This window comes from Conger conger, chromosome 13, assembly GCF_963514075.1.
Source record: "Conger conger chromosome 13, fConCon1.1, whole genome shotgun sequence".
Taxonomy (NCBI): Eukaryota; Metazoa; Chordata; class Actinopteri; order Anguilliformes; family Congridae; genus Conger; species Conger conger.
In genome coordinates, this window is record NC_083772.1 from 22,724,783 (window position 1) to 22,779,464 (window position 54,682).

At 41.9% G+C, this 54,682-nt stretch overlaps 5 protein-coding genes across 5 annotated transcripts; 3 read left to right on the plus strand and 2 right to left on the minus strand.

Moving 5' to 3' along the window:
* Positions 1-14,757: 14,757 nt before the first annotated feature.
* On the minus strand, positions 14,758-15,708 carry LOC133107414 (olfactory receptor 52K2-like). The gene has a single exon (XM_061216405.1). It carries the CDS (start codon positions 15,706-15,708, stop codon positions 14,758-14,760), a length of 951 nt encoding a protein of 316 aa, XP_061072389.1.
* Positions 15,709-22,111: 6,403 nt separating this feature from the next.
* LOC133107415 (olfactory receptor 4B13-like) lies at positions 22,112-23,062 on the minus strand. Its single transcript, XM_061216406.1, has one exon. It carries the CDS (start codon positions 23,060-23,062, stop codon positions 22,112-22,114), a length of 951 nt encoding a protein of 316 aa, XP_061072390.1.
* Positions 23,063-25,854: 2,792 nt separating this feature from the next.
* LOC133107417 (olfactory receptor 52L1-like) lies at positions 25,855-26,781 on the plus strand. Its single transcript, XM_061216407.1, has one exon. It carries the CDS (start codon positions 25,855-25,857, stop codon positions 26,779-26,781), a length of 927 nt encoding a protein of 308 aa, XP_061072391.1.
* Positions 26,782-31,033: 4,252 nt separating this feature from the next.
* Positions 31,034-35,383, plus strand: LOC133107418 (olfactory receptor 52K2-like). Its single transcript, XM_061216408.1, has 4 exons — positions 31,034-31,946; positions 33,681-33,803; positions 34,046-34,096; positions 34,971-35,383. The coding sequence occupies exons 1-4, from the start codon at positions 31,034-31,036 to the stop codon at positions 35,381-35,383; spliced, it is 1,500 nt and encodes a 499-aa protein (XP_061072392.1).
* Positions 35,384-52,683: 17,300 nt separating this feature from the next.
* LOC133107419 (olfactory receptor 52L1-like) lies at positions 52,684-53,628 on the plus strand. The gene has a single exon (XM_061216409.1). It carries the CDS (start codon positions 52,684-52,686, stop codon positions 53,626-53,628), a length of 945 nt encoding a protein of 314 aa, XP_061072393.1.
* Positions 53,629-54,682: the final 1,054 nt, after the last annotated feature.

Consider the following 54,682-nt stretch of genomic DNA (forward strand, 5'->3'; position numbering starts at 1 on the left):
TAAAGTCTAAGGCTTCTGCACAGTACTGTATATATATACATATATATACAGTAGCAAGAAAAAGTATGTGAACCCTTTGGAATTACTTGGTTTTCTGCATTAATTGGTCATAAAATGTGATCTGATCTACATCTAAGTGCCAAGTATAGACAAACTCAATGTGCTTAACCTAATACCACACAAACAATTATAATATTTCATGTCTTTATTGGACACATCCATTAAACATTCACAGTGCTGGTGGAAAAAGTAAGTGAACCCTTATCCTAATGACTTCAACAAAAGCTCATTAGAGTCAGGAGTTAGCAAACCTGGAGTCCAATCAATGAAATGAGATTGGAGCGAGGTGTAGGGCTACTTTGACTTATAAAAAACACTCAAAGTTTTTGAGTTTGCAATTCACAAGAAGCATCTGCTGATGTGAACCATGCCTTGCAAAAAAGAGATCTCCGAAGACCTACGATCAAAAATGGTTGACTTGCATAAAACTGGAAAGGGTTACAAAGTAATCTCTAAGACTTTAGGTATTCACCAGTCCACAGTTAGACAAATTGTCTACAAATGGAGACGATTTAGTACTGTGGCTACTCTCCCTAGAAGTGGGCGCCCTGCCAAGTTGACTCCAAAGGCACAACGCAGAATGCTCAGTGAGGTAAAAAAGAAGCCTAGAGTAACAGCTAAAGGCTTGAGGGAATCATTGGAACTGGTTAACATCTCTGTTCATGAGTCTACCATATGCAAATCATTGAACAGGCATGGTGTCCATGGCAGGACACCACGGAGGAAGCCGCTGCTTTCCAAAAAAAACATCACTGCACGCCTGAAGTTTGCCAAAGAGTACCTTGACACTCCACAACGCTACTGGGAAAATGTTTTGTGGACTGATGAAACCAAGGTTGAATTGTTCGGGAAGAACACGCAGCGCTACGTATGGCGTAAAAAGGGCACTGCATACCAACATGAAAACATCATCCCAACAGTGAAGTACGGTGGAGGGAGCATCATGATTTGGGGCTGCTTTGCTGCTTCGGGGCCTGGACCGCTTGCCATCATCGAGGGGAAAATGAATTCTCAAGTTTATCAAGGTATCCTACAGAATAATGTCAGGGTGGCTGTCCGCCAGCTAAAGCTCAGTAGAAGTTCGGTGATGCAGCAGGACAATGACCCTAAACATCGAAGTAAATCTACTACAGAATGGCTTCAAAAAAAGAAAAAGAAAAATTTGAGTGGCCCAGTCAGAGTCCAGACCTGAATCCAATAGAGATGCTGTGGAATGACCTCAAGAGAGCTGTTCACACCAGACATCCTACGAATATGGCTGAGCTGAAGCAGTTCTGTAAGGAAGAATGGTCCAAAATTCCTCCTGAACGTTGTGCAGGTCTGATCAGCAGCTACCGGAAACACTTGTTGGAGGTTATTGCTGCCAAAGGAGGTTTGACCAGTTATTAAATCCAAGGGTTCACTTACTTTTTCCACCAGCACTGTGAATGTTCAATGGATGTGTCCAATAAAGACATGAAATATTATAATTGTTTGTGTGGTATTAGGTTAAGCACATTGAGTTTGTCTATACTTGGGACTTAGATGTAGATCAGATCACATTTTATGACCAATTAATGCAGAAAATCAAGTAATTCCAAAGGGTTCACATACTTTTTCTTGCCACTGTGTGTATATATATATATATATATATATATATATAATTACTTAGCTGGCTTGCTAATTGGAACCAATAACATTATAGATAGTTAATTAGTTTTCTATGTAGCCACTACATAACAGGTACTTCATCTAAAACTGTATTACATTTATGTATTATGTCAAATGTATTATGTATATATGTACATATATAGTAAATATGTATGACATATGAAATAACAGTAAGCTACTGAACATGACCTGTTTTATGCAAATAAAAGAATAGCAAAAGATGTAACGTTATCCCTGTGCTACAATAAAGCTTTTAGCAGTTTGATTCAAGATTAAATTGTTTTACTTCATTCATGATTAATATGTTGTGACAAACAAATTGGACATTGGACAGAATGGCAAGGTTGTGCTGCACCTGAGACAGACAGAATTGTAATGTTTCTGTATTTGTTCTGTATGTTTTCATGTTTATTCTTGTTTATCATTCATTTCTCATAGTACCTGGTTTATGTTTTCCCATTACAGTTCTCTATTGTCCTCCCCTGTTATGTCTACGTCTGAATGTTTATCAGTCTAGTCACTCCCCTGTCTGCGTGCCCCACTATTCGGGTGGTTACGGTAGTTTTCGGGGTTCAACATTTTTTCTAAACTCTTACTTCCTGCTTTTTCTTGATAGTTAAATGTTGTAAAGCACGATTCTTACTAACTACTACTAATCTAGGTTTTGTACAGTACTAATCCGATTAATACACTTACTGTCTGTCTAACTAACTAACTAACAATCACTTTTATTGGGTAGTTTAGAAACATTCACGTAACTAACTCATTAACGCTATCTCTTAGTATTTCTGCACTGTTCTATAACTCCGCCTCCCTATGCTATCCCTGATTACTCGTTTAGTTTCAGCGAAGTATTCGCACCTGTCTCTAACTATCACTACGTCTTCTAACTATGCAAATGTCTACTCCCTAATCCGGAGCCGTATGTTATACATGTTTTGTTTCGTGCATCCAGTCCGCGTTTTCGTCTCCGTTCCGTTATTATGTTATTACCCTATTGTGTTTCCCCACCTGTTGTCCATTTGTTTAGCCCACCTTTTCCTCTGCCCCGCCTAGATTGTCACCTTCCCTCTTGTATTTAAACCTCAGTCTCAGTTTGCTTCGTTGTCAGAACGTTGATCTTGATAAGTGCCGATTGATTGTAAGCCTTGTTATAGAGATTCTTGAAAGACACCCCTTTGCCTTGACTTCGACTTTGCTTTTGCCCTGCTGTACCTTCGCCCTGTGATTTTCTGGATTTTGACCTCTCGCTTGTTTTTTTGACCATTCTTTTGCTTTTCGTTTTTGGCTGTGTACTGGATCTCTTGGCTTGTGACTACTGGACATTAAAACTACTCTTTTGGATTATCCTGTGGTCTGCGTCTGGGTTCCCGGCACCGTACATAACAGTACGTTCTGACCACGAAGAACCCAGCAGACCAGTCCCAGCTGCAGTCCGTGCTGGGGAACCACGGAGCTGCATTGGGACACCAGCAGCAGCAGTTGGACTCGTTTGCCCAACAGCTGCGGGCAGTATCTGACTGTTTGGCTAACCTGACCGTGGCCCTCCAGACTGCAAACCCCAATTTCGGCACTCCACCCCTCAGCGCTGCGGCTGCTCCCACTGCACCACCTGCTCCAGTGCGTGAACCTCATCTTCCACCTCCCGAGAAGTACGCCGGAGAACCGGGAGAATGCCGGGCTTTCATCACACAGTGTCAGCTCATCTTCCAGCTGCAGCCGTCTACCTTCCCCTCTGAGCAATCCCGAGTGGCCTACATCATCACGCAACTCACGGGACGCGCCAAGAAGTGGGGAACGTCCGCCTGGGAGGCTGGATTACCCTGCGTCCAGACCTCAGGGCCATTCATGGAGGAGATGAAGCGGATTTTCGACCGGTCAAGGCATGGTTGCGAAGCAGCGCGTGAGATTCTGCACATGCGTCAGGGAGAACGCAGTGTGTCGGACTTTGCCATTGATTTTCAGACCATGGCGACATCTTGTGGCTGGGCTAGCCAAGCCCTGTATGACACCTTCCTGAACGGCCTGGCGGAACGAGTCAAGGATGAGTTGCTGACCCGGGAACTACCTGGCGATTTGGAGGGGCTCATCGTGTTGGCCATCCGGGTGGACTCTCGCCTACGCGATCGCCGCCATCCAGTCCGTCCTGTCCGATCTCGAGGGGAGATCCCCAGAGTCTGGTCTGTTCCCTCACCCCGGGTGGAACGCCCTACCAACACCGCCGAGACTGAACCCATGAGGGTGGATCGTGCCAGGCTGCCCCGTGAGGAGAAGGAACGGAGGATGAGGGGTCGGTTATGCCTCTACTGCGGCCAGGAGGGACACTTCGTCTCAACCTGCCCAGGAAAAGCCAAACACCCACTAGTCACTGGAGGAGCACTAGTGGGCGTGACTCCTGTTGAAGTCTCCTCCAAGAACCGCACCTGTTTTCCTGTCACCATCTCCTGGGAGGGGCAGACGAGGAAGATCTCCGCCCTCATTGACTCCGGAGCCGAAGCTAGTTTTCTGGACCGCGGGTTGGCCACCAGGTGGGGCATTCCACTGACCCAGATGCCACAGTCCCTGGTGGCCAACTCACTCAGCGGCCAGAGATTGGCCAGTGTAGGGGTCCTCGCACGGGACTCCAAATTATGTAGGGTCCTCGCACGGGCCGCCAAATAACGCAGGGATTTTACTCTCTACGAAACCGGGGCGCCAGTTAAACGTTGTGTAGCAGTATAACTGCAAAAAGTAATCAGTCTCATAAAATTACTATTATCAGGAATATCTAACCACAAATTTAGTATTTTAATTAATAATTAAAATAACCAATATTAATGATTAAACATGCCGATAACCTGAAGGTTGGAAGTTCTTCGAAAGACTGCTTTAACTCGGCTCTCGTGTCTATGCGATTCCAAAACGGACACCGGGGTTTAATAAAATATATTTATTAAACAAACGTAAAACACAGAACAGATAAACTAACGGGAAGTTAGTAAGGAAATTTAGTTGGGTATGTGTGTGTGCGTGTGTGTGGCGGGCGCAAGCGCGCGTGTCTCTTGAACAAAGGAAAAGTGGGAGTAGCTAGCTTGAGTAAGCTAGAGTTCTGGGTGTGGTAATGAGTTAGAGTTAGCTGTGAGAAGGGACTACTTGCGTAGTTTTACTCTATATATGCGCAAAAGACGGCAAATCAATTCACGTACATATATGTGTAGCTAACCAAACACATTACAATGGTAGGATGGTAAATATTGAAACACAGATTCACAAAAACAGTTAAGACTAAACTAAACACTGCCTATGCCTGAATGTTTGTTCTCTTACTGAGTTCATACGCATTGGATCCAAAAGACGTGCTGTCCTTATAGGAGCCGCGATGGTGCTGTGAATGTGTGTCCTGGAGAGGTGCGCAGGCTGGGGCGTCTTAGCCGCGCGTTGTCGTCTGGTCCACTCGGTTGCTGGAAGGATGTTCGCTTGTCCTTTTTCCGGGTGGAAAAGTTTGTTGCTGCTGTTCGATGGTGAGCTTTGCAGGAGTAAACTGATGTAGCGTTCCGCGTACACCAGTTTCCACTCGCTATAGGCGACGAAGTTACCGCGAGGTAACTGGGTGTGTCCGTAGGCCTGGTAGTGCGCTGTGCAGCATTCAGCCTCTGTCCGAGTCTCGGAGCAAATGAGCTGAAGCGAATGGCCAAAAAGGGTGCGTCGAAGAGAAGAAGCAGAAGAAGAATCAGAAGAGAGATCCCAAGAACGTGTCTTGCTCTTATACGGGACCGTTTATTGCTCCCGCCATTACGGGATTGGCTGAACCAAGTTAGACGTCATTCGTGGTGGACGTCGCAGAATTTTCCTGTGGGAATGTGGAAGTTGTAGTCCCTACATCCCCCCTGTGGTCTCAGGATGCGGCTGAAGCCAGTGTCCCTCGAGAGCACAAAAGTCAGTTCACAGTCCTCAGGTCAAGTACATTGGGTGGGTAACACAGTTCACAATTGACTGACAAACATCCAGGCATTTATCAACAATTAACTAAACTGGTCTAAAACACATGATACAAACAATGTGAAACACTAAGGTCGAACAGTGAATACATTGTCACAAAACATGAGAAACCTTGGTGAAAGGGTTAGTCGTTTTGTTAGTTCAGGTGTTTTTAGTTATTGGATGGTGTCCAGAAGGTGGAGCACCAACAGGAATGACCCAGCCATGAAAATGTTCAGATGATGTAGGGGTCTAGGATGGAGAGGCTGTAGCCTTTTTGGAAGTCTTGTTCAGACTGACCAATTGTTCTAGTCCCTACAGTCAGGTTGTCATCTGAAATATGTGGGGGCATTTTCAAATTAGGGCAGCTTTCTGTATCCAAGCTTAACCTTATGGCTGTGTCATCAGGAAGGAAATGGAGAGGTGGTCTCATTTCTAAATGATGTGGTAAGCTCACAAGTGGTCTTGTCTTGCTTGGGGAAGAGGTGGAGTAAGGCACACTGGGGTGTGGCAATATACTTGTAAAGATTACCCTGTAGTTTCTACATGCAATACTTTACGATGGTTCAGTAGGTGTAGAAAGAAGCAATGAACGTTTACGAGTTATAACAGGTGTCGGATTTAACTCTACAGTACCTACTTACGATCTGCGTTTGCTGCTGCTACATGCAAATCTAAGTGGCTGCTATAAACTACCAGTTTATTTTGCCACCCCCCTTTGGTAGGAAAGGTGTGCAAAAGAAAGTGGTCAAAGCTTCAGCTGGGAGTCTGCCTGTGAGGAGACCACGGCTATAGATCAGTCTTATTCAACGTCTTTTGATGGAGGTTGAACAAGACCAGATAGCTCTTTGGAGTGGTTACTCAAGGCATACACACTACTGAACAAAGATTAGAGGCTTTAGTTGTCCTCAGAGGAACTGAAGAAGCTCTCTTCAGACAAGGTATCTTCCCTATCAGAGTCATGCTGGTGACTCTGAGGCTTGGGCCTACCGGGTCGGTCTTCTCTCCAATTCCGGCTGGAATCAGAATGTGAGAAGCGACCACGGTGGCTCTTAACCGGGAACTTACTCACATGCCGTTGTTTTGAGCCATTAGACCTTAATGGGGCAACTTGGGAAGTGCCGGCGGGCTTGGTTGGAATAACGTGCTTAGCTGTTTCCAATACCTCGTTCCTGGGCACAATCCTGAAAGTGTCCCAGACCATTTGGGCTTCATTTCTTAATTCAAGGGCTGAGTGTTGGCCCCTTGAAAACAGTGAAACATGAGTTCGGACGCAGGGGTGCAGGTTGTGCACAAAAAGGGATTTGAAGGCTTGATCTTCATCTAAGCCTGGTCCGTTTCTGCCCTGGAAAAATGCATGTTTAAGTCGTTGGTAAAAGTCTTTTGGTCGTTCTGTAAGGCTATGTTTAACCTCCACAGATTTGATCATGGCTGTGGCCTGATCAAACCGTGGCAGGTACTCAGCTACCAACGCTTCACAAACCTTGGGATAGCTGGAACGAACCTGTGGTGGAAGTTGTTCCATAAATGTATGGATCTCTCTGGTAGAGGTTTTCCATACAAGTCGTACCTTTTCTCGATCGGTTGCCCTGGGCAGATCCGAGAGACAGTAGTCAACTTCTCTCAAGTAACTCTGAATGTTAAATTCAGAGTCCTTGGGGTCAAATGTGTGGACATACTTCGCCATGGCCTCTAGCTCCTCAAAGCGAAGACCATGTGAAGTTGCACTAGTCTGCCTGTTTGGAGAAGGAGAGCCTGAAATCACATTTGAATGTGAACGCGTTTCATGCGGAGCTCGACGTCCTCGGTTTGGTTTAGGGGGCGGAGCTACAAAACAGTCATTCTCACAATGGTTGGCAGAAGATGAATTGTCGCTGTCAGTGTACTGTACAGAGCTGTCACCTATCCTCTCAGTTATAAAGGGAAAGCTAGCGGGATTAGCGTTGCTTTTTGTGGCCCAATTAATAACGCAGAATCTCCTCTACCGTGTCCACGGGAGGGTTCCCTGACCTCCTCACGAGAGGGGTGGGCATGGAAGGTGCAGTCCTGTACTTGCCTGACTGTTTCTCCCTTGCGGAGATGGACCACCGTTGGGATGGAGTCCCCCCTTTCCCTCTCCAGGGAAGAGGTGGGCAAACCATTGCATGGGTGGTCAACAGCACTGCAATCTGAGGAGACTGACGAGTCTCCATCAGAGCAAGCTGTGGAACCGGGATCTGACAAACCCGAATCAATTTGTGACCCCCCTTCCCCTGCCTTGTGATGTAAGGAGGCAGCAGGAGAAGCTGGGGTTGGGCAAGCCTGAGAAAGCAGGCTTACAGAAGAGAGTGGATGTGGTAGCTTGTGGCATCCACTCTTCAACTGAAATAATTCCACTCTGTAGGAACAAAGATCTGATTCGGCTGAGTGCAGATCACGCAAGTATTGTACTGCTTTCTTGCCAACAGTTTGAAGCTCAAGTAAAACACTGGTGTGTTGTTCTTTGAGTTATGCCATCTCTGATTCTAAGTTTTTGTTGCTCTGAAGAGCAAGACTAATGTGTCTGGCAAAATTCAAGACCAGACAACTTAGAATTGGGTCTTTTGACTGGGTGGGGGAGTGACCTTTCTCGTTGATTAAGGAGAACATTTCTTTCCTACAATCAGTGAGGTTCATCTGATTCAGGAAACCTACATAGCCAGGTGCTAAACCTTGGGCTAAAAAGGAAAGGTACTCATCAATAGATATAGGTTCCATATCTCACGCCAAATAAAGCTAAAAGCTGAATCAGTAACTTAAGAGGGTACTCTTGAAGTTAACTATTTCACAAGGGCCTTGAGCTCCTAAAAGTTGGCAATGAATTGTTCACCAAAATCACAATCCAACATACAAGTTGTGATGAAGGATAAAGAATTTAAAACGCTCTTTGAATATTCTCTAACTATAGCACAAGGTAGCTATAGCATCACACAGGGACTCGAGTTGCACTAGCGGTACTGCAATGCAACAACAGCAAAATGAACAAACATATGGCGGATATTCAGACCGTAAAATAGGAACTGTGATGCTGATCACATTAATCCTAAATACCAGAATGTGATGGTACAATTGAAATTACAATTAAATTTGGATTTAAATGTAAAATTCAATTAATTATTAAAATTACTTTGACAAAGTAATTATAATTAATAATACAGTGCGGTTAATAATACTATTATTGATAATACGTATTATATCGGAAGGTAAATGCCAATCAACAAACTACCGTGTAAGATTACGAATGTAATGCCACAATGTTACACGAGGGGGCAGTATATTGAGAAAGCGGCTCATGCAGGCTTTCAAAAATGGTACAAGGGTGACATCTAGTGGTCTTTTAAGGAAATTGCACTTGTGGCAATTTAGTTGAGAAAGAATGCCGAGAATTCGTTCTGGAGTCACGTGACATGAGCCAAAGCTCGTCTTTCTCACGCAGAGCTCCAAATTAGGATGGGGAATTCGTTATGAAGTCACAAGACATGAAATTTGAGCCAAAGCTAGTCTTCCTCACATGGGGCACCAAATTATGTAGGGTCCTCGCACGGGCCGCCAAATAACGCAGGGATTTTACTCTCTACGAAACCGGGGCGCCAGTTAAACGTTGTGTAGCAGTATAACTGCAAAAAGTAATCAGTCTCATAAAATTACTATTATCAGCAATATCTAACCACAAATTTAGTATTTTAATTAATAATTAAAATAACCAATATTAATGATTAAACATACCGATAACCTGAAGGTTGGAAGTTCTTCGAAAGACTGCTTTAACTCGGCTCTCATGTCTATGTGATTCCAAAACAGACACCGGGGTTTAATAAAATATATTTATTAAACAAACGTAAAACACAGAACAGATAAACTAACGGGAAGTTAGTAAGGAAATTTAGTTGGGTATGTGTGTGTGCGTGTGTGTGGCGGGCGCAAGCGCGCGTGTCTCTTGAACAAAGGAAAAGTGGGAGTAGCTAGCTTGAGTAAGCTAGAGTTCTGGGTGTGGTAATGAGTTAGAGTTAGCTGTGAGAAGGGACTACTTGCGTAGTTTTACTCTATATATGCGCAAAAGACGGCAAATCAATTCACGTACATATATGTGTAGCTAACCAAACACATTACAATGGTAGGATGGTAAATATTGAAACACAGATTCACAAAAACAGTTAAGACTAAACTAAACACTGCCTATGCCTGAATGTTTGTTCTCTTACTGAGTTCATACGCATTGGATCCAAAAGACGTGCTGTCCTTATAGGAGCCGCGATGGTGCTGTGAATGCGTGTCCTGGAGAGGTGCGCAGGCTGGGGCGTCTTAGCCGCGCGTTGTCGTCTGGTCCACTCGGTTGCTGGAAGGATGTTCGCTTGTCCTTTTTCCGGGTGGAAAAGTTCGTTGCTGTTGTTCGATGGTGAGCTTTGCAAGTTAGACGTCATTCGTGGTGGACGTCGCAGAATTTTCCTGTGGGAATGTGGAAGTTGTAGTCCCTACACCAGCATCACCCACAAGAGCATTCCCCTTAAGATGCTGATCTCCGGCAACCATCAAGAGGAGTTGGTGCTCCACATCATAGATTCCCCACATTCCCCCATCGTCCTGGGCCATCCCTGGCTCAGGAAACACAACCCTGAGGTGGACTGGGAGAGGCATGAGATTTTGGGCTGGAGCCCATTCTGTTCTGCTCATTGCCTTCGCCAGGCCCACACCCCTGTCTCGAGAAGGGTTCCCGAGAAGGTTCCGGATCTGGAAGGGATCCCAACCGAGTACCTGGACCTTGGAGAGGTCTTCTGTAAGTCCCGAGCCACATCGCTACCTCCGCACCGACCCTATGATTGTGCCATCAACCTTCTGCCAGGAACCACCCCGTCCAGAGGACGGCTGTTCTCCTTGTCCCGCCCTGAGACTGAGACCATGGAGAAATACCTCAGGGAGTCTCTAGCTGCAGGCATCATTCGCCCGTCATCATCTCCTGCTGGAGCAGGATTCTTCTTTGTGGACAAGAAGGATGGATCCTTACGCCCATGCATTGACTATCGAGCCTTGAACGACATCACTGTCAAGAATCGCTACCCTCTCCCCCTCATGGCCTCAGCATTCGAACAGCTACAGGAGGCTACCATCTTCACCAAGCTGGACCTACGCAATGCTTACCATCTGGTGCGTATCCGTGAGGGGGATGAGTGGAAGACAGCCTTTAACACCCCTACAGGCCATTGGGAGTATTTGGTGATGCCGTTCGGTCTTACTAATGCGCCTGCCGTCTTCCAGAACCTGATCAACAATGTGCTGGGAGACATGATTAACAAGTTTGTTTTTGTTTACCTAGATGACATCCTGATTCACTCCAAGTCCAGGGAGGAACACATCCAACACGTTCGTCAGGTTCTCCAGCGCCTGCTAGAGAACCGTCTGTTTGTAAAACCGGAGAAATGCGTCTTCCACGTTTCCACCACCTCGTTCCTGGGATACATCATTTCGACCGGCAACATCCGCATGGACCCCAAGAAGGTCACAGCAGTGGTTGAGTGGCCTCAACCCACTGGTCGCAAGGACCTGCAACGCTTCCTGGGGTTTGCTAACTTTTACCGCCGTTTTATCCGGAACTACAGCACCACTGCTGCTCCTCTTACTGCCCTCACGTCCAGCAGGTGTATTTTCCAGTGGAACGAGAAGGCCAATCAGGCGTTTAGCAGTCTGAAGGACCGATTCACCACAGCCCCTATCCTGATCCATCCCGACCCAACCAGGCAATTTATCATTGAGGTGGATGCCTCGAACATCGGGGTAGGGGCGGTCCTGTCACAACGTTCCAGCAAGGACAACAAGGTTCACCCCTGTGCGTTCTTCTCTCACCGCCTATCTACCACTGAGGAGAACTACGACATCGGCAACCGTGAACTCCTGGCGGTGAAACTAGCCTTGGAGGAGTGGAGGCACTGGCTGGAGGGAGCTCAGGTCCCCTTCTTGGTGTGGACCGACCACAAGAGGAGGAGGTGGGAGTCCCGTCGGCTGAAGCCTTCATCCGGCGCTGCATCAGGACCTAGAAAGCAACCTGCAGCGCGCCAGTACCCGGATGAAGGCAACAGCCGACCGGCATCGGTCCAAGGCACCCACCTACCGTATTGGACAAAAGGTTTTCCTGACCACCAGAGACATCCCTCTACGCGTCGAGACACGTAAGCTGGCACCCAGATACATTGGGCCCTTTCCCATCACCAAGATCCTCAGTCCCACAGCAGTGCGACTCAGACTTCCATCCACCATGCGCCGGATTCACCCTACATTCCACGTTTCCAGAATCAAGCCGGCTGTTACCCACCCTCTCTGTCCCACCCCTGAACCCCCCCCTCCCCCCCGACTTATCGATGGAGGCGAAGCCTACACCGTTCGGCGACTTATGGACGTTCGCCGTCGGGGTAGGGGCCTTCAGTACCTGGTTGACTGGGAGGGCTATGGCCCCGAGGACAGAAGCTGGATACCATCCAGATTTGGTCTGGACAAGGACTTATTGAAAGACTTTCACCATACTCATCCGGTGCCACCTGGGGTACTGTAATGTTTCTGTATTTGTTCTGTATGTTTTCATGTTTATTCTTGTTTATCATTCATTTTTCATAGTACCTGGTTTATGTTTTCCCATTACAGTTCTCTATTGTCCTCCCCTGTTATGTCTACCTCTGAATGTTTATCAGTCTAGTCACTCCCCTGTCTGCGTGCCCCACTATTCGGGTGGTTACGGTAGTTTTCGGGGTTCAACATTTTTTCTAAACTCGCGATTCTTACTTCCTGCTTTTTCTTGATAGTTAAATGTTGTAAAGCACGATTCTTACTAACTACTACTAATCTAGGTTTTGTACAGTACTATTCGATTAATACACTTACTGTCTGTCTAACTAACTAACAATCACTTTTATTCGGTAGTTCAGAAATATTCACATAACTAACTCATTAACGCTATCTCTTAGTATTTCTGCACTGTTCTATAACTCCGCCTCCCTATGCTATCCCTGATTACTCATTTAGTTTCAGCGAAGTATTCGCACCTGTCTCTAACTATCACTACGTCTTCTAACTATGCAAATGTCTACTCCCTAATCCGGAGCTGTATGTTATACATGTTTTGTTTCGTACATCCATTATGTTATTACCCTATTGTGTTTCCCCACCTGTTGTCCATTTGTTTAGCCCACCTTTTCCTCTGCCCCGCCTAGATTATCACCTTCCCTCTTGTATTTAAACCTCAGTCTCAGTATGCTTCGTTGTCAGAACGTTGATCTTGTGGCAATTGATTGTAAGCCTTGTTATAGAGATTCTTGAAAGACACCCCTTTGCCTTGCCTTGCCTTGCCTTGCCTTGCCTTGCCTTCGACTTCGACTTCGACTTCGACTTCGACTTCGACTTCGACTTCGACCTGCTGTACCTTCGCCCTGTGATTTTCTGGATTTTGACCTCTCGCTTGTTTTTTCGACCATTCTTTTGCTTTTCGTTTTTGGCTGTGTACTGGATCTCTTGGCTTGTGACTACTGGACATTAAAACTACTCTTTTGGATTATCCTGTGGTCTGCGTCTGGGTTCCCTGCACCGTACATAACAAGAATAAACATATTAGAATAGATTTTTTTCTGTAATCTGTTCAAAATAAGTCATTTTGAGAGAAGAACACTTTAAGGTGGAGAGACCTTGTTCACAACATTATCCAAAATATACCATTTGGATAGATTTTGGATAAGTAAAAGGACACTTGTGCCTCATCTTGGAAAATCACTTGCAGAATGTCACTGCTTTTAGATAGCTACACAATTGTATTTCTAGTGGTGAACAACATATAGGGGATTAACTGTATACAATTATTTTTAGATTTGATTTGGTGCAATGAATCAATGAATATTAGAACATGTAAATGCATGATCTTTGTTTTGATTTTTGTGTGTACCAAACATACTTTCTCATGTATTTCTTAGGTTTTTATACCTTATTCTTGATGGTACTCATGTGCCCTTCAAATCCAGCCATCACAGTGAAACAGCTTTATTTAATAGTATTGAAACAGGACTGGATGGAAAGAGCTAGAGAGTACTGTGTCCCTTTCCCTCTATGTTACAGTCTAAGGTCAAATCCAAAATTGGAAAGAATTCATTCCACTTAAATTAACTCTTGTTCAAATGACCATCCTTCATGCCTCTTTCAAAACACACCACTTATTTCTATATTCCATCTTAATTTGCCATCCTTATACACCCATTGTATTATTTGTTGGTGTATGCCTATCTACAAACCCCCGCCCCCCCCCCCCCCCCACCACCACCACCACCACCACCACCACCTGTGTCACTTGTTGCAAACTACTTCTGCTGCCTACAATATCCGTTCTGTTTACCATATTTTGTTAAAAGTTCCCAAAAACAAATACCACCATACACAGTCTATCATCATTCTGGTCTGCTGTATCCAGAGACTGAAACAATCAGAATTTTATCCCCAAGTCAAGGATTCAAGGACTATTATAGACATTCTCACCCACTCATTTTCCCTAATCACCCACTAATTTTCCAAAATCCTTGTCTGTCGGCTGCTTGCTGTTATCCCATCCTTGCTCTCTTGCTGCATAAATGCACTGTCATTTCCCACAATGCAATTGTCCTCCAGTGAAAGAAAAAAATATTGTGTTTAATTGTACTTTTTTTCTTTATTTTGTTCTGTACTTTCCTGAACATCTGACACTTGGATTTATGGTTTGTGGCAACTGACAGCAAAACATTTATTGATTCAGAGTAAGACATACATCTATGTACACCAAATAATGGAAATATTTGGCAAAATGCAGGTAGTATTCTGAATATGGAGATTTTTTCAAAAAAGATGATAAGATGAAGATATTTCCATGACCATGTCAAATTGCTTTCCAATTTAGGAAAAAAAGGATTGAAAGGAAAAATAACACAGGACATGGAAAATTACAAAAGTCAAGACTATTTCACAAGACAGAGAAAAAATACAAGAGAACAAATACAATCAAACATCAAACATCAAATAATAAAAATACGGGTAAAAAACTGACATCTAGCATTAAGTAGAACCTAGTCTAATTCAGCATCCACTTGGAGTTAACTTGTTTTTCCTGGGACAGAACAGTTTGAAAATCTGAACCCTGATGGACTGAATGCTAATTCCATAAATGACAGGATTAAACAATGGTGGAAATATCAGAAAGTAAAGGGACATGAATATGCGAGCTTTATGTGGAACATGACTCATGTTAAAACGACTCTGAATGATTTCAAAAAAACATCCTATTGCATAGTTAATCACAGCCAGTAAGTGAGGGGTACATGTTTGAATAGCTTTGGCCTGAGATTCCTTAGAAGCAAGCAGGCAAATTCTGAGTATTTGCGCATATGAAAATACTATCATGAGGAGCTGTGGAACAAGTAATAATCCAATCGCTGCGAGTCCAACTATGCTCTGAAAAGATGTATCAAGACAAGAAAGTCTGACTAATGCAAAATTGGCACAATACAATTTTTCTATAATTGCATCACAAAATGTACGCAATACAGTTAATATGAAATAGAGCCCAAAAACAAGAAAGGCATAAAACCAAGACAATGCAATCAGAAAGCACACTTTTCTATGAGACAGTATTTGATGATAGTGTAATGGATGACAAATTGCAATATAGCGGTCATAACTCATCACTGCTAAAATACATAATTCAATTGTACCATATGTGTGTAAACTAAAGATCTGTACTAGACAAAGGGTCAGAGATATTTCAAAATGATCAGATAACAAATGGCCAAGCATAGATGGTAATAAAGATGTACTACCATACACTCCGTTCACTGCTAAGTTACATATAAACAAATACATGGGCTCATGCAGTCCCCTCTCAATGCATATTATTACAATCAAAACCAAATTAACCAATAATATCAGAAGGTACAACATGAGTAAAAATACAAAGTATAAATATCTTTGATCTTCCAGTTCAGTGAATGCTGTCAATATGAAGGATGTCACTGCTGATACATTATCCATGGTCACCTGGTCGTACAATGCATAGTGTATAAAATAATGTTATGGATTCAGTAACCTGTTTTATTTTTTATTATCAGGCAAAGATTACAATGAGACACATATGACAATGCAACCACACAGGCTTCAGGAAACTGAATTAGTACAATAGTTATTTTTCATTACATTACCACATCACAATGAAAGAACATGTTTTACACTTACCACTGGTGCACAAGATAGGATAACGTGTCAGCAACAACAAAAAAATTTCCTCCTAAAATGATCTCTTAGGTGTTCAGATCTGCTGCAAGCAGTGTGAATATCCTGCATGTGTGTGACACCTCCTGGATGACCGGAAGAACAGCTCTCCTCTTGTGTCTTTTATAGTGGCCTGGCCTTATGAAAATAGCCTTCATTTGTGGACGTCACCAGGTAGCAGTTATCTGCAGAATTCCCCGGACTCAATTCACTGTTCAGTTCAATTAGTTTGAAATCACAGTCACAATGGCCTGTATTTTCACTTATACAAATCAAATGTACTCTTTGTACATAACTAGTAATGGTAGATAGATCTGTAAGTCATAAAGCGTAAGGAAAATTAACATCAGAGAGCTTTTTTTAGAAACATAAAATGTTTCTAAATTAAGCTAAAATGAGTCTTATCCGTGTTTCCCCCATGATTTTTTCCAGCAGCGGCGCTGCAGAACTTTACTACAGCCAATATGAACTTTACTACAGCCAATATAAACTTTACTACAGCCAATGTGAACTTTACTACAGCTAATATGAACTTTACTACAGCCAATGTGAACTTTACTACAACCAATTTGCACTTTACTACAGCCAATGTGTGCCTCAGCTGATTCTAGGAACTTTACTACAGCCAATGTGAACTTTACTACAGCCTCAGCTGATTCACAAATGTTCCTGGCACCCACAACACATTGCTGATCTCCTGGGATTTTTATGCACAACAGTCAAGAATGGTGCAAAAAACTAAAAGTGGCAGTTCTGTGGGTGAAAAGACCTAGTTAATGAGAGAGGTCAGAAGAGAATGGCCAGACTGACAAGATGGTAACAGTAACTCAGATAACCATGTTACAACAGTGGTATGCAGAATAGCATATATGAACATAACACATGGAACCTTGATGGGCAGCAGAAGCTAGAAGATCAAGTCTAAAAATAAGATGTACAGAATAAATTCACGTTTTAAAGGCATAAATACATAGACATTCCCCTGTCCTCCAATGAAATAACTGTTTGTTTTTTTAACCCCACCAACCCTGAAACTGAGGCCATGAGTAGTTAAACATAGATATGGCTGGCCAGAATTAATACATTTTCATTTGACATTAAGGTGCATTCAGACCACTTCAGATCACATGTAATCAGAAAAATCATGGGCAAACACACTAGCTAGCAATATTTAGATATGTTAACATTATAGAAATCCACCACAATCAACTTCACTGCAAACAACTCAAGCAGATATAACGTAACCTAGCGCCCAAACTTGCACAACCAGTACCTAGCTTGCGTGCTAGTGTACTCGTCATATGTAAAATTAAAGCATGTACGGAAGGGATTTTTCATTTGGGATAACATCAGACATGCCATGCATATGCTGTTATGTTCTGAGTATTTGTCTGTTAGTTTATTTGTTTATTTCTTGTAATAAAATTTTTTTCATCATCATATTTGGTTTTCTGTTTATTAACCATTACTGTTCATTGCATTTCCTCATCCCCTGTTATGTCTGTGTCAGGATGTTTCTGAGCCCAAGTCATTCCCCTGTCTGCTTGTTGCACTATTCGGGTGGTTTCGGAAATTTCAATAATTTCAATGATCCCTTCTCAGCCCCGCATTTTCTTACTTCCTGCTTTCTCGCTAGTTCATGTTGTATAGCACTGAACTTACTAATAAGGATATATATATAGATATTGTACAGTACTAATTATATTAACACACTTTCTGTCTAACTAATAAAATAACAGTCACTAGTTTGGGATAATTTAGATTTAAGCACTTAACTGACTTACTAACGTATCTCCAGTTTCAATTATGCTCTGTAACTCCACCTCTCTGCCTCTCTATCACTGATTACTTGCTTTGATTCAGTGAAGTGTTCGCACCTGTCTCTCGCTATCACTACGTCTCCTAACTCTATGCAAATGTCCACTCCCTAATCCAGAGCCGTATGTGTTATGTGTGGATCTATGGGCATCCAGTCCGCGTTTTCGAATCCCCGTTTGTGTCATTACCCTATTATGTTTTTCACCTGTTGTTTATTTGTTTAGCCCTCCTCACTCTTGTGCACCGCCTAGTATTTATCTTCCCCTCTTGTACTTAAACCTCAGTTCCTGCTTTGTTCTTTGTCAGAACATTAATCAATTTTCAGTAGCCAATTACCAGTAAGCCTGATTATTTGAGATTCTTGACACCCTTTTGCCTTATATTTCGAGTTTGCTTTACCCCTCCTGTTTTGTTTTAACTTCTGATTATTTGGTTTTTGACATTTTTATTCTGCCTTCAATGACTTAGATTTTTGCCTAGCCCTTTTGTACCTCAGCCTTTTGATTTCACGGATTTATGACCCCTGCTTTGTTTTTGATTTTTCTTTTGTATCTCGATTCTGGCATTGTCTGATCTCTGAATACCTGGCTTTGATATTGAACTGAATAAAAGACAATGTTTTTGCATACTCCCTGGTCTGCGTCTGGGTCCTCTGAAGAGTAGGATGGACCCAGTAGACCACTCCCAGCTACAATTCATGCTGGGAAACCATGGGGCCGGCTTTTGGGTCGTCAACTCTGTGAGAACCTGAAGGATGTCGTCCCTTCCTGAACCAGTGCCAACTCATCCTTCAACTACAACCTTCCCCACCGAGCAGGCCCGGGTGGCGTACATCATTATGCAACTGACGGGGCGTGCCAAGAAGTGGGGAACGGCTGCCTGGGAGGCGGGACTCCCCTGCCTGCAGACTTCCCAAGGGTTTGCGGAGGAGATGAAGCAGGCGCCAGGAGGGACGCAGCGTATCAGACTTTGCGATTGATTTCCAGACACTAGCTACATCTTGTGGATGGGAAAGCTAGGCTCTGTATGATACGTTCCTCAATGGCCTTGCAGAAAGCATCAAGAATGAGCTGCTGACTCTGGAACTGCCCATCCAAGTGGATACGCGCCCCCGGGACCACCAGCGTTTCCAAAGCCTGGGTCCCTCCAGGTGGTCCCGATTCGACAACTCCAGAGCTGGCGGCTCTCCTCCTGCCCGAAAAACACCTTTTCCTCCAGCATCCGAGACCGAACCGATGCAAGTGGATCATACCCGTCTGTCCAAGGAGGAGAGGGATAGGAGGATGAGTAACTGAGCCTGTCTCTACTGCGGGAAACCGGGGCACTTCGTCTCTGTGTGCCCCTTAAAAGCCAATGCCCACTAGTGAGTAGAGGAGCACTAGTGGGCGTAATCCCTGTTGAATCCTCCTCAAAGCATTGGACCTGCCTTCCTGCAACCATCACCTGGGAGGGACAGAAGAGAAGAATCACCACCCTCGTCGACTCCGGAGCCAAAGAGAGCTTCCTGGACGCTGGTGTGGCCACTAGGTGGGGAATTCCACGGGTGAAGACACCACGCCCCCAAGTTGCTAACTTCTTCAATGGAGAGGAACTGGCCAACATTACCCACACCAGCATTCCCCTGAAGCTTCTTATATCTGGTAAGAGGAGCTAGTCTTCCATATCATAGAATCCCCGCATTCCCCCATCATTCTGGGCCACCCCTGGCTGGTCAAACACAACCCAGAGATGGACTGGAAAAGACACAAGATTTTGGGTTGGGTCCCATTCTGTGCCGCTCAGTGTCTTGGCCAGGCTCACTCACATACCCCAAGAACAACTCTCGAGAAAGAACCGGATCTTAAGGAGATCCCTTCCAAGTACCTGGACCTAAGAGAGGTTGTCAGCAAGTCCCGAGCCACCTCCCTGCCGCCCCATCATCCCTACGAATGCGCCATTGAGCTCCGGCCTGGGACCACCCCTCCCTGGGACCGCCTGTTCTCCCTGTGCCATCCCGAGACCGAGGCCATGGAGAAGTACCTTGGGGAGGCTGCAGGCATCATCCATCCCCCGTCGTCCCCTGCTGGTGCAGGATTCTTCTTTGTGGGTAAGAAAGATGGATCCTTACGCCCATAGACTACCGTTCCCTTAATGACTTGAAGTGTTACCCTCTCCCCCTCATGGCTTCCGCTTTTGAACAATTACAGGAGGCCACTATCTTTACGAAATTGGATCAAATGCACCAGCCGTATTTCAAAACCTGATCAATGATGTCTTGGGGGACATGTTGAACAAATTTGTATTTGTTTACCAGGATGACATTCTTATACATTCTAAAACCAAGGAAGAGCATATCATTCATGTCCGTAAGGTCCTGCAATGCTTGCTGGAGAATCACCTCTTTGTGAAAGCGGAGAAATGCAAGTTCTGCTGCCCCACTACCTCCTTCCTGGGATATATCATCTCTGCGGGCAGTATTAAAATGGATCCCAAGAAGATCACAGCAGTGGTTGAGTGGCCTTCACCTAGCAACCGTAAGGAGCTGCAGCGATTCCTGGGTTTCGCAAATTTTTACCGGAGATTTATCTGCAATTATTGTACCATCACCACCTCTCTCACTGACCCTCACCTCCATTAAAAGGACTTTCTAATGGGATGAGATACACATATCACATATCCCATATAATATATCCATCACCCATGTGATTATTTCATACACCGAAGAAGGATCCCCAGCTCCTGTTGCTGTTCATAGACTCTGGCTTTTGAATACAGTTTATTAGGTCATATTAGGGTATTTGTACTTTTTTATAATGCTCAATGGAAACGTATTTGTCATCAACATGGCAAAACCCAGAAGTGCTGTTCTTTAATTTGAATTGCTCCTGGATCGTGCCATCATCTCTCATAGCTTAAAATGAAAATGAAAAGTAATTTGTGTCTAATAAAGTTAGGGAAAATTCTGGTTGCAAAGTATTGTGGTTTGTATCCACCTTCCTAGTGACCTTGGTTATTTACTAGATTTTATGGTGTATTGTGCGATATTTTTAGTGCCCTCAAAATATGAGTAAAATTAGATTTTTGAATTCAGAGGCTAGCACAAGATAGCTGATGCCCAGTCTAGTTGACTATTTAGTGAAAAGTGAGCCATTTTGGACACAGCCATAGAAACGCACAGGAAGTGAACTATTATAACACACAGGACGTGACACACATGCACACCAATACCCTGATTATTAGCTATATTCCAGTATTTACATTAGAGAGTACACACGGATAAGTAATGAGATAACTGAATGTCTAGGGGTTGCTATGTGAAGGGGCTGAATAGTAAATGACCGGGTCGTGGAAAATATAGTATATTTCACAGAGAGTAGATGGGGGAAGAACAACAATAAATCTCAAAGTTGTAGTGGCAATGTGTTTACTAGTGACAAAAAGTGAAAAAGGTGCATACGTGACAAAATTACAATATATGTCTATATATGTATAGTATTTACAAATCTATACACATGACTGAAGACTGGGCCCCCGAGTGTTGACAAAAGAGAGAACGCTACAAAACCAAAACTGAGCTAGCTGAAACGAAAAATAGGAGGAGACTACCTATCTAACAATATCAAAAAAAATATTAAAAACAAGAATAATACACAACCAAGTACAGCACAGAGGATGGCTTTTCGTTGGAGTAGGTTTTAGAATTTTGGGTCGCCCTCTGATTGGTGAAAGGAGGTTGGGGATGCAACAAGATAATGATGGTTGGCATGCCCTTGGATGAATGGCAGCAGACTGTGGAGAGAGACACATAGCTACACACACACACACACAGGAACACTCCAGTAGACATGGTGGACATGGTGTACACAGCAGACATGCTTGTCATCAGGGATCTTTAACCTCCACCTGACAGGCAATTTCACCAGGGTAAGGTTGGAGTATTTGTAGTAAACACAACCACTGTTAATATGAGCGTTTTACATTATTGGCATTTTGGCAGACGCTCTTATCCAGAGCGACGTACAGTTGATTAGACTATGAAGCAATGCAGGGCTAAGGGCCAAGCCAACAGCTGTGCAGATCTTATTGTGGCTACACCGGGATTAGAACCACCAACCTTGCGTGTCCCAGTCATTTACCTTAACCACTACGCTACAGGCCACCCTGTAAGCACTTTTAAAAGAAGTAATTGCAATCCAATGCAGGAGATAACTGATTGAAAGGAAAAATAACACAGGACAAGACGTTATAGGATATTACAAAAGTCGAAAATATTTCACAAGTCAGTTAGAGAAAAAATACAAGAGAACAAATAAAATAATAAGAAAATCAAAGAATAAAAAAGGGGTAAAAAAGTAGAAATTAGTCTAATTCAGAATCCACTTGGAGTTAACTTGTTTTTCCTAGGACAGAACAGTTTGAAAATCTGAACCCTGATGGCTTGAATACTAATTCCATAAATGACAGGATTTAACAATGGGGGAAATATCAGAAAGTAAAGGGACATGAATATGCGAGCTTTAAAAGGCACATGACTCATGTTAAAACGACTCTGGATAATTTCAAATAAACATCCCACTACATAGTTAATCACAGCCAGTAAGTGAGGGGTACATGTTTGAATAGCTTTGGCCTGAGATTCTTTGGAAGCAAGCAGGCAAATTCTGAGTATTTGTGCATAGGAAAATACTATCATGAGGAGCTGTGGAACAAGTAATAATCCAAGCGCTGCAAGTCCAACTATGCTCTGAAAAGACGTATCAAGACAAGAAAGTCTGACTAATGCAAAATTGATACAATACACTTTGTCAATGGCTTTGTCACAAAATGTACGCAGAACAGTTAATGTGAAATAGAGCCCAAAAACAAGAAAGGCATAAAACCAAGACAATGCTATCAGAAAACACACTTTTCCATGAGACATTATTTGGTGATAGTGTAATGGATGACAAATAGAAACATACCGGTCATAACCCATCACTGCTAGAATATTCAATTCAACTGTGCCATATGTGTGTAAACTAAAGATCTGTACAAGACAAAAGGTCAGAGATATTTCAAAATTATCAGATAACAAATGGCCAAGCATAGATGGTAATAAAGATGTACTACCATATACTCCGTTCACTGATAAATTACATATAAATAAATACATGGGCTCATGCAGACCTCTACAAATGAATATTACTACAATTAAAATCAAATTAACCAATAATATCAGAATGTACAACATGAGTAAAAATACAAAGTATAAATATCTTTGATCTTCCAGTTCAGTGAATGCTGTCAAGATGAAGGATGTTACTGCTGATGCATTATCCATGGTTGCCTGGTTGTACAATGCAGTGTATAAAATAATATTATGGATTCAGTAACCAATTTCACTGTTTATTAGCAGGCAAAGATTACAATGAGGCACATATGACAATACAACCACACAGGCTTCAGGAAACTGAATTAGTACAATAATTATTTTTCATTACATTACTCCACATTACAAAGGAAGCACAAGTTTTACACTTACCACTGGTGCACAAGATAGGATAATGTTTCATGAAAAAAAAAGAAAACCTCGAGTGAAATTTCCTGCTAAAATGATCTCTTAGGTGTTCAGATCTGCTGCTAAGAGTGTGAATATCCTGCATGTGTGTGACACCTCCTGGATGACCAGAAGAACAGCTCTCCACTTGTGCCTTTTATAATGACCTGGCCTTATGAAAATAGCCTTCATCTGTGGATGTCACCAGTCAGCAGTTATCTGCAGAATTCCCTGAACTCAGTTCATTGTTCAGTTCAATTAGTTTGAAATCACAGTGTCCTGTATTTTCACTTATACAAATCAAATTTACTCTTTGTCCATAACTAGTAATGGTAGATATAACTGCAAGTTCAAGTTCAAGTTTATTGTAAGAAAACATCACGCGGGGTGTCTCGGTGGCACTGCCTGTAGAGCACTGACCGCATGCTCATTGCGAGCCGCGATGTCGGCGGTTCGAATCTGACCGTCTGACATTTGTCGCATGTCTTCCCCTCTCTCTCGCTCCCATTCTTCCTGTCTCTCTATACTATACTGTCCAATAAAGCTGAAAAAAGGCCGAAAAAAAAATCTTTAAAAAAAAAAAAAGATCACGGCATTGAAGATGTTAAGGCCTGAATAAGTTTTATATACATTTTCATGTTTGCAAAGAGAAGTTACAATGTAGCTGTAGCGCACACAGACATATAATGATAAATAAATAAAAAATCAAATCATATGTAGGCTACACAGTATTTTTTTCTCTGCCATCTCTTTAAATTGCCTGAAATTAATTTCCGTGGTCCTTATAATATATATTAGGGGCTTCAATTTATGCTAATTATACATTTTGTGCATGCGCTTTTTGTTTACGATTGATTGGAATTTATCAACATACCTACCTGTGTCTACTCTTTCATAAATCCGGCGCAAATCTTTAGTTTGTTTCTGATCACACATACATTTTCACATGGATTTCCTTTTTTTAAATTTATATAAATGAGGTCCATTGTTTGGAGAAACAGGTTGTGTAAGCAGGGGCAGCCAGTAGAGTAGTGGATAAGGTACATGACTGGGACCCGCAAGGTCGGTGGTTCGATCCCTGGTGTAGCCACAATAAGATCCGCACAGCCTTTGGGCCCTTGAGCAAGGCCCTTAACCCTGCATTGCTCCAGGTGAGGATTGCCTTCTGCTTAGTCTAATCAACTGTACGTCGCTGGATAAGAGCATCTGCCAACTGCCATTAATGTAATGTCATGTAATGTAATTGTTTGCTCATAAGAGGGTATGATTTGGGGAATCGATGGAAATAGAGTGCGACAGTCTTTCATTTACATATTATTGCATTTAATACATTTTACATGTGATGCATGTTGATAATTTGTTCTCCTCTAGCTGTTCAAAATGTCCACGTTGCGTCACATTTGCATTGAGGAGTGGGCCTCTATTAGCAGTGGAGTCAAATGGAGTAATTAGGTCCAAAAATCTGGTAAAAATCAGTTTTACATTGCAGAAAAAGAAAAGTAAAGTCAGGCCAAAACTAAGGCCCCAAAACGCCGAGAACACAAAAAGAAAGCCAATCCATCAGCCACAGGGTGAAAGCCATTTTGGCTAGAACTGGCACAGTTGAGGCCTTCAGAAAATCTCACAATGGTCACTGTCCACGAATGTAGTGTTTGCAATTGTTACTATTTCACTTGAAGACGGCAGTGCATCTGAACGCAGACCAAGTGTGTTTTATCCACAAAAGGCAAAAATGAACTGTGTCTCATGTCATGCTATGCAGATATAGTAGAAATTACATAATAAACAGAACATTCAACTTTTAATATAATGCTTGCATGTTTCAGTGTGTTGACATTCATCACACAACATAAGTTGACTCCAGTGGGTTACATATCAGATATGTGATGACTGAATCCAGCAGCGTTGCATCACTTCTGATGTCACAAGCTTTGTGCTGTTTTTGCACAGCCATGTCCTCATAAAAAGCAGAACATGAGCTTCTCTCATTCATCAAGATGAGGTCCGCATCTGCAGAACATCCAGTCACTCAACATTGCTCGTCTTAACAGCAAAACCCCTTTCAAAGGAAACTGTAAGTAGTTGTTTGTTGCTACCAGCTATACACTGTATATACTCAGTGATCACTTTATTAAGTAGAACTGTACACCACCTTGTTAAGACAAATATTTTATCAGCCAATCATGTGGCAGCAACTAAATGCATAAAAGCATGCAGACATGGTCAAGAAGTTCAGCTGACCAACTGTAAGAATGGGGAAGGAATGTGATCTGCATGACCTTGATTGTGGAATGATGCCAGACAGGGTCGTTTGAGTATCTCAGAAACTGCTGACCTTCCTGCCAGACTGGTCGAAGCTGACAGGAAGGTGACAGTAACGCAAATAACCACACATTACAACAGTGGTATGCAGAAGAGCACCTCTAAGTGGATTGCCCTGCATTAGAAATGATAATTTTATTAGATGAAAAACAGGAACTAATGCTGCATTAAAACTATATTTCTCTTCAGAATCTTTTATAAACCCTCTATAAACACTCTTTTCTCTACAGCATTGACTGTAAAACCAGGTGACCATGGAAAATGTATCAGCAGTGACATCCTTCATATTGACAGCATATGCTGAACTGGAAGATCAAAGATATTTATACTTTACATGTTTCCTTCTTGTCTACATTCTTATATTATTGGCCAATTCAGTTCTTATTTTCGTGATATACTTTGAGAAAGGTCTGCATGAACCCATGTATTTCTTTATTTGTAACTTAGCAGTGAATGGAGTGTATGGTAGCACATCTTTATTGCCATCAATGCTTGGCCATTTGTTATCTCATTTTGAAGTCTCCCTTACCCGTTGTCTGTTACAAATATATTGTTTACACACATATGGTACAGTTGAATTTACTATTTTAGCAGTTATGAGCTATGACCGTTATGTTGCCATTTGTTTTCCATTACACTATCACCTCCTCATGTCCCCTAGAAAAGTGTGCATGCTGATTTCTATTTCCTGGATTTATCCTTGTGTCGTTTTTGGGCTTTATTTTATGCTCACTGTACAGCTACCATTTTGTGACACAGTCATAGAAAAAGTGTATTGTGCCAATTTTGCAGTAGTCAGGCTGTCTTGTCTTGATACGTCACTTCACAGCATAATTGGCCTGGTATTATTTCTTTTTTTACCTGGTCCTCAGATTGTTATGATTGTATTTTCATATTTGCGCATACTCAGAATCTGCCTTTCTGCCTCTAAGGAATCTCAGACCAAAGCTCTTCAAACATGCACCCCACACTTACTGACTGTGATTAACTATACTGTGGGAGTCTTATTTGAGATCCTGCAAAATCGTTTCAACATGAGTCATGTACCTTATAAAGCTCGCATGTTCCTGTCCCTTTACTTTCTGATAATTCCCCCATTGTCTAATCCTCTCATTTATGGAGTCAGCATTCAAGCTATCAGGGTCCAGATTTTGAAATTGTATAATTGCAAGAAAAAATAAGTGAATTCCAATGAAGGTGATAATGAGGTAGTCTCATGCATGTTTAATTGTTTTACATATTTGTAAGCCAGTAACCTAAATGAGCTAAATCCCTCCAGGTGCGAGGCCTGTGGGTGAATGTCTGATTCTTTTGCAGCACGGCAAGACATTTTTTTTACCTGGAGAATTAAACCATCTTCGCCCCTTACATTATTTAACTTCACAGACATTAATTTAGTGACACATACACCAATTACATAATAAAATAATCATTATACTACACTTCCAAACAAATTAATTAACACAAATGAATCCTGTGTTCACTCATGATATTTGCATATTTTTTTAATCAAACCAAATATGCAAATATCTCAATCATTTTGACTGATGATTGTTGATATTGTTTTTCTGTTGTTGTTGTTGTTCTGTTACTGTTGCTATGCTGTTGCCCAATCATTATGTCCTATATTTAAATGTGTTGAGACTTACCTGATGATGACTTACCTTGAAATGATGAGTTATTGTTATATATTTGCGCCTACAGTACAGTGTTCTGTTTGTTTGACCTTTTAAAATTAAATTTTATTATTCATGCTTATAGAATGCACAATATTTTCCCAATCATTTCATAATTTTGCAGGCACTCTCATTACTTGGTAATTGGTGAACCATATTTGATGTCAGTTACACAATGTTGTTATATTATGCTTCCCCTGAATTTTCCATGGTGTATTCTGGCTCACTCCTTTGTGTAACAGGACACCATCCATGTGGGCTTAACCCCTTAAGTATCTGCCCTTTTCTTGACACAAGATTAAAAATGACATACCCAAAATAAAATTGATACTATTTAACTCTTTTGACTACAGGCATAATCCTAGTCTCTTCTGAAAGGTAACCCTTTGGGATTGGTTTTCAGAATTACTCCAAATGTTGCTAAAACCCAGTCACAGAAGCTCTAACTGTCAAGGTTCTGAACATATTCACCCGCATTTTATTTTTGCACAAATGTCAGACACACAACAGTTGGAAGACAGGATTCCTCTGGGACGCCCCTGTGAGCAGCTTCCCTCTGTCCAGGCCAAGTGTTCTGAGTTTATTGCACCCTTTTTCACACGCTTGCTCTCATTGGCTGTTTGTCCATATATTTTATTTCCGCCTTATAAAAGCTACCTTTTGGGTGGAGAGCGTTAGGCTGAGTATGTGTGGACCTAGGAGGACTGAGGCCCTCTGTCGGTGGCTATGACTGACTCAGACTCCCTTCGGCTTTGATCAAGCATAAGGGATAAGTCAATGTCCCCGCTATTCGTATGTGGAAATTATTATTGCCACTGCTGTATCTGTTTCTCATAGTTTCCCAGTTTGACAGCCACATTGCGTTTATTTTGGTATAGCGACGTGTTTCTTTTTGTCACTTTCAAATCTCATTGTTTTAATTTTTGTCATTGTTTATGTCTGTTATTGGATAGCAGGAAAGCTCAAGACACTGCTGTCAGAAGTAAAATCCTTTTAGAGCCTTGCACACCCCTGATAGTCTGGGGATCAACATTAGAGATCCCCGTGGTGGATTGTGTATTTAGGTTACTTCCGCATAACTATACTGCACAAGATGCTTGTGCTTTTCGTTGCCTTCTTAGTCGTAGTGTTCCTAAGGTTAAATCAGCGAGTTTGGAGTTGTCGCTCCTCCTGGTGGGAGCTTTGCGAATCTCCAATAGTGGAAAGTAAATTATATTATGGGTCTGAAGTGTAAAATACACCCCTGCCTGTCACCCTCGGCTACCTCTCTGTCCCAAACTATCTCTCCTCGCAGCTACCCTCAGACAGCAACAGGTTGAGAAGATCATAAAAAATAAGCACAATAATTGTAAAAATACCATACAAGAAAATACGTTGGATGGATTCTCAAACGGATTTCTCTTACTTATGAGATTCGTTATAAAAAAATATCAGTGCAAGTCTGTACCTGCCTCAAAATAACTATAAGACCTTATCCTTGTCTTCCATTGTATTCGTTGAGACAATCCAACCTGTGCCATATGCATGGATCTTAATGGCAATGAAAAAACTTAATTTGATATCCACCTCACGCTCACGACTACTGTCTGTTCTGGCTCCACGGTGGTGGAACGAACTCCCCGTTGAGGTCAGAACTGTAGAATCTCTCCCCACCTTCAAGCGCAAGCTGAAGACACACCTCTTCAAGCAGCACCTCTCCCCATCCCTCCCTACCTCCCTGTGAACCTTAATTGTTGTCTCTGTGACTTGCTTTGTGTATCGGTATTTTTAGTTTGCTAGGTAAGTAGTGTTTGGATAGTTAACTTTGGTCACTTTTGCTCTGTTGTTTGTTGGTTTCTTTGTTCCAAAAAAAAAAAAAAAAAAAAAAAAATTTGGCCCTTGTCCTTATCTTTGTTGTACAGGTAGCAGTTGAAATTGTACTTCCCTCTAGGGTCTTTCAGCAAAATTATCCCTGGTTATGGGTATGCACTTTGTTGTACGTCGCTCTGGCCAAATGCCAATAATGTAAAAAAAATGTAATGATATGAATGAAAGGTACACCAGACTCACTTATAATATAGTGAGCAAAATACAGCTGATTTTCTACCTGCCCACGCACCACGAATCAACTTTGCATGGCGCATTGGCGAGGTGCGTGGTGTACTGGGTGGCCCCCTCGCTTGACTTCAGCAAACATGGCTGACCTTACAGGAAGTGAGAAACAGGATGTGTTATGCTACTACGTAGTTCAGAGATTAAAATAAATTTGTTTATTGTGTTCTGAAGAACTTAATTTAATTAAATTTGTGTAATATTTCCAGTGTTTCCCTAGACATGTCTACTGCTGATTCTCCATGAACACACTTGTACTGCATGATGCTGGAGTTAATAACATTTGGGAATTAGTGCTTAATTATAAATGCAGTGTCATTGTAAGTGTAACCCAGTTATGACATCACCAACTGATTACAACCAGCGTACTAACATGGGCCAGTCCTTTATAAAAAGCTTGCATGAAGATTCCATGCCTCAAGTGTGTTGTCTGAAGAACACCGACACTAGTTACAAGAAACTGCCCAATACTCTCAATTAAATATATTCTGGGTATGTATGTATTTTATATTTATAGTATTATTATTATTATTACTATTAGTAGTAGTAGTAGTAATATTATGGCTGGACAATGAGGCAAAAAAGACAAAAGTTTTATGTTTTTTCTTTTTAATATCAATATCAATCATCTGAAAACAAAGCTTGTCATGGGAAGAAAACAGACAATTGACTCTAACTTTGTTTAATGCAGTACTGTAATTATAAAAGAGAGTTCTAACTGACATTTTTGATAAAAATGGAGTTGGTGTCATACATATGTTGTTTATAGGGCAATTTGATAGGATTTTGATATTGTACTTTTAGAATGTGAAAGCTTTGAAGTTCATTATCTCAAAACTTTTCAGAACGCAGATAGACTCCTATAATTTCAAGGTCACCACTGCAATGACTGCTTGAAGTCTGTGACCCGTAGACATCAGCACACTCACCAGGTGCCGAGTATCTTCTCAGGTGAATCTGCACTTGAACCACATGCGAATTGTTTGATTACAAATCTACAATTGCGGAGTAGACATTATGGATGTAAGCCTCATTCACTGTTCTCAAGTACTGAATGTGTTTTCTTCTGCACTACTCTCTCCTGCCTGCCCGTCTCCTTCTTGACTGATCTCACATGAGTATCTGTGTCCTCCTGCACTACTCTCTCCTGTCTGCCTGTCTCCTTCTTTACTGATCTCACATAAGTTTGTGTGTGTCTCTCCCCTGCTTGTTTTGGTGCTATGCCTGCTTTTGGTTCTCCTCTCCCTGGTGTCCTGTGATTGATTCCCCCCCCCTGAAATTAACAGCAGTCATTTACAGTGTTGGAGTAATTTACATTTTACACTAAAAGAGAATGAGTACACAAAAAGATCAACACCAAAGATTCTAGTTAGCTTGTATATCAAATCTTAGATATCTATTTCAATGCTTCAGGCCTTTTTTTTAAAGACATGATATCTCATTCTGAAAGTTACAATTTTACTTGCCTATCAAAAGCTGCCATGTATAGCTAAGTATTTGTAAAGGCTTAATTTAATGTTTCACTCAATACTCTACTGTCACGTCAGGATGTATTTTTCAGGACATCTAATTTAAAGAAAACTCCATTCCTGGTTCCAGTTGAAATAAAACATAGTTAAGAAAACCATGCAATTCTTCTCTGCAGGGTTCATTGTACAACTACATCATGGAGAATGCATCTGTGGTGACGTCATTCATATTGATGGCATACGCTGAACTGGAAGACCACAGATATGTATACTTTACAGGTTTCCTGTTATTGTTCATCCTCATGGTATTGACAAATATAATTCTTATTATAGTAATTTACATTGAAACAGGTCTCCATGAACCCATGTACTTTTTACTTTGTAACTTAGCAGTGAATGGAATTTATGGCACAATATCTTTATTGCCATCAGTACTTGGTAATTTAATGTCTCATACTTATGAAATATCTCTCACTGCCTGTCTTTTACAGATCTTTTGTATACACACATATGCTGCAGTTGAATTTACTACTTTAGCAGTAATGGGCTATGACCGGTATGCTGCTATTTGTCGCCCATTACACTATCACCAATTAATGTCTCATAGAAAAGTGTGCATACTTATTGCATTGTCTTGGTTTTATCCTTGTATTGTTTTTGGACTCTATTTCATACTGACTGCACAGCGGACATTTTGTGACAGGATCATAGAAAAGGCATATTGTCCTAATTTTGCAGTAGTCAAACTGTCTTGTTTGGAAACTTCTTTTCAAAGCAAAATGGGCTTACTTGTAACTTTTTTTTTAATAGTCCCATACCTGCTCATGATACTATTTTCCTATGCGCAAATACTCAGAGTATGCCTGTATGCTTCTAAGGAATCTCAGACCAAAGCCATTCAAACATGTACCCCACACTTACTGACTGTGATTAACTATGCAGTAGGATGCTTTTTTGAAATTATTTCAAGTCGTTTCAACATGAGTCATGTCCCTCCCAAAGCTCGAATATTCCTATCCCTTTACTTTCTGATATTTCCACCATTGTTTAATCCTGTCATTTATGGAATTAGCATTCAAGCCATCAGGGTTCAAATTTTCAAACTTTTCAGTCTTAGGAAAAACAGGTTAACTCCATTGTAGTTGATGATGAAGTAAGTCTCATACCATTTCAATTCTCACACATTTTAAGCCAATAACCGAAAAGGTCAATGGAATTCCAGTGACTAACAGACCTAGTGAGAAGTTTCGAATCCAAGCCCTTTTCTCATTCTCATTTCATAAATTATCAGATATTAACCACACTCCCTGTGTAGGTGTCATTGGGTAAATGGCTTTCTCCGCATTGTCTACATGGAGACATTGATTGCTCAGATTCATGGAGTTCATTCTAGAAAGTTGGTTGGAGGCCTGGCATTCGGCAGCTGCTGCTGTCAAATCCTTGTTATTATTTGGGTTGCTTAGATATTTGATTTGGGTTGTCTTTTAATCATGTTAAAAAGGGGATAGATGTTTTTCATTTGTTGAATAAGAAAACGTTTGATCACCTTGTTGTTGTTGTATATTTATTATGACTGTAAAATCATGTCTTAAAATCATATTTGATGTCCATTACACAATGTTTTTAAATAAACATTGACTTGATTTTGCTCACTGATTTGTCCTAACAAACTGAATTACAATGCTTCATAATCTATGACAATATTAAGCACTAATGAAATGTATATCCCTGTGGGCTGACCTGTTGTTAATAGACAATTTTTTTTAAATAAGTTATAAAGGCATATAAAAATAACCTATTGTAATTCAGCCTGCAGCTAAGATTAGGTAACTGCTGTGCAGCCATCCATGATAAAAAACCAAACAATAAGAAAACAAATGCTATCTGGTGGCCACAATCAGTCACTACCTCCCACCATGACACCGCTGTTCAAAATAGCAATTTCAAATCTACTTTACTGCGTCTAGTGGAAGACCCGCAGAGATACCAACACACCTGGTTAAAATTAGTACACCACGCACCTCGCCAATGCGCCATTCAAAGTTGATTTGTGCTACGTGGGCAGCTGGATTTTGCTCACTATATTATAAGTGAGTCTGGTGTACCTTTCATTCATATCAAATTAAGTCTTTTCATTACCATTAAAATCCATGCATATTGCACAGGTTGGATTGTCTCAACGAATACAATGGAAGACAAGGATAAGGTAGACGCTTTTCCGAAAAAGTTATTTTGAGGCAGGTACAGACTATTTTTTTATAACGAATCTCATAAATTAGAGAAATCTGTTTGAAAATCCATCCAAAGTATTTTCTTGTATGGTATTATTACAATTATTGTGCTTATTTTTTATGATCTTCTCGACCTGTTGCTGTCTGAGGGTAGCTGCGAGGAGAGATAGTTTGGGACAGAGAGGTAGCCGAGGGTGACAGGCAGGGGTGTATTTTACACTTCAGACCCATAATATAATTTACTTTCCACTATTGGAGATTCGCAAAGCTCCCACCAGGAGGAGCGACAACTCCAAACTCGCTGATTTAACCTTAGGAACACTACGACTAAGAAGGCAACGAAAAGCACAAGCATCTTGTGCAGTATAGTTATGCGGAAGTAACCTAAATACACAATCCACCACGGGGATCTCTAATGTTGATCCCCAGACTATTGGGGGTGCGCAAGGCTCTAAAAGGACGTTACTTCTGACAGCAGTGTCTTGAGCCTTCCTGCTATATGCACAATATCAGACATAAACGATGACAAATACATCATTGCTGCATGTAGGTGGAATTCGTGTATTAGACACATTTGGAAACGGGTGGTTGCCAACTGTGTAATTTGTTACAGCCCAGCAGGCTGCTCTAGTTAGGCAGGAGCAGGGGCTGCAGCCGTTGCATGCGCAGCAGGTTGCTACTGCCGAGCAGCAGACTATGGTTTTCCAGCTCCAGGACGAGATCTTGGCCAGGTTAGGTAAGCAGCAGGATGTGCTGTTGGGGCGCGCCGTTAGTTTTCGGCAATTGGCGAGCGAGTTCCGTTCATCGCAGGCACAGGCACTGATCTTTTTTTTAAAGCACAACCCTAACGCTTCTTGACTGAGGATTCCCATGTGGCATTTATTTTATCATTGTTGACCGGGACTCCTCCGACCTGGGCGGATCCGCTGATCCGGGCACAGTCTCCTCTAATGAGTGATTCCCAGCTCCTCATACAAGAAATGACACGGGTGTTTGATCACAACGTCACCGGCAAAGAGGCGGCGGCTGGTAACTTGGATGAAACGGGGAACCCAGAGTATCAGACCCTGTCAGGGATGCTCTAGCCACCATGGAACCGCCGGGGAATTTAGGGTTGCTGATTTCTACAGCTATCCGTATTGATAACCGGGTTCGGGAACATGAGAGAGAGAGCGGGCAGAAGGGGCTGGTTCAATTGGCTGGTTCCTCCTCCTCTAGGCAGGGTTGTAGGTGCCGAAGGGAAACAGGAGGTACACAAAGGGGAGGAGCCGATGCAGCTGGACAGTACAACGCTGGCGCGCCCTAGGAGGCAACCCTGGAGAGGAGGGCTGTTTTTTTTTTTTTTTTTTTGCAAGCGGCCGGGGCATCAGATAAGGAACTGTCCCGACCTGAAAGCAAAAGAGCAGTCCCACTAGTGGAGCGAAAGTTACTAGTGGGACCAATCAAAGGTACTAGCTTTCACACAGTTCTTCCCGTCGAACTGACATGGAAAGGGGTCGTAGTTGGGGCAGACGCCTTTATCGACTCTGGGGCGGTGGATAACTTTATTGACCGTCAGTGGGCTAAGCACAAAAAACTGCCGGTTCGGTCCATGCCACAGCCCAAATCCATTACGCCATTTGACGGCCGCCTGTTGGGGTCCGGGGTGGTATGTCACATGACAGAGCGGGTTATTATGCGGATCCCGTTTCTGGGGCACCGGGAGCGTATATATGTTTTGTTTTTTTGTTTTTAGTTTTTTTGGTGGAGTCCCTGGCGTATCCGATAGTTTTAGGTCATGTATGGTTAGCCAAACACCAGCCCCAAATAAACTGGGGGAACTGGAGCAATCTGGTGTCCCGGTGGGGTCCACAATGCGCTGGCCACTCTGATCGTGTGCACACTCCCTTGGCCCCCCCCATAGAGACTGACATAGGGTCCGAATTGGACGAGGAGGAGGCTAGGGGGTTCCCTAGTCCTAAGGTTAGAACACCAGACGAGGAGGAGCAGGAGGGGAATCTGGAGTGGGACTCAGTCTGTGACTGGAATCACCCTATTGACGAGGGTGAGGGCAGTGACGTCACAGACTGTGACACAGAGAGCCTTTTCCAAACCTCAGTCAGTGGGGGTGAGGACCGGATGGTGGGAGCTATTGCGTTCCCGCTGCCATCTAATGTGCCAAGGGCCTATAGCGAGATGGCTGAAGTTTTCAGCAAACAACGGGCGAGCACGTTACCTCCGCACCGGTTGTACGACTGTGCGATCGACTTACATCCGGGTACAGTCCCACCCAGGGTGCGCTCTATTCGCTGTCTGTGCCAGAAGGCAGGGCCATGAAGGAATACATTCACAATGCCTTAGCTAATGGGTTCATCAGACCGCCTTCATCACTGGCGGGGGCGGGATTCTTTTTTGTAAAAAAGAAAGACGGGAGCTTAAGGCCATGTATTGATTACAGAGGGCTGAACGCTATCACTATTAAAAATAGGTACCCCCTGCCGCTGATGAACTCCGCATTCGAGTGCCTGCAGATGGCATCAGTGTTCACTAAACTGAACCTCCATAATGCGTACAATCTGGTACGCATACGGGAGGGTGATGAGTGGAAAATGGCTTTTAACACGCACACAGAATATCTCGTTATGCCGTTCAGCCTCACCCCCACTGTATTTCAGGCGCTCGTCAATGATGTGCTCAGGGAGATGCTGGAGAAGTGTGTTTGTCTATCTGGACGATATTTTAATCTTCTCCACCACCATCTCTGAGCACATTCAACATGTGTCGCTGGTATTGACGCGTCTTTTAGAGCCTTCCTCCCTGTGAACCTTAATTGTTGTTTTTCCGTGTTTTACTTTTTTGTGTATCAGTATTTTTAGTTTGGTTAGGTAAGCAGTGTTTGGCTAATTAAGGGGTTTGGTCATACTTCTGTGTTTTGTTAAAAAAAAAAAAAAAAAAAAAAAAAAAATATATATAAAGAAATTTAAAAAAATCAAATAGGCCCTGGTCCTTATCTTTGTTGTGCAGGTAGCAGTTGAAATTGTACTTTCCTCTAGGGTCTTTCGGTGCACTTATCCCTGGTTATGGGTATGCACTTTGTTGTACGTCGCTCTGGATAAGAGTGTCTGCCAAATGCCATTCATGTAATGTAATGTAATGTACTGGGTGGCCCCTCGCTTGACATGGCTGACCTTAAAGGAAGTGAGAAACAGGATGTGTCATGCTACTACATAGTTCAGAGATTAAAATAAATGTGTTTATTGTGTTCTGAAGAACTTAAATTAAATTTCTGTAACATTTCCAGTGTTTCCCTAAACATGTCTACCGCTGATTCTCCATGAACACACTTGTACTGCATGATGCTGGAGTTAATAACATTTGGGGATTAGTGCTTAATTATAAATGCAGTGTCATTGTATGTGTATGACATCACCAGCTGATTACAACCAGTGTACTTACATGGGCCAGTCCTTTATAAAAAGCTTGCACGAAGATTCCATGCCTCAAGTGTGTTGTCTGAAGAACACCGACACAATCAAGTTACAAGAAACTGGCCAATACTGAATTAAATATCTTCTGGGTATGTATGTATTTTATATTTATTATTATTAGTATTATTATAATTATTATTATTACTATTAGTAGTAGTAGTAGTAGTAGTAGTAGTAGTAGTAGTAATATTAGGGCTGGACAATGTGGCAAAAAGTACAAAAGTTTTATGCTTTTTCTTTTTAATATCAATCAATAGCTGAAAACAAAGGTTGTCATGGGGAAAAAAATAGAAAATTTACTCTAACTTTGTTTAATGCAGTGCTGTAATTATAAAAGAGAGTTCTAACTGACATTTTTGATAAAAATGGTGTCATACATATGTTGTTTATAGGGCAATTTGATAGAATTTTGATATTGTACTTTTAGGGACTATCATTTTGCTCTATGAAGAACTTCCCTGCATTTCAGTTTTCCTGTCTTAGAATGTGAAAGCTTTGAAGTTCATTATCTCAAAACCTCTCAGAACGCAGATAGACTCTTATATTTTCAAGGTCACCACTGCAATGACTGCTGACTGACCCATAGACAACACACTCACCAGGTGTCGAGAATCTTCTCAGGTGAATCTGCACTTCAACCACATGTGAATTGTTTGGTTACAAATCTACAATTGCGGAGTACAGAGCCAAATCACGAAAATGTTTGTCCCAAACATTATGGAGCTCAATGTGAGCCTAATTCACTGTTCTCATGCAAGTACTGTCTGTGTTTCCTTCTGCACTACTCTCTCCTGCCTGCCTGTCTCCCTCTTTACTGATCTCAAATAAGTTTGTGTGTTTCTCCCCACTACTCTCTCCAACCTGCCTGTTTCCTTATTTACCAATCTCACATTAGTTTGTGTGTTTCTCTCCCCTGCTTGTTTTGGTGCTATGCCTGCTTTTGGTTCTCCTCTCCCTGGTGTCCTGTGATTGATTTCCCCCCCAACATTCTGCTGTTTGTGCTGTCTTCACTAAAATAACATAAAATAGAGGACCTCCAAGATGTTTACTTTGCCTCTTGTGAATTGAAGTTATATCATAATATTAATCAAGACTGAAATTAACAGCAGCCATTTACAGTGTTGGAGTAATTTACATTTTACACTAAAAGAGAATGAGTACACAAAAAGATCAACACCAAAGATTCTTAGACATCTATTTCAATGCTTCAGGCCATTTTGTTAAAGAGATGATATCTCAATCTGAAAGTTACTATTTTACTTGCCTCTCAAAAGTATTTGGAAAGGCTTCATTTAATGTTTCACTCAATACTCTACTGTCACGTCAGGATGTATTTGTATTTGTATCTAATTTAAAGAACTCCATTCCTGGTTGCAGTTGAAATAAAACATAGTTAATAAATCCATGCAATTCTTCTCTGCAGGGTTCATTGTACAACTACATCATGGAGAATGCATCTGTGGTGACGTCATTCATATTGATGGCATACGCTGAACTGGAAGACCACAGATATGTATACTTTACAGGTTTCCTGTTATTGTTCATCCTCATGGTATTTGCAAATATAATTCTTATTCTGGTAATTTACATTGAAACAGGTCTCCATGAACCCATGTACTTTTTACTTTGTAACTTAGCAGTGAATGGAATTTATGGCACAATATCTTTATTGCCATCAGTACTTGGTCATTTAATGTCTCATACTTATGAAATATCTCTCACTGCTTGTCTTTTACAGATCTTTTGTTTACACACATATGCTACAGTTGAATTTATTATTTTAGCAATGATGGGCTATGACCATTATGTCGCATATTTGTCATCCGTTACACTATCACCAATTAATGTCTCATAGAAAAGTGTGCATACTTATTGCATTGTCTTGGTTTTATCCTTGTATTGTTTTTGGATTCTATTTCATACTGACTGCACAGTGGACATTTTGTGAAAGGATCATAGAAAAGGCATATTGTCCTAATTTTGCAGTAGTCAAACTGTCTTGTTTGGAAAGTTCTTTTCAAAGCAAAATTGGCTTACTTGTAACTTTTTTTTTAATAGTCCCATACCTGCTCATTTTTTCCTATGCGCAAATACTCAGAGTATGCCTGTATGCTTTAAGGAATCTCAGACCAAAGCCATTCAAACATGTACCCCACACTTACTGACTGTGATTAACTATGCAGTAGGATGCTTTTTTGAAATTATTTCAAGTCGTTTCAACATGAGTCATGTCCCTCCCAAAGCTTGAATATTCCTATCCGTTTACTTTCTGATATTTCCACCATTGTTTAATCCTGTCATTTATGGAATTAGCATTCAAGCCATCAGGGTTCAAATTTTCAAACTGTTCAGTCTTAGAAAAAACAGGTTAACTCCATTGTAGTTGATGATGAAGTAAGTCTCATACCATTTCAATTCTCACACATTGTAAGCCAATAACGTTCAATGGAATTAGATGTTTTTCATTTGTTTAACAAAATCATATTTGATGTCCATTACACAATGTTTTTAAATAAACATTGACTTGATTTTTCTCACAGTGTATTTTTGCTCACTGATTTGTCCTAACAAACTGAATCACAATACTTCATAATCTATGACAATATTAAGCACTAATGAAATGTATATCCCTGTGGGCTGACCTGTTGTTACTGGACACATTTTTTTTTAAACTGAGCTTTAATAAGTGATAAAAGGGATATAAAAATAACCTACTGTAATTCAGCCTGCAGCTAAGATATTGATTATGTAACTGTTGTGCAGCCATCCATGATAAAAAAACCAAACAATAAGAAAACAAATGCTATTTAGTTGATTTGGCAATGATACACATTCCGCCTTTGGCTTCAGAACTTCACTGACAAACACTATTTACCTACAAACACTTACAATTAGTCTAGCTTAATGACAAAATGATTGTTACATCCCTCAGGTGTCTAGGCGTAGGAGGGAGTGCGCAACATATATTTTGATGGGTGTTGAGTAGGGATGTGTATCGTTAGGATTTTATTGATACCGATACCAATACCAATACTCCTTATCGGTGCCGGTATTTATCGATACTCTTATCGATACCACGGCGTGTAATTTAGTGTATAAAATAAAGACAAGACCATTACAAGATGGTAAAAGATTCAATCGTTTTTTATTACCACAAGGGGGGTAATACCAGCAACATCATTAAACAACTTACAGCACCTGCCTTTTAAGCCCTTAGCAAGTCAACATGTGCAGTGCGAGGTATGTCAAAAAAACGAGCAGGCAGCTCCATACAGCCTTAAAGGTAACTGTCAATGTGATAATGCTTCAACAGAACAGAAGCTTAACTTAAAATTACACATGCTTCTCAGAATAGATGAAATAAAATAAAAAAACCTAGGGAGAAGACCAAAGCCCTTGCCTACATGTTCAACGCAACAGACACATACATGTAAACAGAACAGTGTAGGGGGGGCTCTTCTCCTGACGCATTTAGCCCTAACAGTTTTTGTTAAGGAAAAGCAACATATGTACTTTCTCTGGCAGATCGCTCTGGACAGAGTGACGTCACGCTATACACTCAGATAAAATGGGGCTGCGCATGTTTTAAAAAAGGGTAATTTAATTACTTATTATTTTTAATCCAGCTTTACTGGCAGTCTTAAACCTTTAAGGATGTATATATTGGGAAACAATCTTGTAAATTATGCCAACTTAATCTAGTATTTCACTTCCCCTTTAATGATTCATACACTCACCATGACTTGATGAAGAAGCACTGTCGGAGTCTGCCTGCACGGAGGAGGGCACGGTGTTGTTAGCGTCTGCCGGGTTGCTAACTTTAGATGCGTTGTTTAGGCAGTCAAACACGCTGCACTCCTTCAGCTTTATGCTATGGGTAGACTGCAAGTGTTTCCTGATGTTGCTGGTGTTACCCCCCCTTTGACGCAACTACTTTCTTGCATATATTGCATTGAGCCGAGGATCCATTGAGTTTGATGAAGTGAGCCCATACCTTGGAGCGCTTAGCTCTTACTGCCGACATATTGACTAGAGAAAACAACGGGGCGCTGCGTCATAACCTGTCGACGGCAGCAGTGTCATAATTACGCAACGGTTAGGTAGACTCTTGAAAAATACCGAAAACAGTATCGTTTGTCCAGAATCTTAAGCGGTACTCTGGTACCGACCAGTTAGGAACCGGTACCAAAAAATACCGGCTCTTCATACATATCCCTAGTGTTGAGCATGTTCAGTGAAAAGAGGGCCACACAAGAATTAAAGTGCAAAACGGTGTATCATGCAGAGCTATTTACAAGAACAAATAACACATTAAGGTCCCAAGGCCAAGGGACACGGATGTAGCCAAGTAAATGAAATAAACAAAACAAAACTAAGCTAGAAACAAATATAGGCTGACAGGCTTTTGTTTGTTGCTGGATAAGTCAATCTGACTATTCTAACATAACAAATTATACAGTTGGCAACCACCCGTTTCCAAATGTGTCTAATGCACAAATTCCACCTACATGCAGCAATGATGTACAGTGGTGTAGTGTTTACAGTATATGCGACACTGTAGTACAACGTGACATGTCCACGTGTTTTACTGTGATAACGAAAACATCACACTGGCGACGAAGATAAAAGACGGACAAGTCAAGAAAAGAAAAGAAGAAGAGAAAAGTTTCAAACTGCACCGTGCAAAGTACTAAGCTACCAAGCTAACGACGCGAGGGGCTAACGCAACAAGCTGCTCTCATCATGTCACTCACGCACACCGTCGCTCTGCAAGCTTTCGACACAGAAACGGATCCGAGCTCAGTAGGACCACGTTGGACCAAATGGGTGCAAAGTTTTGAAAACTATACCACTGCTATGAACATTACCGGGGATCCTAGGTTAAAAGCATTGCTGCTGCACCTAGCAGGAGAGCGTGTGCATGACATTTATGACACGTTAGCAGTAGAAGCAGACAAATACGCGGACGTCAAACAGAAGCTACAAACGTACTTTACACCAAAGAAAAATGTTCAGTATCAGGTGTATATCTTTAGAAAGACAGTGCAACAGCCAGGTGAAAATTTAAACACATACTGCACTAGACTACGCATGCTTGCAAAGAACTGTGAGTTTGCTGACGTGGATCAAGAGATCAAAGCACAACTGATTCAAAGCTGCACTTCGTCCAGGCTGCGCAGACGAGCACTCAGAGAGCCTGACAATAGCCTAGATGACCTTCTAGACCACGGGAGATCACTGGAAATGTCCGAACAACAAGCAGCGGGCATGGAACAGAGAGCGACTGCATTAGAAGAGGTGGCCAGCCTCCAGCCGACGCGCCGAGAGAGCCAAGCCCAACAATCAGTGCAGGAACTGTGGGGGACAGTACCCACATGAAGGAGACTGCCCAGCACAGGGCAAGGACTGCAAAGTATGCGGTAAACTCAATCACTTTGCGAGGCAGTGCAGATCTAAGCAACAACAACCTATAAAAGACTGGAAAACAAAAGATAGAGACAACAGAGACAGTAAACAATGCCAAACACATAAGAAAGTGTGTAATGTAACCAGCACAACACATAATGATAATACACGCGACTCATCAAGTAGCGATGACGCATACGTGTTTGTAGTCAATAGCAACAACACTATACAGCCACAGACATACATTAGACTTAATGATGTCCAAATATCAGTACTGATCGACTCAGGAGCTGCAGTGAACATTATCAGTGAATCAGTTCTTAGTATAATAAGACCACGCCCGCAGCTCACTCCAGCCAGTATAAAAATATTCCCATATGGCTGCACCAACCCACTGCCCATAGCTGGTGCGTTCACATGCGACACAGAGGCAGGGAACAAAAAGACTAGAAGCAGGTTTTATGTGATGAAGGGTGATGGCTGCTCTCTGATAGGCTACAAAACAGCTGAGGAGCTAGGCCTGATCAAAATAATCAATAATGTGTCCTCTACAAGCAACCGAACAGTAGCGGATGAGTTGGTGGACAGATACCCAGAGCTCTTCCAAGGCATCGGCAAGCTAAAGGACTTCCAAGTTAAGCTTCACATCAACACTGACATACAACCTACCTGTCAGCCACACAGGCGGGTTCCATTTCACATCCGACAGAAAGTCGAAGATGAGCTGAAAAAGCTTGAAAATGATGACATCATCGAGATGGTGACAGGCCCTACACCATGGCTCTCCCCCATCGTGACCCCACCCAAGCCAAAAGATCCAGATAAAGTAAGGATTTGTGTTGACGTGAGACAGGCCAACACCGTTGTACAGCGTGAGCGTCACATCACCCCCACCATGGATGATGTCATCCACGAGCTAAACGGAGCTACAGTTTTCTCCAAGCTTGACCTGACAGCTGGATATCACCAGTTAGAGCTCCACCCAGACAGTAGGTACATCACAACCTTCACCACGCACCTAGGTTTGAGGCTTTACAAGCGCCTAAACTTCGGAATATCCTCTGCAGCGGAGGTGTTCCAAAACGCGATCTGCCAGACAATACAAGGGATCAGTGGCGTGAAAAGTGACGACATCATCGTCCACGGCAAAACGCAGGCTGATCACGATGACAGCCTCACAGCGGTATTCCAGAGACTGAAAGAGAGAGGTCTCACACTCAACCGCAAAAAGTGTGAGTTTAATAAGTCCAGCCTCGAATTCTTCGGATTCACCTTCTCAGCAGGTGGAATCTCAGCTGCCCCCAAAAAGGTTACCGCCATCCAGCAAGCCAGCGATCCACGAGACCTAACCGAAGTCAGGAGCCTACTCGGTATGGCCAACTATTGCTCTCGTTTCATCAAGGACTTTGCTTCCATTTCAGCACCAATCCGCGAGTTAACCAGAAAAGACACGCCGTGGCACTGGGGCCCGGAGCAAGCCAAAGCACTGCACACGATCAAAGACAACCTGACCAGTGACACAGTCATGTCATACTTTGATCCAGGCAAGGACACAGAGCTTGTCGTGGATGCCAGCTCGGTTGGCCTAGGCGCCATCCTCTACCAAAAGAGCAAAGAAGGGGTGAGGCGCACAATAGCATATGCCAGCCGTGCTCTCAGTGACGTGGAAAGGCGTTACTCACAAACTGAACGAGAAGCACTAGCCATCGTGTGGAGTTGTGAACACTTCCACTTATACCTCTACGGTAATCCTTTTACCCTAGTCACAGATCACAAAGCACTCGAAGTGATCTGGAACAACCCCAAATCAAAACCACCTGCGAGGATTGAGAGGTGGGGACTGAGACTCCAGCCATACAACTTTCGGGTGGAGTACCGGAAAGGCGCACAGAACCCCGCCGACTACATGTCCCGTCACCCCATCCAAACACTGACAGGTGAATGCACAAGAGCAGGGAAGGTAGCAGAGGAGTATGTCAACTTTGTGACACGCCATTCTACGCCCAAAGCAGTGACTCTAGCCGAGATAAAAGAGGAAACACTGAAAGACCCGATACTGCAGGAGGTCAGTGCACACATCAGAGACAGTACATAGCACAAAATCACGAGTGACACACAACATGCTACTGTACTGAAGAAGTACAAGCAGATCAGTAGTGAGCTAACTGTGTTGCACACTGATGACGTCATCCTCCGAGGCACAAGGATCGTCATCCCTGAATCCCTCGAACACAGAGTGTTACAACTAGCCCACGAGGGACACCAGGGCATTGTTAAGACCAAGACACTCCTCAGGTCAAAGGTATGGTTTCCCGACATAGACCAGAAAGCAGAACACATTGTCAGGAACTGTCTAGCATGCCAAGCAAACACACCCATGACACAGTCACAGAAAATGTCTGAACTACCAGAAGCCCCTTGGCATAATGTCAGTGTAGACTTCTATGGCCCACTTCCTACTGGGGAGTATCTCTTAGTCATCATAGATGAATACACACGATACCCAGTAGTCGAACTAGTGAGATCTACTTCAGCCAACATAGTCATCCCAGTCCTAGATAAGGTGTTCTCCATGTTCGGAATCCCCAGAGTATTAAAGAGAGACAATGGCCCTCCATTTAACAGTGATCAGTTTTCTAAGTTTGCAGACTACCTAGGTTCCCATCACCGGAAGATTACACCAATCTGGCCCCAAGCGAATGCAACAGCAGAACGTTTCATGCGCACACTTGGGAAGGCCATCCGTGTGTCAGAGACTGTGGACATCCCGTGGAAACAGACACTCAACACATTCCTCCGTGAGTATCGCTCCACACCCCACAGCACCACTGAAGCATCACCTGCAGAACTGATGTTCCAGCGCAGAATGCACACAAAGAGCCCCATACTCACCACAGCCATTGAAAGCAACATTGACCACAAGATCAGAGAGCGAGACCAGACGGTTAAAGCAAAGATGAAGCTCAACTCAGACACACGCCGTCACGCCAAGCCACGCACTCTCATCCCTGGCGACACAGTGCTTCACCAACAGCCCAAACACAACAAGCTTACCACGCCCTACAATAGTAAGCCATACACTGTGTCAACGGTCAAAGGCTCTATGGTCACCGCAACCAAGGATGGACATTCAATTACAAGGAACTCCTCCTTCTTCAAAAGGATCAATGCAGAGATACAGGACCTCCCATTAGACCCTGATGAGCATGATGGTGATACTGTCCTTGCTGCATCACCAAGGCACCCAAGATACCCGTCCAGAAACAACCGACAGCGCCCTTCATACCTCAATGACTATGAGTAGACAAATTCACTAAGACAAACTTATTTCACAGGTCCTTCTGTGAATAACAGTGTCCGGTTCTCAAGTATTGTTTGAACTAAGTACACGTGCACTAGGTACACTAACGAATGTGTTTAAATGATTGAATGTTCTAGCACAGGTTTGAAATGATATAGTGCTCAAATCCTAAATTGTAATATGGTTAAACCTAGGAGAATGTGTACTGTTCAGTTATGATTTGAAAAGTAATTTTGTTTACTACAGACAGCAAGTTAATGTCAGTTGTGGTTTTGTGTATTACAAATAAGTGAATATTTGTTTAGTTGTGGAAAAAAGGAGTGATGTAGTGTTTACAGTATATGCGACACTGTAGTACAACTTGACATGTTCTGGTCATGTGCGATAGCAGACAGGAAGTCTAGGTCAGACAGAGAACATACGGCTGTATGCGTGCCAGTGAATAAAAACGTAACTACTTGATATAACAGTTGTCCACGTGTTTTACTATGATAACGAGAACATCACAAGTGGGAGCAATAATTATTTGATCCCTTGCTGATTTTGCGGGTTTGCCCACTTACAAAGAATGGAACTGTGTAGAATTTTAATCATAGGTACATTTTAACATTGAGAGACAGAATATCACAAAATAATCAACAATAACAACATCATATGAATTTTATACATTTATTATCGTATTTTTGCATGAAATAAGTATTTGATCCCCTACCAATCAGCAATAATTCTGGCTCCCACAGACCAGTTAGTTTTCCATTAAGAAGCACTCCTAATCTCAACTCATTACCCAAAACACCTGTGTCAACTCGTTACATCGCTATGTAGCTGTATAAAAGACACCTGTCCACACAATCAATCAGATTCTAACGTTTCCACCATGGCCAAGACAAAGGAGCTGTCTAAGGACATCAGGGACAAAATTGTAGACCTGCACAAGGCTGGGATGGGCTACAAGAAAATAAGCAAGCAGCTTGGTGAGAAGTTAACAACTGTTGGAGCAATTATTAGAAAATGGAAGAAGTCACCGCCAATCTCCCTCGGTCTGGGGCTCCACGCAAGATCTCGCCTCGTGGGGTATCAATGATCAGGAGAAAGGTCAGGGATCAGCCCAGTACTACACAGGAGGAGCTTGTTAATGACCTGAAGGCAGTTGGGACCACAGTCACGAAGAGAACCATCAGTAACAAACTACACCGTGAAGGATTAAAATTGTGCGCGCAAGGTTCCTCTGCTGAAGAAGGCACATGTACAGGCCCGTCTGAAGTTTGCCAGAGAACACCTGGATGATCCAGAGGAGGCTTGGGAGAAGGTGATGTGGTCAGATGAGACCAAAATAGAGCTATTTGGCATCAACTCGACTCACCGTGTTTGGAGGAAGAGAAATGCTGAGTACAACCCCAAGAACACCATCCCCACTGTGAAGCATGGAGGTGGAAACCTTATGCTTTGGGGGTGTTTCTCAGGTAAGGGGACAGGACAACTTCACCGTATCGAGGGGAGGATGAATGGGGTCATGTACCAGGAAATTTTGGGCAACAACCTCCTTCCCTCAGTGAGAGCACTGAAAATGGGTCGTGCATGGGCACATACGGTCAAGGCAACAAAGGAGTGGCTCAAAAAGAAGCATCTGCGAAGAGGAGTGCACCAAAATCCCTCCCAAGATCTGTGCAAACCTGTGCAAAACTACAACAAACGTCTGACCTCTGTGCTTGCCAACAAAGGTTTCTCCACCAAGTATTAAGTCCTATTGTTCCATGGATCAAATACTTATTTTGTGTGAAAATATATTAAATTCATGAAATTTATATGATGTTGTTATTGTGGATTATTTTGTGATATTCTGTCTCTCAATGTTAAAATGTACCTATGATTAAAATTCTACACAGTTCCATTCTTTGTAAGTGGGCAAACCTACAAAATCAGCAAGGGATCAAATAATTATTGCTCCCACTGTATAGAGGCCTCTGTCTTTCCTGCCCCAACAATTTGGAACGTGGGTGTCTCGGTGGCGCAGCCTGTAGAGCACTGACCGCATGCTCATTGCGAGCCGCGACGTTGGCGGTTCGAATCCGACCGTCCGACATTTGTCGCATGTCTTCCCCTCTCTCTCGCTCCCATTCTTCCTGTCTCTCTATACTATATACTGTCCAATAAAGCTGAAAAAGGCCTAAAAAATATCTTTAAAAAAAACAATGTGGAACGTAGCACAACTTAGAACTTATGTCCTTTTGTATGAGACCATGCAATTTTTAGGTCAGCAAAAGTATTGGAACATGTGACTGACAGGTATTTCTGGTTGCCCAGATGTGTCCTGGTAGATTGACTGGTTAAACAATAAATAGTTCTGAATGTATACCCTTGGTTTTCACCTTGGGGTTTTGCCTGTGAAGACTGTATTTGTGTTAGAAAATATAAGACCAGAGAGCTGTCTTTGGGAGCCATATTGAAGCTTAGTAAAGAGGGGAAATTGATCAGAGCCATTGCACAAGCATTGATGATAGCTTTGTAGAACCTGCACAGCTAGACCTATGAGGGAATAGCTGGAGGTGAAGGGACGACGTGTTCTTTCCTGGCTGTTTGGGAGTGAATGAAAGATTTTAATTATCATCCTCCGCACACGAGCAGAGCACAATTATGTTTAGGAATATACTGGGTCTGTTGCCACGGGTCGGATATGGATTGACCTGCCCCATATCCCGCTTACAACTGGCCTGAAACAGATCAGTAAAATTCCTAATATTCTCCGTTCGTAAACGGGGCCGTATTGAAAGCTTAGTGGTTACTCTCGTTCCACTCGTTTATCTGACTCCATTTAAGATATATAATTTAGAAATTTGGGTTTGAAACTTACGCAAACCTCGGGAGTGATTACACTCGACTCGTACCTGCGCCACTATTACTCAATATATGTTCTCGCGATTTAACATTATTGCTGAATATCTCAGTTCGGTGTAGAACTCAGAGGCTGAGGGTCCAGTCAACACAATACATGCAACACAGTCATGATAGTTGCGAGCCCAGGTCGGCGTAGCATTAACTGGGCTCCTTAGAGATAATTTGACAGGAACCAGTGCCTTAACGCCCAGGGGTTCCCTTCGTGTCAAATCACAAGAGCCGTGCCTAACCGACCCTTTAAGTTGGCAGAAACTTGCTGGCCTCACAGCTTAGAACTATCACATGGGTACCAAGCTCTCAGTTCGGTGTAGAACTCAGAGGCTGAGGGTCCAGTCAACACAATACATGCAACACAGTCATGATAGTTGCGAGCCCAGGTCGGCATAGCATTAACTGGGCTCCTTAGAGATAATTTGACAGGAACCAGCGCCGTAACGCCCAGGGGTTCCCTTCGCGTCAAACCACAAGAGCCGTGCATAGCCGACCCTTTACGTTGGCAGAAACTTGCTGGCCTCACAGCTTAGAACTATCACCTGTACCAAGGGACTGCCGATTGGTCAGTCCTTGGTCCCCATTGTCCCCCTCAATATTCAGTTGTAATTTAGGCTGAAAAGGTACAAGATGAATTAGAGTCATGGAGATCACGCAAGTTAGAAACAAAATAATTTATTTGCAGACGGGTAGGCAGTTAGCGTAGAATCATACAGTCAATTACGAAAAGACAAATTGAAGATAAAAAGAATAGAGTGACATAGGCTTACCCAGCCTGCTTTCGCTACACACATATACAAAGTATGCACAGTGTGGGAAGTCGAGTGCGATCTTCCCTGATAGGCTTGTCGACCTGGCTTTTATGCCAAATCATGTGTTTGATCCAGGCGGCAGTGCCATAAATTAGCCTGGTGGGGTTGTCGAATCTGGAATTTAGACCCCCACCGTTGGGGGTTGTTGCGTAGGGAAAATTAGATGATTACCAAGAGAGGACGTGTAGGTTTTCCCTTGAGTTATTGAAACTATGGTTTATTAAAATCCATTTGGTATGAAATGTATCTCATCTGATTCCTTGATTTTACTGGATCACATCCATACCAAACAGATTATCCTAATGTTTTGTTATGGTGCAGTTATCATGAAACCTCCCTCCTGTGTATCCATTTTACATGTAATTCCTGTTATTACAACAATGGGCATAATGCAATACAACAAGGATCACATGGGAAATGTTTACAATATTTTACCGGGTCTATTGACCATCTCAACAACAGTTTTTTGGTTTTCCTCCAAGAGAGTAGTCCCTGGGGTAATGACAGCAGTGCCCAAAGGAGGGCACTGTGGTACTGCCCGGAGTCTTTCCCCCTGGAAGTGACCAGGTGTGGGGTCATAAGATATTAGGCACATTCTTTTCCCGGGAGTTGTAATGGCCCTCATGGCCTAATTGCCTGGGAACCGCTCATCCACCCACCATATATCTATCCTTTATCTTCTTGGCGTCACTGGTCTGGAACTCCTCAAAAGGTACTACAAACAGTATTGTCCTTTGTCCCTTTTGACACACACCAGAACCCCCACCTCACAAATGGCAGAGTCAACCCCCAGCTCACAGGCTCCTCACAGATGTCAGTCACACTTCGCCTCCCTCCTACAGCTTGTACAACAACTTGAAATGTCCTGAAAAAGAAAGAAACCGCTGGCGAACTGAGCAACAGACATCGAACAGGTCGACCAAGGAAAACAACAGCAGAAAAAATTGTGAAGAAGAATGACAAAACATCAGTCACAAACAATCTGCACAGGGCAGGGGTGAAGGTATGTCAATCATCCGTTCAAAGAAGACTTAGAGATCAGCAATATAGAGGCTATACGACATGATGCAAACCACGCATCAGTTGTAAGAATTGGAAGGCGAGATTACAATTTGCAATGCAGTACAGAGATGAGCCACAGAATTTCTGGAGAAAAGTTTTATAGACTGAACTGACCAACAGTAACCTTAATTAAGTGATGGAAAAGCCAAAGTATGGAGAAAGAAGGGATCTGCATATGATCCAAAACATACGAGCTCATATGTGGAGCATGGCAGAGGAAGTGTCATGGTTTGGGCTCGCATGGCTGCTTCTGAAATCCGTTCACTAATCTTTATTGATGATGTAACTCATATTGATGTAAAACACACTGCCAACACAATAAAGGACTTTATTAGGGAGAAAAAGTAGAAGCCAAGCCCCCCCCCCCCCCCCCCCCCCCAAAAAAAACAAACAACTGAAAGAGGCTGCAATAAAAGCATCACAAAACAAGAATGCAACAGTTTGGTGATGTCATAGGGTTTAAGGCTTGATGCAGTTATTGCAAGCAAGGGATATGCTACCAAATATTAAGTGTTATTTACCTTAATTTTCTTAAATACTCTCTGTTCCTATACTTTTGCTCACCTACAAATTGGGTGGTCAGATATGCTATGTTCTAAGCAGTTTAACACATCTAGGTCTAAATACAACAAAATAAAAGTTGAAATTCTGAACTCTTGTTTTGTGTTCATCTTTTTATCTCAACTCTGAATGTATTCAGTGTACTGCAAAAACAAAGAAATTGGCCTTCCTGTTCCAAAACGTTTGGAGGGGACTGTATTTTTAAATACATTTTTACATTATAATTATGCTTTCTGTTGGTAGGAAGTTGTATGAGCAGCATAATGACATCAGTGTTTTGCCTTGGGCAATTTACTATGTCCACTTCATTGGGCATTCTGCACATCTCCTCGGTCATTAGCCTTACAAGTTTACCCAAGCATCTCTCCTGCTGCTTCTCCATTAAGACACACTGCACGGAGTTGGTCTTAATAACTTTGGGGATTGGTGTTTAATTATAACTGCATCTCCTGTAACTGTAAGTTCACTGAATGTCATCCAGCTATGACATCACCATCTGATTACAACCGCTGTGTTTGCATGGGCCAGTCCCTTATAAAAAGATTGAGTGAAGATTACATTGTGCTGGTGTGCTGCAGACAACACAAACAACTAGGGCTGGTAGTTACAACATGCAAAACAAGAATAATTTTAAAGGAGGCCAATATGACATGAACTGCTGGGTATGTATGCACTTCTTATATTTTTGATTACATGATATGCATTACACATGTATGGAGCTTCTGCTGTAAGTAGTATTAGTATTATAATGTCTTATTCTGCTTTATTATTATTATTATTATTATTATTATTATTATTATTATTATTATTATTATTATTATTAATATCAGTAATATCAGTAATATCAGAATTATTTTGCTACAGTGGTTTCTAATGCTTTAGTTGCACCGTTAATTGCTGCAATTGTTCAGTCCAGCAAATATGCCATTAGCTTGCTCTTTTTATGGCAGAGATAATGCTACCAAGCATCACCACTGATTATGCAAAGGATCTCTGAGAAATCAAAGATGCCATATTTCCTTAACAATCTACAAATTGCAGCATGGGGTGGGTGGATGAAATAATTTTGCTTGATTGGACAACTATGAACCCACTTTTATTTTACAATGACAACCTGTGCTGAGAAATAGGCCTTTTGCACTGGCAGAATTGAGTCAAGCCAGATCTGTACTGGAGCATTAGCACCTTTAAATAATATGATCTCAGCTGGAGACACCTGAGCCAGAAACTGTCCAATTAAATTTCTGGTGCTGCCGCATATATACCTGAGCTGGGAGTTGGGAATTATGTCGAGGACAAGCCAGGAAAACATGAAACAGAATGAAGCAAGTAGCCCAGTCAACAAATAAATACAAATATTTAGCCCTGATTAATCTTGAATTGAACTGAAAAGGGGTCATATTTCCTTACTTTCAAAAACTCAATGCCCATATTGGCATAGTGTTTTTGAAAATTCAAACTTTATCTTATTTGGGCATCATGCACTGTCTACATCCTTCCTAACTGCATGTCAGTGTATCCATATGTACACTTGTTTCTGAAAAAGTCTGTGATACCCAATATGCATTGCAATGTTGAGAAAAGTCAATCAAGCAGTGCCCACAGACTCCGCTCTATTTGGGTCTAATATGGCTGGGCTCATGGCTGCCATTACAGAGCAGATAGATGTGGGTAAAGCATGCAAGGGATTGTGTAGACAGTCAAATGTAGATATCGTTTTGTGGGAATCAGGACACTGGAATTAACACCACAACAGCTGATTTAAAAAACTGCAATCTTGGTAGCTTCTTATATTCACTCACAATTAATACAATTTATTCAATTCATTTTATTGAATTCATACTCATTAAATCACCTCAGGTGATTTAATGACTATGCCTGCTATGAGAATAAATATTATAATCTAGTACAATATGATTGTCAGTACTGTTATTGTCCATTAAGAGCTGCCATGCATAGAGTGGTAAAGGCTTATGTGATTTTTTGCTGAGTTCTCCACTGCCATGTCCAGGAAAATGTATGCTAACATGTGACAAAAAAATCTTCTGCTTCATCTTCAAGTAAAAATGGTTACTAAATTCAGGTTGTTCTTCTCTGTAGGATTCATCATTCGACAACAGCATGGAGAATGGATCAGTGGTGACATCATTCACATTGATGGCATACACTGAACTGGAAGACCATAGATACTTATACTTCACAGGATTCCTGCTTTTGTTCATCCTTATGGTATTAACAAATGTAGTTCTTATTATGGTCATTTACATGGAGAGAGGTCTACATGAACCCATGTACTTTTTTGTGTGTAATTTAGCAGTGAATGGAATTTATGGAAGCATATCTTTATTTCCATCAGTCCTTGGTTATTTAATGTCTCATACTTATGAAATATCTCTGGCTGCTTGTCTTTTACAGATATTTTGTATACACACATATGCTTCAGTTGAATTTAATATTTTAGCAGTCATGGGCTATGACCGGTTTGTTGCCATTTGTCAGCCATTACACTATCACCAATTAATGTCTCATAGAAAAGTGTGCACACTTATTGCATTGTCTTGGTTTTATCCTTGTATTCTTTTTGGACTCTATTTCATATTAACTGTACAGCGTACATTTTGTGACAGGATCATAGAAAAGGTGTATTGTATTAGTTTTGAATTACTCAAACTGGCTTGCCTGGAAATCTCTTTTCAGACCAAAGTTGGATTTGTTGTATCTATTCTTTTAATTGTTCCACAGCTGCTTATGATACTATTTTCTTATGCACAAATACTGAGAATCTGCCTGTTTGCCCCCAAGGAATCTAAGGTCAAAGCTATTCAAACATGTACCCCTCACTTACTGTCTGTGATTAACTATGCAGTGGGATGCTTTTTTGAAATAATTTCTAATTATTTAACATTAACTAGTTTCAACATGGGTCATATACCATACAAAACTCGCATATTCCTGTTCCTTTACTTTCTGGTAATTCCCCCTTTGTTTAATCCTGTCATTTATGGAGTTAGCATTCCAGCCATCAGAGTTCAGATTTTCAGACTCTTCCTTACTTGTAAAAAATAAGTTAACTCCACTGTAGGTAATGATGAATAATACTTAAACACATTCAGCCAATGACCAAAGTGAGCTCCACTGTAATTCCACTGTGTGAAAAATGACTTTAGACAGGTTGTTCTGAAGCAGATTGCGTTATTATAGTAGTGACAAGAGTGTGATTTAGTTTAATCCATCAAATATAGCAAAAGCTTGATCTTTCATATAAATATATTATTCACCCTTCTGACAATGTGTGGCAGAAGTGGATAACAGATTATTTAGGGACTGTGAAGCCAATCAAATGCTCTGTTGCAATAACCAATAACCGATACAGGTTATATGTAAAGTCAATCAGGAGACTAAATAGTGCTAATAATGTTTCATGATGACAGTGAGTCAGGACCTCAGTTTCATGAGTCACTTTCATGAGTCAAAACCTTTTTCTTCATAAAATCAGAGAATGCGCTTTAAATATATGCATATAAAAAGCTTCATACCAAAGCAATCTATGTACTATATTGTACATTTAGTCATAAAGTGGTAATTCAAATGAATTGATTCAGGTCGTTTCATTAAACAGAGCATGTCTGCAGTGAGAATAATGTGATAATACGCATTGATAAATCAGTTAAAATGCTATTTCTATTCTCCACTGAAAGCTGGGATGCATAGTTACAGTGAAACAAGTATTTGCACCCCTCCAGATGTCTATTATTGCATATGGGCCGCCTGTAGTGTAGTGGTTAAGGTAAATGACTGGGACACGCAAGGGCGGCGGTTCGATCCCCGGTGTAGTCACAATAAGATCTGCGCTGCCGTTGGGCCCTTGAGCAAGGCCCTTAACCCTGCATTGCTCCATGGGAGGATCGTCTCCTGCTTAGTCCATAATCAACTGTACATCGCTCTGGATGTCTGCCAAATGCCAATAATGTAATGTAATATGTGTCATACTGAATTCTTATAGATCATTCAACAAAATGTAAATACTAGATAAAGGGAATCTGAATAAACACAAAACTATTCAAAGTGCTAATATCCTATTTGAAAAAAAAAAAGGTTGATAAATGCATGCTACTTTTAT

What these genes read in the sequence shown, in the direction of transcription:
- LOC133107414 (XM_061216405.1), bottom strand. Translation starts at nt 15,708, where the DNA reads ATGGATAATGTATCAGCAGTGACATCCTTCATATTGACAGCATTCACT.
- LOC133107417 (XM_061216407.1), top strand. Translation starts at nt 25,855, where the DNA reads ATGGAAAATGTATCAGCAGTGACATCCTTCATATTGACAGCATATGCT.
- LOC133107415 (XM_061216406.1), bottom strand. Translation starts at nt 23,062, where the DNA reads ATGGATAATGCATCAGCAGTAACATCCTTCATCTTGACAGCATTCACT.
- LOC133107418 (XM_061216408.1), top strand. Translation starts at nt 31,034, where the DNA reads ATGGAGAATGCATCTGTGGTGACGTCATTCATATTGATGGCATACGCT. An exon ending in TCAAATTTTCAAACTTTTCA is followed by an intron (nt 31,947 to 33,680) that starts GTCTTAGGAAAA and finishes AATTTGTTACAG; the next exon opens with CCCAGCAGGCTGCTCTAGTT. An exon ending in CGAGATCTTGGCCAGGTTAG is followed by an intron (nt 33,804 to 34,045) that starts GTAAGCAGCAGG and finishes TCCTCATACAAG; the next exon opens with AAATGACACGGGTGTTTGAT.
- LOC133107419 (XM_061216409.1), top strand. Translation starts at nt 52,684, where the DNA reads ATGGAGAATGGATCAGTGGTGACATCATTCACATTGATGGCATACACT.